Raw genomic sequence first — 72,089 nt, forward strand, 5'->3', positions numbered from 1 at the left:
TGCTTAGCATTTGTTTCACCTTTGCTGGCATCACCCATTGAATCCATACAAGTTAAGAAACTTACACCGAATTTGCTGTACGAATTTGCAATGTAATAGAAGATGACTCACTGTCTCGCCATTTTCCTTGCACAAGTAACACCTTCCACATAAGCTGATCCCTCTTTCTTTGCAACAAATTTGCCTTCCCTGTTTTTCCATATTTTGATATGAAATAAATATAAAATTTTGAAAATCTGAATTAGGTGTAAAAAATTTGAGAAGTTGAATTAAGTCTACAAAGATATCTTGTTGCCCACCTCAAAGTTTTTCTTTTAGAAACTGTCAAGTGAATAGACATAGTTTCTTCTTCCCCCTCACTCTTTAGCAGCTAAACACACTGCAAAGTTTTAACTTTTAAGATGCCATCTTAATATCACGTACATCAATCATGGTTATCCAGAAATTTCCCATATATTACAGCAGAGGTTAAATCCATTTTCTATCTTTCTTCTACTGTTTTGTTTCTCTGGTTCATCCTTAGAGACAAAGTGTTGATTTTTTCAGAACCTTTTTTATATCCGAGTTTTCAATCATACTGCTGTCTTCTGTGTGCTGTGACTATTACATATGTGCACGAGAGAGATATTTTGTTGCTTGATGCGAGACTATAGCATGAAAATTTATTATTCTATTTCCTTTTATCACTGAATGACTCCTCTTAGGAATTGGAGAATCTCTTGAAAAAACCTCACTTGCTAGCAGCTATCTGAAAGGGATTCTTTAACTACTTGTATGATGCATCTCTTTGTCCTAACTTCTATGCATTTATTTTCTCTAGCTCATACTTTCTGCTATCTTCTGTCATTTTTTTGCATCTAGATTATGATGAGTAAACCTTTGTATCTTGTTTCTTGTAGATATAAGTGAGCTAAATCTACCGAAAACATGTAGCATATCATTTCCCAATGGAAAAGATGACCTCATGAACTTTGAAGTCACCATTCGGCCTGATGAAGGATATTATATGTAAGTAATTTTGTTACAAACTTACCTATCAAAAAGATGTGCAAGTAATTTTGTAGACCATTCATTCTTCAAGTTTCTTACTTTCAAGAAGTAATTCCTGTCTTGCTATTTTAACTTTATTCACGCCTTTCTGCTTTCTTATTAACAGGGCATGTTGGTGAATTTAAATTAGCTTTCTGTGATGATGTTATTGATTATTTGTTCTTTGTTGCCTGTATATAGGGGTGGCACATTTACGTTCTCATTCAGTATTTCTCCAATGTATCCTCATGAAGCCCCAAAGGTTAAGTGCAAGACAAAGGTGGGTAACTGGTTATACTTATCTTGTTTATTTTCTTACTAGACTGTGTCTATTCTTGGACAGCTTACCGTTATCACTGTAATGCCCTCTTTTTTTTTCTTTTTTTTTTTTGCAGGTTTACCACCCTAATATTGACTTAGAAGGAAATGTGTGTCTCAACATTCTTCGAGAAGACTGGAAACCTGTGCTCAACATTAACACCATTATCTATGGCTTATATCATCTGTTCACGGTATTTTTCTTAATCTCGATATAAAGATACTTCACTGTCACTCATATAAAGTATTTAGCAGTTAGAACTTGTGATATTCTGCAGGAGCCGAATCACGAGGATCCCCTCAATCATGACGCAGCTGCTGTATTAAGAGACAACCCAAAGTTGTTCGAGTCCAACGTTAGAAGGGCAATGCATGGAGGCTATGTTGGGCAAACGTTCTTTCCTCGCTGTATGTAACGTCTTTGCTTCTGAATCAACTGATTGAAGAAGCTGATGGTGGAAGTTTGAGGACTCTGGGACTCTGTAAAGTTTGGGTGCAAAATCATTTCAGGTGGTCTTTCTGCAACAGAATATGGGTTCAAATGTCTTAAAATATATGTAACTCGGACCAGAAAAAAATTCTGTATGCCAAGTGTAAACTTTGCAATTTGTTTTTGGACAAGTTTATTGCGTTAGACCAATGGTGTAGACCTATGTTTTGGATTAACTTGTGTACAATCTGAAATTTTTATTCTATGGGAGATTCAAGCATGATAATTATCTTATTAGTTCAACTACTTTTTTCCAAGGTAGACATGATCCCAAAAAAAGGAAAACAGTTTTTTTTATTAGATTTCTTGAGTTATTACTAGGGCTGTGTGTTTTGTGTTGTAGGTAGTCTATTAGTCTTGTTTTATCAGGGGTTTGATGTCAAAACGGGAAAATTATTGGGAAATTGCATTATATAGCCACTCCAAAAAAATAATAGTCGGCAAATTGTGTATTTTTGTATATTAATATATAAATATACATATTATATATATATTTTTTGAATGTTGGTCAACGAATGTAATTATTTTTGGTCTGCTGGCTAAATGTGTAATTGCCCAAATTTATCCGAGAATAGTGATAACATGGCCAAGGCAGGTTAATTTTACTTATATTAAACTTTGGACACTGAAGAATACCTTTCTCGGCCTTTGGACTAAGATCGTATTTAGTGGTAAAAATTGTATGGGACGACCAATAACCTATATTCATTTATTTTTTATTTTTTTTTTGTACCCATTTTTTAAATAACTTCAGCCCCCTTTCTCCTCCTCCTTCGTTTTATTCTTCTTCTTCTTTCTTCTGTTGTTGTTGGTGCTGCTATAAAACTTCAGTTCATGGGATGATTATCATAAATATGTTTATCAGATTATTTAAAAACAAATTATAAATAATTACGTAAGTTAGTAGATAATAATTTGTGAATATTTCCACGTACGTAAGTTAGTAGACAATGATAATTTTGTTTTTTTTCACGTTTATTGTTTCCAAAATTTATGGTAAAAATAGCACGATATAGCCAATTTTCGGGCTGGTCATTCAAAAATAGCCAGTGTTTATGAAGTCAATGAAAAATAGCCACTATTTTGCTGTAACAGAGACCGGTTCAGCATAATATACTGGAGTTCGGTGCACCTGTGTATGAACTCCAGCATATTATGTTGGACCGGTATACTTTGCTGACTCCAGTATAATATACTGGAGACTGGAGCACCGGTGCTCCAAACTCCAGTATATTATACTGGACAATTATACTTGCTGGAACTCCAGTATATTATGCTGGAATTCTAGTGTACTTATGCTGGAGTTCCAGCATACTTATCCTGGAACTCCAGTATAATATACTGGCGTATTTTTCGGGTTTTGAACAGTGTTATCGCTCAAATTTATCTTTACATGAAAAGTGGCTAAATTTTGATTACTTTTAAAATTGGGCTATTTTTGAAAAACCAGTTGTAAATCTGGCTATTTTTGAATTTCTCCCAAATTTGTGATTTAGATACTGTTGGCAATCTGATTATTTATCTAGTATGTTAGAAACCTTTTTCAAAAACTTCAGCTTATTTAGTGTTGAAGTTTTTCAAATGAACTAAATAACTTCAGCATCTTCTGTTGAAATTTTTGAAAAAGCTTTATGACAAAACTAATGAATCTAGGAAAAAAGTTGAAGTTTTTACAAAATGAACTAAATAACTTCAGCGTCTTCTGCTGAAGTTTTTGAAAAAGTTTATTCAGGACAAAAAAACTTCAGCTTATTTAGTGCTGAAGTTTTTATAAATGAACTAAATAACTTCAGCATCTTCTGCTGAAGTTTTTGAAAAAGCTTAATGACAAAACTAATGAATCCAGGACAATTTTTTTTAGCTTATTTAGTGCAATTACAAACAAAAACTTCAGCAAATAGAGAACAAAACTTCAGCTACTATGTTTAAGTTCAGCAATTACAAACAAAAATTTCAGCAAATATAGAACAAATCTTCAGCTACTATGCTTAAGATCAGCAATTACAAACAAAAATTTCAGCACAGTTGGTTCAACACACTTGCTATTTCAGGCCTGTCTACTAGAATGCTGAAATTTTGTGTGATTGTCTTTGCTACTTCAGCCCCGTATGCTGAAGTTACGCGAAAAAGTGGGTACGCTTGCAAATTTTTTTTGCAAAGCGGGCACAAGTTAAAATATGACCCAAAAGCGGGTATAGATGCAAATGCCCTTTGCAAAAAAAAATTGCAAGCGTACCCACTTTTTCGCGTAACTTCATCATACGGGGCTGAAGTAGCAAAGGCAATCACGCAAAACTTCAGCATTCTAGTAGACGGACCTGAAGTAGCAAAAATTACTGAACCAAGTGTGCTGAAGTTTTTGTTTGTAATTGTTGAACTTAAGCATTCTAGTGCTGAAGTTTTGTTCTCTATTTACTGAAGTTTTTATTTGTAATTGCTGAACTTAAGCATTCTAGTAGCTGAAGTTTTGTGATGCTAAAGTTATTTAGTTCATTTGTAAAAATTTCAACACTAAATAAGCTGAAATTTTTTTGTCCTGGATTCATTAGTTTTGTCATAAAAAAATTTCAAAAACTTCAGCAGAAAATGCTGAAGTTATTTAGTTCATTTGTAAAAACTTTTCAGTTTATGATTCATTAGTTTTATCATAATCAAACTACTATAAAATAATCAGATTACCAACAATATCTAAATCATAAAATTTTGGAAACAATAAACGTGAAAAGAACAGAATTATCATAAAAAGAATCACTAGGTGTGACCTTAAACTTTCCGTACGTGAAAATATTCATAAATTATTGTCTACTATCTTACATAATTATTTATAATTTATTTTTAAATAATCTGATAAACATACTTATAGCAATCATCCCATGAATTGAAGTTTCATAGTAGCACTAATAACAACAGAAGGAAGAAGAAGAAGAAGAAGAAGAAGAAGAAGAAGAAGAAGAAGAAGAAGAAGAAGAAGAAGAAGAAGAAGAAGAAGAAGAAGAAGAAGAAGAAGAAAACGACGGAGGAGAAGGATGAGGAGAACTGCGACTGAAGTTGTTTAAAAAGTGGGTGCAAGTTAAAACTTTTAAAAAAAATGAGTATAGGTTAAATGGGGACGACCAAATTGTTACAACCCATATCCACATGTGTTAGTTCATGCCATATATTAGTTAACATAAATCCAAGAAGGAATTATCTTTTAGATGATAAGAAGTCAATCCTATTGGTCTTAAGTGATACAAGAGTGTATAAGGGTGATTAACCAATATTAGAAGTTAAACGAATCAAGGATGTTGTAACTCGTATTTTCAGGTAATCTAGCGGTGCTTAATACACTCAAGAGGTCATTTATTAAGGTATTTTAATCATATAATATCCGTATCATAAGTCTTGAAGTCAAACGAGTTATGAAACAAAAGTCGACAAAAGTTGTCGCAACTTAGGTTCATAATTTTACTTAAACATTGGGTCAAATGTTTCTAATATTTTCTCATAATTTACAAGGAATTACGGGGTGATCTACCAACCAAATTAAATATCTAGGAGTCTAGTTTTCAACGCATTAAACCGTTCATCGATACGATCTCGGAGTAGAGAGATATTCGCGTTTTCGCGAGACTGCGCCAATCACCTCTCTATGGGGCCCACTAAGTCGGTTTAAGATATTTGGACCTATATAGGATGACTCCAACCCATTTTAAGTCATTTCTTTTCACTATTTTCAGACCTTAGAACCCTAGGAACATCCTCTCAAGGTTCTCTCAAGATTCAAGACCCAAAAAAGGGCAAACAACACAAATCAAGTGTCGGAAATTCTGTGGCGCTAGTAAGTCTCTTGTTCTTCTTGTTGTTGCTCATTTTTGTGTCGTTTCAGCTCGTGTGGGAGGTTGTTTTAAAGGGTTTATGTTCTGTAAATACTCCCTCATGTTCTTAATATCAATCCTAGGTGATTTCAAGCCTTCTAAAGTGATTCTAGTGCCGAAAAACACTAATTGATCGCTAGTTTCGCTTTTTTGTTGTTGTGGCAGCATTGGAGGGATATTTCATGGAAATTTAAGGTCAAATTGGAGTTGTTCTTTCTGTATAAAGGTAAGGAACCTCTTACTCTATATGTATTTAAGATTATCCAAGTTGCAGCTAAGCCATTGAAGCTAGAACTTGTGAAATATATATCGAAAGGCTTGGAAGTAATGTTATTGTTTTGTGGACTGTTTTGCGTTGTTGTTGGGCTGCGTATTTTACTACTATCTTGTGGAGTTTTGGAGGAGGAAGGGTGTGGAGAAACACCATATATATGTAGGGTTATGGGCTGATAGTTATTCGTAACATTTCCAGGTTGTTTGACACGACTACGGTGGTCGTCGTATGTATGGAGTGATTAGGCTATGTGTGGACTATTTTGGGAGGCTCAATATGTTTATTATTGATGTTGTTTGGGCTGTTTGGTGACTGTTTTGAATGGTGTGAGGTCATATATATAGGGGAGGTGCTGTCCGTTTCATCGTAAAATAGGTTGTGGTCGATACATAATAGTTATGACGCTTAAATGATAACGATAGTATCGTTTCTCTTATTGTAGACTAAGGAGTTTTGACAATTGCATAGCTTGAGATTGGGGCAGTATATACAAGGTATGTGAGACTATCCCTTTCCTTCTTTTGCACGACTCCGATTGTACATAATGTAATGAACGAGCTTCCAAGATACTCTACTCTTAGAAGCTAGCAGTACTTACATTGTTTTCCCTCTTATGGAACGATTGATGTTAATGTTACTTCTCTTATTCTTATGTTATCAATGTTGTTCGTACTTCCTAAATCTTATAAGGTTCATAGTGAAGAGTTAGTCCTAATAACGTGTATAGAGGATACCGACCTTACGTCACTCCAAAAGGTTTAGAATGTGATTCCATGAGTCGAGCATGCATTATATATATGTATCTATTTTACTCTACCGAGCCACGCTATAGTTGGCCGGGTACGGCACCTATTGTGCAACCACTGATCAGTTGGGTTTTACCGAGCTCCACGTGGCCGGGTACGATTCTACCGAGCCTATTATGGCCGGGTACGATATGATGATAATGATGCCCACAGAGGCGAATGCTTTAAAGGTTTATGTATTTATACATATGTATCATGCATTTCATGTAAGTAGCCCTCAGAGGTACTAAGATGTTACATGTTGTATATTCTCTATCCTTGCTTACATTACTGATCGTATTTATGGTTCCTTGCCTTACATACTCAGTACTTTATTCGTACTGACGTCCTTTTATTTGTGGACGCTGCATGTCGTGCTGCAGGTCCTGATAGACAGGCAGGTGCAGCTCCCCCACCACAGTAGACTGTCCAGTTCAGCGGTGATTGGCGAGATCCCTTCTCCGGACTTGCCTTGGTCTTGGTATGCAATTTTTGTTATAGACATTATGGGTATGTCGGGGCCCTGTTCCGGCTATGTTGCAACACTTATGTTCTTTTAGAGGCTCATAGACAGGTGTCGTCTCATGTATAGTTTGGTATGCCTTGTCGGCTAGTTTTTGTTGTATAGTCTTTCATAGTAGCGAGGTAGCTCATACCTTATACGTAGTTTCTTGATTGTCTGGTCATCCCCTGCTATGTATGTTCATGCCGTCATATTTTATTGCTGGTTGTCCATGATCTAGGTCTACCATTTATATTGATCTCGTCAGCCTTAAAAGATAATAATGAAGGTTAGATGAAATGTACGTTGGTGCTCGGCAAGTGTGGTCGGGTGCTAGTCATGGCCCTTCAGTTTGGGTCGTGACAAACTTGGTATCAGAGCAAGTCTGTCCTAGGGGTTGTCTATGAGCCGTGTCTAGTAGAGTCTTGATTATGGATGTGTAGCGCGCCACATTTATAATCAGGAGGCTACATGACATCTAGGGTTGTTACCTTCTTCCTGAATCTAGATCGTGCGTAGAGTTGAGTCGTAAGTGTTCGTCTCTAATATTCACCTTGTTTTTTTCAGTGATGCCTTCGACTAGGAAGCAAACGATTAGTAGACGGCTTGATACAGCAGCGGGAGAGGGTACCAGTCAGGTGCCCCAAGTCAGAGCAGGACAAAGTGAGGCTCAAAGTGAGATGCCCTCTCATACCTCATCTACTCCATCTCCTCCAGAGGATATTAGAAGGCACCCAGCGCCTCCAGTTCCTCCGTCTGGCACTCCAGACCAGGATATGCAGAGTGCTTTGCAGTTATTGACTAGCTTGGTAGCTGCTCAGGCTCAGAGGCAGAATACAGGTGCTGCTGAGAAACCAGTTAGTACAAGAGTTCGTGATTTTATTAATTTAGACCCTCCAGTGTTTACCGGATCAGACCCCAAGGAGGACCCACAGACTTTTATTGACCAGGTTCATCGTACACTTCGGGTTATGCATGTTAGTGATACAGAGGCAGTAGAGTTGGCTTCTTATCGGTTACGGGATTTAGCGGTTCTCTGGTATGATAGTTGGGAGAGATCCAGGGGTCCGAACCCTCCTCCAGCTGTGTGGAAGGAATTTTCTGAGGCCTTTCTTCGTCACTACTTGCCAGTTGAGATACGACGAGCTAGAGCTGATAAGTTCTTGAACCTTAGACAAGGTAATATGAGTGTGCGAGAGTACAGTATGCAGTTTGATTCTTTGGCAAGGTATGCTCCCCATATGGTGGCCGAGATGAGTGATAGGGTGCATATGTTCGTGAATGGGTTGGGACCACATCTAATAAATGAGTGTACGACAGCCTCCTTGGTGGAGGGCATGGATATTTCCCGTATTCAAGCTTATGCCCAGACCCTAGAGGATCGTAAGCGCCAGCAGAGGGCAGTTAGGGAGCAGGATAGAGGCCAGCATAAGAGGGCGAGATTTGCAGGGTATTCTGATGACTTCAGAGGCCGCATCAGGCCACAGTTTTCGAGGAGTTCGGCGCCACCTGTAGCTAGTGCTCCTCCACAGTTTCAGAGGCCTCGATATGATCGATCCTATTCTGGTCCAGGTCAGAGTTCGCGGGCATCTGGCTCGCAACATCACAGGGATACTAGTCAGATGAGACCCCCAACACCACATTGTGATCAGTGCGGCAAGGCCCACTTTGGACTGTGTCGTCGAGGTTCTGATGCATGCTATTCGTGCGGGCAGCCTGGCCATATGATGCGGGAGTGTCCTAATAGAGGAGGTGATGGTATGGCTCAGCCGACTGGATCTGTGTCTGGTTCTTCCTCATCAGTTCGACCTCCAGCACGGGGTTTTCAGCAGTCGACAGGTCGTGGTAGGGGTAGAGGTGCAGTGCCGAGTTCGAGTGGTGCTCAAAATCGAACCTATGCTCTAGTAGGTCGACAGGATCTCGAGTCGTCTCCAGATGTTGTTACAGGTATTATATCTGTGTTTTCTTATGATGTATATGCGTTGATTGATCCGGGATCTACATTATCATATGTTACACCCTTTGTGGCTAATAAGTTTGGCATTGAACCTGAATTGATAAGTAAACCCCTCGCGGTATCTACTCCGATAGGAGATTCTGTGATTGCTAGAAGGGTATATAGAGGTTGCACTGTGATGATTTGTAGTCGTCAAACCTCGGCAAATTTATTTGAGTTAGAAATGGTTGATTTTGATGTGATAATGGGAATGGACTGGTTGGCCTCATGCTATGCAAATGTTGACTGTCGTACGAAGATGGTTAGGTTCCAATTTCCGGGTGAACCCGTCATTGAATGGAAAGGGAACATTGCTACACCGAAAGGTAGGTTTATTTCCTATCTTAAGGCAAGGAAAATGATCTCAAAAGGTTACATTTATCATCTCGTTCGCGTTAGGGATGCGGAGGCGAAACCGCCTACTTTACAATCAATCCCTGTGGTCAACGAATTCCCAGATGTTTTCCCAGATGAACTCCCAGGCCTTCCTCCTGAAAGGGAGATTGAGTTTAGCATTGATGTGTTGCCTGACACTCAACCGATCTCTATTCCTCCATACAGAATGGCCCCGGCAGAGTTGCGAGAGTTGAAGGTGCAGTTGAAGGACTTGCTGGATAAGGGCTTTATTAGGCCTAGCACTTCACCTTGGGGTGCACCAGTCCTATTCGTGCGGAAGAAAGACGGGTCGTTACGGATGTGTATCGACTATCGACAGTTGAATAAGTCTACTATAAAGAACAAGTATCCACTTCCAAGAATTGATGACCTGTTTGACCAACTCCAGGGTGCCAAGTATTTCTCCAAGATTGATTTACGTTCAGGGTATCATCAGGTAAGGGTTAGGGAGAAAGATATTCCAAAGACGGCCTTCCGGACAAGATATGGGCACTTTGAGTTCTTGGTGATGTCGTTCGGGCTAACAAATGCCCCAGCAGCTTTTATGGATCTCATGAATACTATATTCAGGCCCTATCTTGATGTGTTCGTGATTGTATTCATTGATGACATTCTAGTGTATTCTCGTTCGGAGGCGGAACACGCGGGCCACTTGCGGATAGTATTACAGACGCTTCAGGATCGTAAGTTATATGCTAAGCTCTCCAAATGTGAATTCTGGCTGAACTCAGTAGCATTCCTTGGCCATGTGATATCTGATGAGGGTATTAGTGTCGACACTCAGAAGATCGATGCAGTAAAGAATTGGCCGAGACCTACAACACCATCAGAAGTCCGCAGCTTCCTAGGGCTAGCAGGATATTATAGGCGGTTTGTAGAAGGATTTTCCTCTATATCATCACCATTGACTAAGTTAACACAAAAAGCTACCAAATTCCAGTGGTCTGACACTTGTGAACGTAGTTTTCAGGAGTTGAAGAATCGATTGACATCTGCACCAGTGCTCACTCTTCCTGAAGGAACAGAAGGTTATGTGGTATATTGTGATGCCTCAGGTATAGGTTTGGGGTGCGTATTGATGCAGCGTGGGAATGTGATTGCTTATGCATCAAGACAATTGAAGAAGCATGAAAAGAATTATCCAACCCATGATTTGGAATTGGCTGCAGTAATATATGCTTTGAAGATATGGCGGCACTACTTATACGGCGTCCATGTTGACATCTACACAGATCACAAGAGTTTACAATACATCTTCAAGCAGAAAGAGTTGAATTTGAGGCAGCGTAGGTGGCTTGAATTATTGAAAGACTACGACGTCGAGATATTGTATCATCCTGGTAAAGCCAATGTTGTGGCAGATGCTCTCAGCCGTAAATCAATGGGAAGCTTAGTACATATTGAGGCAGGTAGATGGGGGTTGATTAAAGAGCTTCATCAGCTAGCCAATATGAGAATCAGATTGTTAGACTCTGATGATGGAGGTGTTACTGTACAGAATACATCAGAATCATCTTTGGTAGCCGAGGTAAAAGCACGACAATATGAAGATCCTATCTTAGTACGATTAAGAGAAAGCATTCAACAGTGTAAAAGTATGGCTTTTGGGATCGGAAAAGATGGGGCACTGAGATACCAGAGCCGATTGTGTGTGCCTAATGTGGCAGGGTTGCGAGAGAAGATTATGAATGAGATTCATCAATCCCGATATTCCATCCATCCCGGCTCGACAAAGATGTATCATGATGTCAAGGAGCAATATTGGTGGGATAATATGAAGAAGTCTATTGCAGAATTTGTAGCCCAGTGTCCCAATTGTCAACAAGTAAAGATAGAACATCAGAAACCCGGTGGATTGCTTCAAAATATAGAGATTCCGACCTGGAAGTGGGAGGTGATTAATATGGACTTCATTATTGGATTACCTCGCTCTTATCATAAGTTTGACTCCATCTGGGTGATAATTGATCGACTTACAAAATGTGCCCATTTTCTGCCAGTGAAGACAACTTACACGGCTGAAGATTATGCAAAGTTGTATATCAAGGAGATTGTTAGGCTTCATGGTGTGCCCATATCTATTATATCAGACCGAGGAGCTCAATTTACGGCTAACTTTTGGAGGTCTTTCCAGAAGGGTTTAGGCACACAGGTAAATCTCAGCACTGCATTTCATCCGCAGACTGACGGACAGGCTGAACGTACCATTCAGACACTGGAAGATATGCTACGAGCATGTGTTCTAGATTTTAAGGGGAATTGGGATGATCATCTTCCACTCATAGAATTCGCCTATAACAATAGCTACCATTCCAGTATTAAAATGGCCCCATATGAGGCACTATACGGGAGGAGATGTAGATCACCAGTTGGATGGTTCGAAGTCGGTGAAACAGAATTATATGGGCCAGATTTGATTCACCAAGCTATTGAGAAGGTGAAAGTGATACAGGAGCGATTGAGGACGGCACAAAGCAGGCAAAAATCTTATTCTGATGTCCGACGTCGTGATCTAGAGTTTGAGGTTGGTGATTGGGTTTTCCTGAGGATCTCACCAATGAAGGGTATTATGCGTTTTGGGAAGAAAGGTAAGCTGAGTCCAAGGTATATCGGGCCGTATAAAATTCTTCGACGGATTGGACAGGTTGCTTATGAGTTAGAATTGCCATCCGAATTGGAATTTGTCCACCCGGTATTCCATGTATCTATGTTGAGAAAATGTATTGGAGACCCTTCTCGAGTCATCCCTATCAAAGATGTACAAGTTACAGAGGACCTATCATATGAAGAAGTGCCAGTGGCGATATTAGATCGGCAAGTCCGCAAGCTGAGAACAAAAGATGTAGCTTCCGTCAAAGTATTATGGAGGAACAAAAATATGGAAGAAATGACATGGGAAGCAGAAGAGGAGATGAAGTCTAAATACCCTTACTTATTCCAGAATGAAGATAACAAGGATGCTGGTGGAAGACAGGATACATTGGAAGAAGAAACGGCTCTATGAGGTAAGCAATAATTTGAGAATACTCCTCCTTAATACAAAATGGTGATATGTAGATAATGTAAATACGCATAATGCTTTGTGTAGCCTTGTGAAGCCATATGTTGGGCTTAATTACATGCAAGTTTTGCTAGTGACCATTTTATAGGGGAAAATTGATCGGAAATTTCCATTGGAATCCACGATGATTTAAACTCCCCATAAACCCTTACATTCGAGGACGAATGTTCCTAAGGGGGGGAGGGTGTTACAACCCATATCCACATGTGTTAGTTCATGCCATATATTAGTTAACATAAATCCAAGAAGGAATTATCTTTTAGATGATAAGAAGTCAATCCTATTGGTCTTAAGTGATACAAGAGTGTATAAGGGTGATTAACCAGTATTAGAAGTTAAACGAATCAAGGATGTTGTAACTCGTATTTTCAGGTAATCTAGCGGTGCTTAATACACTCAAGAGGTCATTTATTAAGGTATTTTAATCATATAATATCCGTATCATAAGTCTTGAAGTCAAACGAGTTATGAAACAAAAGTCGACAAAAGTTGTCGCAACTTAGGTTCATAATTTTACTTAAACATTGGGTCAAATGTTTCTAATATTTTCTCATAATTTACAAGGAATTACGGGGTGATCTACCAACCAAATTAAAGATCTATGAGTCTAGTTTCCAACGCATTAAACCGTTCATCGATACGATCTCGGAGTAGAGAGATATTCGCGTTTTCGCGAGACTGCGCCAAGCACCTCTCTATGGGGCCCACTAAGTCGGTTTAAGATATTTGGACCTATATAGGATGACTCCAACCCATTTTAAGTCATTTCTTTTCACTATTTTCAGACCTTAGAACCCTAGGAACATCCTCTCAAGGTTCTCTCAAGATTCAAGACCCAAAAAAGGGCAAACAACACAAATCAAGTGTCGGAAATTCTGTGGCGCTAGTAAGTCTCTTGTTCTTCTTGTTGTTGCTCATTTTTGTGTCGTTTCAGCTCGTGTGGGAGGTTGTTTTAAAGGGTTTATGTTCTGTAAATACTCCCTCATGTTCTTAATATCAATCCTAGGTGATTTCAAGCCTTCTAAAGTGATTCTAGTGCCGAAAAACACTAATTGATCGCTAGTTTCGCTTTTTTGTTGTTGTGGCAGCATTGGAGGGATATTTCATGGAAATTTAAGGTCAAATTGGAGTTGTTCTTTCTGTATAAAGGTAAGGAACCTCTTACTCTATATGTATTTAAGATTATCCAAGTTGCAGCTAAGCCATTGAAGCTAGAACTTGTGAAATATATATCGAAAGGCTTGGAAGTAATGTTATTGTTTTGTGGACTGTTTTGCGTTGTTGTTGGGCTGCGTATTTTACTACTATCTTGTGGAGTTTTGGAGGAGGAAGGGTGTGGAGAAACACCATATATATGTAGGGTTATGGGCTGATAGTTATTCGTAACATTTCCAGGTTGTTTGACACGACTACGGTGGTCGTCGTATGTATGGAGTGATTAGGCTATGTGTGGACTATTTTGGGAGGCTCAATATGTTTATTATTGATGTTGTTTGGGCTGTTTGGTGACTGTTTTGAATGGTGTGAGGTCATATATATAGGGGAGGTGTTGTCCGTTTCATCGTAAAATAGGTTGTGGTCGATACATAATAGTTATGACGCTTAAATGATAACGATAGTATCGTTTCTCTTATTGTAGACTAAGGAGTTTTGACAATTGCATAGCTTGAGATTGGGGCAGTATATACAAGGTATGTGAGACTATCCCTTTCCTTCTTTTGCACGACTCCGATTGTACATAATGTAATGAACGAGCTTCCAAGATACTCTACTCTTAGAAGCTAGCAGTACTTACATTGTTTTCCCTCTTATGGAACGATTGATGTTAATGTTACTTCTCTTATTCTTATGTTATCAATGTTGTTCGTACTTCCTAAATCTTATAAGGTTCATAGTGAAGAGTTAGTCCTAATAACGTGTATAGAGGATACCGACCTTACGTCACTCCGAAAGGTTTAGAATGTGATTCCATGAGTCGAGCATGCATTATATATATGTATCTATTTTACTCTACCGAGCCACGCTATAGTTGGCCGGGTACGGCACCTATTGTGCAACCACTGATCAGTTGGGTTTTACCGAGCTCCACGTGGCCGGGTACGATTCTACCGAGCCTATTATGGCCGGGTACGATATGATGATGATGATGCCCACAGAGGCGAATGCTTTAAAGGTTTATGTATTTATACATATGTATCATGCATTTCATGTAAGTAGCCCTCAGAGGTACTAAGATGTTACAGGTTGTATATTCTCTATCCTTGCTTACATTACTGATCGCATTTATGGTTCCTTGCCTTACATACTCAGTACTTTATTCGTACTGACGTCCTTTTATTTGTGGACGCTGCATGTCGTGCTGCAGGTCCTGATAGACAGGCAGGTGCAGCTCCCCCACCACAGTAGACTGTCCAGTTCAGCGGTGATTGGCGAGATCCCTTCTCCGGACTTGCCTTGGTCTTGGTATGCAATTTTTGTTATAGACATTATGGGTATGTCGGGGCCCTGTTCCGGCTATGTTGCAACACTTATGTTCTTTTAGAGGCTCATAGACAGGTGTCGTCTCATGTATAGTTTGGTATGCCTTGTCGGCTAGTTTTTGTTGTATAGTCTTTCATAGTAGCGAGGTAGCTCATACCTTATACGTAGTTTCTTGATTGTCTGGTCATCCCCTGCTATGTATGTTCATGCCGTCATATTTTATTGCTGGTTGTCCATGATCTAGGTCTACCATTTATATTGATCTCGTCAGCCTTAAAAGATAATAATGAAGGTTAGATGAAATGTACGTTGGTGCTCGGCAAGTGTGGTCGGGTGCTAGTCATGGCCCTTCAGTTTGGGTCGTGACACAAATAGGGCGCCCCATGCAATTTTTACTTTGTATGTTAAGACATTAATGTAATTTTTTACGGAGACGATCCACTAATTTATCTTTGCTACCTAGGATGTATTTCTTTCCGTCTTTTCTGGTCTTCAAACATTAATCGTTTAAATAAATTAAATTTGTTTATAATATTTGAGTTAAGGAGCTCAAGAGGGGTTGCTCTGATGGTAAGCAATCTCCACTTCCAACCGAGAGGTTGTGAGTTCGAGTCTCCCCAAGAGGAAGGTGGGAAGTTCTTGGAGGGAAGGATGTCGGGGGTCTATTTGGAAACAGTCTCCTTATCCAAACCCCCCTAAGTGGGATTATATTGGGTTATTGTTGTTGTTGTTGAGTTAAGAGACACATAATAAGGATCAGATGTACTGTCTTACTGTTTTAATATGAACCTTTTTTAGTCTTTTCAATTCAAAAATAAAATTTGAGTCCGATGTAACGATTGACTGATCTGATCAGCTAATAATTGAGCTGAGCAACGGAGAGTAGGGACCACAATTACTTATGTGGCAGATATTTATTGGCTTGTTGACTGCTTCAATAACCGAGGAGACATCTCTGTTACAAAATTGCTTTTTACCAGCAATAAAGTTTTTATAAAAGTTAAAAAAAGAAAATTATTGTCCCCCACAATCACAAAATGTTCGTCCAAATTTTTTACTAATTTATTGACAAAATACCTTAAATCACCTTTAAACTTAATTCAAATTATTAGTATCCTTCTCGAATTATGTCCGGTCTTAATTATCCCCCTCAACTTGGTATTTTGAGAGTCATTATCCCTTTAGACGCTGATATAACAAAAAGTATGGGTGCACTCGCCTGTCACGTAAATTTTTCTGTATATGTGATATTTTTTTAAAAAATAAAATATATTTTTACCTTTTTAAGAATATTACCTTTTTAGATAATTTTTTTCGAATATAATTATAATAAAACTTGGATAGAACTACATTATTTAGGCTAAATATTTTTATTTTGCCAAAAATAATAAAGTTTTAGCTAACTCTTTTTTTTGAATTTAACCTGAAAATAAATATTTATACAATTAAAATAAATAGTCAAGTCGTCTAAAAAGTTATAAAAAATATATAGTTTGAAATTAATTATTTTGGCTATAATTTTTTATATAGCTCTAAATTACGGTGCTATATATATATATTTATATTTACAGATTTTACCTAAAAAAAGTAAAAATACACAGTTGAAAAGAGAGAGAAGGGGGAAGCTTAGTCTAATTGTCCGAAGTGATTCTTTCTTGATTCGATGTCAGCTTTCTCTTAATTTGTATCGTGCACTTACATACAAATTTATAGGTAGTTCATAAATAGTCATTGCATCAAGGAAGAAATAAAGAGTGTACAATTGCAGTATAATGCAAGTGATTCGTTTTATTTCTTGTAATTTTACACTCTTTTTATTTCTTCTTTTGATGCAATGACTATTTATTTCAACTTTGTATTTTTACTTTTTTAGGTAAAATCTGTGAAAAAAATATTTTTAGAGTACCGTAATTTAGATTTATATAAAAAATTACAGCCAAAATAATTAATTTCAAACTATATATTTTTTATAACTTTTTAGATGCCTTGACTATTTATTTCAATTGTATAAATCTTTATTTTCAGGTCAAATTCGAAAAATGATTAATTAAAACTTTATTTTTTGGCCAAATAAAAATATTTAACCTAAATAATATAGTTTATCCAAGTTTTATTATAAATTGTATTCGAAAAAAATTATATAAAAAAGTAATATTCTTAAAAAGGTAAAAATATATTTTATTTTTTTAAAAAAAAATGCCACATATACAGAAAAACTCACGTGGCAGGCGAGTGCACCCACATTTTTTGCCATATCAGCATCTAGGGGGTAATGCCTCTCAAAAGGCCAAGTTGAGGGGGGTAATTAAGACCAGGCATAGTTCGGGGAGGATACTAATAATCTGAGCCAAGTTTAGGGGTGGTTTAAGGTATTTTGCCTTACTATATTACATAATACAACACAAATACAAGATGCTTAAGTAAAATTTTGATTCTTGAGACAGAGATTTGCAGTAAAATCGGAGTATTGTTTTACCTATTATTTCTCTTTCTAATCACCTAATCTGAATCATCGTCACTTTTTTTTTTTTTTTAATTTATTACTATTAAAGAACATAGTGAATACTCCCAAATCAACCTTTTAAAGCAAATGCGATACTATTGCTCCTTATATTAAACTTTGGTTAATTTACTTGTTCGATATTAAGTGGAATGTTCTAACTTTTAAGGAGTGATTTGATACGATAAATAAGCTAAAATAATTATAGGATAAAAATTTAGTATTGCATTATTTCTTACTAATTCCGGATAAATTATCCTGTGATTAAAAATAATATCGGGATAACTTATACTCCCCCATTCCACTTTAATTGATTTTTTGGATGTTTTCACGCATATTAAGAAATCCACATTTTAGAATTAACTAACAATGAAATTGACTATTAACCTTTATTTGTTCATTGAAACTATAACACATGTTCATAGGCTTTTTACTCAAAGGGCAACTTTGAAAACAAAATTAATTCCTTCTTGAAATTTGAAAAAATCAAATAGTGTAAACCACAAAAAAAGGCAAAAAAAATCAATTAAAATGGGTCGGATGGAGTACCTGCCAAAGGATGAAATAATTATCACATAATATGTTATCTCGGGATAAATCAGTAAAATTGATAATCCCAAAATAATACAACATACTCTTGTTCTTTCAATTTAAATGACACACTTTCTTTACTAGTCTATTCTAAAAAGAATGACACATTTTTATATTTAGAAATATTTTAATTTTAAACTTTTTATTTTACTCCTTTACCCTTAGTGATAAGCTTTTATAATCATATAAATATCATGATCTCACGAAGCTTTTGTCCCTTAAGCTTTTTGGATCACATATTTCGAAAGTCTTATTTGTTTTTTTCTTAAGCTTTGTGCCAAATCAAACTACACTATCCAAATTGAAATGAAGGGAGTACCAAACAGTAATAATACCAAGATAATTAATTCAAGCGTAACTAATCTCCGTATAAGTTATAATTATTTTAAGTATAATTAATTCTAGTATAACTTGCCTTCAAACCAAACGAATATTGAGTCTCTAATGCTAAGGTCTATTTCTCATATTTCTATTTTTTTTATCTTCCGTTGATAATTCATCGAGTCCATTACTCAAATGGTCACTCAACTATCCCAAATTATTTCCTAAAGTCACTTTTCTTTCGTTTGTAACAACAAAGTCACTAAACTATGCATATTGCACCCAGAAGGTCACTCAACTAGATTTTTCAAATTTTAGATTACTAAATACCTATTTTACCCTCTAAATTTTAAACATTTATTTTCGTTTTATTTTTTTAAAACTTTTTAATATTATGATTTTTTTTCCTTTTTAATTTATATTATGGACTTACCTATAGAATAAATAAATTTTATTTATCAATTAAAAAATAAAAAGTATTTAAGCATATATAATGCTGGAATAACAAAATAATGAGCATAGTAAAAAAATAATTAGTATAATTTTTTTAGTAATAATAATTTTAATATTAACAAAAAAATTTCAAAAATTTATTTACACAATTCAAAATGAAAGAAAATAAAGGTTGTAAAATATATATTTCATGCACATAACATAAATATAATTATTTAAATAAAGGTAATTTTATAATATACATTATTTATTCTTGAAAATTCTACTCAATTATATAATTATATTTCATGCACGGCTTAACATATCATATTTTACCCTATACAGATAGTCTCCCTCTTTTTCCGGTGACATAACTTTGTGTCGTCGCAAAGTTGGTAGAAACATAATAATATAATTGAGCATAATTTTCAAGAATATATAATGTATATTATATAAATACTTTTATTTAAATAATTATTTTTACATTACGTGGATGAAATATATATTTTACAACCTTTAATTTCTTTCATTTTGAATTGTTTGTGTAAAAACATTTTTGAATTTTTGTTGTTAATGCTAAAATTATTATTATAAAAAAATTATTCTAATTAATTTTTTGACTATGCTCATTATTTTGTTATTCCAGCATTATAGATGTTTAAATATTTTTTATATTTTTAATTTATAATAATATTTATTTATTCTACAGATCAGTCCATAATATAAATTAAAAAGAAAAATTCATAATATTAAAAAGTTTAAAAAAATAAAAGAAGATAAATATTTATAATTTAGAGGTTAAAATAGGTATTTAGCAATCCAAAATTTGAAAAATACCTTCTAAGTGCAATAGGCATAGTTCAGTAACGTTGTTGTTACAAGAAAAGTGACTTTAGGAAATAATTTGGGATAGTTGCGTGACCATTTAAGCAATTGACTCTAATTCACCCAGGGGTGGATTTAGGAGAGCGCAAAGGGGTTCATCCCCTTCGCCGAAAAATTACACTGTATATATAAGGCAAAATTTATTTTTTACCTCTATATATTAAGTTTTGAACCCCTTTAACACAATCCAAAAATGTAGTTTAGTGGTCAAGGGGGTTCAAAATCTACATAAGGTCATGGGTTCAATTCCCACTAGCTACAAAAAAAAAATTTAACCCTCTTCGTGGAGATCCTGCATCCGCCGCTGAATTCACCCACCTCTACATCTTTGAGAAATTTTATTTCAAATAAATAAAGGAAGACACACTCTTATCTTTACTCCCAATTATATCTGATTGTCCATTTACGTGTAAGTAATAATGAAACCCATTTACTCTTATTTGTTTTAAGTTGAGATTTCAATACCCAAAATTTCAAAATATCATTATCACTACTTTAACCTTCAAACTAAACGACTTATTTTTATTTGTACACTTACAATGTAATACAATTTATTTAATATGCCAGTTTATACAAGTACAAATGATTTTTTACAATGTATTTGGCTAAGCTTATAAGCTATTATAAACGGGCTTACAAGCACCTTTCAACTTATTTACCCGTTTGATAAACACTCAAAGTACTTATAAGTCAAGTGCTAATAAGATAATAATATTTATGACTTTTCAGATTATAAGTACTTTTAACTTGACAAAGGCTTTTACTGATTTATCCCTAATAGTAATATTTTTTAATTCATAAAATGCTTTTTGAAAATAAATTTTCTAACTTTCTCTTCATTCTATATTCGTTATTAATCCTTTTCTTTATATATTTTTTAATAGTTATAATCATTTGTAAAAATATTAAGGTTATTTTAGCTATTTTACCAAAATAACAACTTATCAACACTTTTTTACCAGATACATCAACTGCTTATTATCAATTTCAACACTTATATCCAAACACGTAAATATTTATTTAAAAAATTAATTTTAACACTTAAAAGTATTTTTCAGCACTTCAAGTGTATCAACTATTTACAATCAGCTAATCCAAATGACTTTAAATATTACAATCATTATGATAAAACTAATAATAAAAGAGCAATTATACTATCATACCTCATTAGATTGCTAGATTTCATTTTATCACCATCTCTAATGTAAAAATTAAATTTTAACTCTATCTAACGGTTAAAACTAAGACTCTAATCAATTAACAAAGAAAATCTAAAAGAGCAGTCAAAACCTTTGGAGTATAGAGTGTAAACGCTCACACATGAGTCTTCTCTAGCCGGTAACAAACTTTATCTCCTCAATTATTATATCTCTCCCCAAAAAAAATAAAATCAACTACTATCATTATCATTATATTTATATATATAGAAAAGCTATATATATAAAGCAATACATATACACAAAACACACACACACAGAGTGAGAGAAAAAGAGTAGAAAACCAACTCAGATTCTTCTATAAAACTTTGAGAGCGTATTTCTCGTGATTAGTAGTCCCCCAAAAAATGCTTTATAGGGTGGCAGCCTAAGTACCTATACAACACACACACACACACACAGAGGGTATGCAAAACCCACCTGCTGTCTGAACATAAACACCTGGGACCAGCCCCCCATTTTCTCCTTTTGATTCATAATTATTTATATATATCACACAAAAGAAACAGAAAAAGAGTCCATTTTCTTGATTTTGAGAGGAAAAAAAATCAAAAATTTTAAGGGAAAATGATGTGGGAAGGTGGAGGGTCGCCGGCGACATCATCTGCCGGCGGCGGTGGAGCTGGAGGGGCGATGGGAAGTAGTAGTAGTGGGAGGAGGAAGCCATCTTGGAGAGAAAGAGAGAATAATAGGAGAAGAGAGAGGAGGAGAAGAGCAATAGCAGCTAAAATATATGCAGGATTAAGAGCACAAGGGAATTATAATTTGCCTAAACACTGTGATAATAATGAAGTTCTTAAAGCTCTTTGTGCTGAAGCTGGTTGGATCGTTGAACCTGATGGCACTACTTATCGCAAGGTTTTAAATTTATTTATTTTTTTAAAATTTACTTTCCTCTTTTGTTTGCTTTCTCTTTGTGTTTGTCTTAGTTTTTGCTTACTTTGACTTAATGGGGTGGTGGGTTTGGATTTTGATTAGATCTATAGATTTGGAAAATGGGGTTGCTTTATTTGGGATCAAGATTGGATTTTTAAATCTATTTTTGGTGGATTTTGACTGTTTTAAGGGTTTCTGATCTGGGAAATTGAGTTTGAGCAGCTTCTGATTTTCTGTTTCAGTCTTACCTTTTTATGTATCTTAATTCTTAGTTAATTTTTTAAGTTGCTACTCAGCTGGATTTGCTCACTTCCTTTGTTTTTCTTATCATTGTAACCTGTTCATGTTCTCAAATACTGTCTGTTTAAAGAAATTAGTATGATCCTGTAAAATAATTTGTTATAGAATGGAGATTGTTTCTGAAATTTGCCAGATTCCAAGCTCTAATGTGGTGAAATTTTCTTCTTTGTCGCGAATTGAAGAGCCTTCTGTGTTAGCAAATTGGTCTTTGAAACTCACATTCATGGAACTTCTTCTGTCTTTATGCCTTCTTGTCTTTATGCCTTCTGAGACGAGGGTCTATCGGAAACGGCCTCTCTGCCTTCTTAAAGGCATGGGTAAGGTCTGCGTACACACTACCCTTCCCAGACCCCACTTGTGGGATTACACTGGGTTTTTGTTGTTGTTGTTATCTATCTTAACTGTTTGATTCTTGGTCTGAACTCAAAGAAATAAGACAACAATTTAGGTGAGTACAATTGTGTCTGGGAATTAGTATCTCCTCCTACATGGCAAGTGTTAGTAGTAATTTCTTAGCTAACCTTTAATCATTTATGTTCTATAATTTGATTGAAAATTTTCTTCTTTTAATATGTTTCAGGGATGCAGCAGGCCAACTCCAATGGAAATTGGAGGCACTTCAGCCAACATTACACCAAGTTCTTCACGACATCCAAGTCCTCCGTCTTCATACTTCGCTAGCCCAATTCCATCTTATCAACCCAGTCCAACGTCCTCGTCTTTCCCAAGTCCATCTCGTGGTGATGCTAACATGTCGTCCCATCCTTTTGCATTTCTCCATAGTTCCATTCCGTCATCACTACCTCCACTACGAATATCAAACAGTGCCCCTGTAACACCACCTCTTTCATCACCTACTAGACTCCCTAAGCAGACGTTTAATTTGGAAACTTTGGCCAGAGAATCAATGTCTGCTTTAAATATCCCTTTCTTTGCTGCTTCTGCCCCAACAAGTCCAACTCGGGGTCAGCGATTCACTCCTGCCACTATACCAGAATGCGACGAATCTGATTCGTCCACTATTGATTCTGGCCAGTGGATGAGCTTTCAAAAGTATGCAACCAATGGTGTCCCTACTTCTCCGACTTTTAATCTTATTAAACCTGCAGCTCAGAGAATCCCTTCTAATGATATGATCATCGATAAGGGTAAGAGCGTAGAGTTTGACTTTGAGAATGTATCAGTGAAGGCGGCATGGGAAGGAGAAAAGATTCATGAGGTTGGTTTAGATGATCTGGAGCTCACTCTCGGAAGTGGGAGCGGTCGCATGTGATTATCTTGATTAAAAGGAACTGCTTCGCGTGGATACAGATTGAGATTATCTGAATGCTAGCTGATGAAGCACTCAGCAGTCCAACGAATGTTCATATATTGTCTGCAATTTATGTTACAGAGATGAAGTTGGCGAAAAGTAGATCTTGCATTGTAATGCATCTTAGGATGGATTTGATTCTCTGTTGCTGTTGCTGTTGCTGTTTACCTTATTATACAACATTTTTATGTTTGTTTTCTTAATCTGAGAAGGCCACTTAAGTTTATTTGGGTCTTTTCACAAGCATTTTAGGTGTAGATGGTGGTTTCTATCTCCTTGAGGTTGAGAATCGTTTTCGTCGTTGTAGACTAGCAGGAGCTCTCCACAAACCTGAACTATCCACAATTTTTTCTTGATTATAGTAGATCTCTTTGTTGCTGTGCTACTGGATTCTTCTTTTATGATTAAATTGATGTACTATTCTTTATCTCTTTGATGTTTTTATGTCCAAATTAAACTATTAAGCTCATTAAAGTCCCCACAACCTGTTTTCTCCACCACATTATGGCCTTGTCTTTGTTTCTGAGTTCTATATTTTGTTCTCATTGGAGATGTTCTTTGCTTATTTTAGTTGGCCTATAGCATGATTGCAAGGGCTATTCAAATTGTGTCTATACCATTTTAGTTTTATCGGATAAGAGACAGCTGTAACTTATGGTAACTCTGCTCACCAAGGCTGAGTCAGATTAGAAGTCACAACAAAATTTGTTTCTATTGAGATTTGAACTCCAGTTTTCTTGAGTTTTTATCCCTACTTTTATTGGCTGTTAGACTGCACCTTCGTCCCTCGTCTCTCCATAAGGATGGTCTACAACAAAATGGATGTCAAGAAGTTTGAAGGGTTTGATTGGTAACTCTACCCATCAAAGCTGAGTCGGATGAGAAGTTGCAACAAAATTTGTTTCTATTGAGATTTGAACTTTAATTTTTTCAAGTTTTACCTCTACTTTATTGACCGTTAAACCACGCCTCTTCGTAAGGATGGTGTATAACAAGATGGATGTCAAGAAGTTTAAAGTCTATGACCATCAAATCAAAATTCTTGATTTTTCTTTATTTCTCTATGGCCCCATTAGTAAACTACTTACTTAAAAATCATGGCATGTTCATGCACACGTTTGTTAGCAACACAAGGACAGACAAAGAAGAAAAAGATTAAACAAATGGTTGCTTAACCGATTTAATGTACAAGACCACGACTTGATGTCTGAATGTGGGGTTCTGTACTACTGTATAACACATGTTCTCCTACAGTTGCCTTATCATTATTTTTCTCATACGCGGTTTTTTTCCACATGTCTTGCTTGCTCCTATCTTTTTGCTCTTTTGCCCCTATTTAGCAAAATCAAGATAGAAGACAGACAATATTCTCAAACATGTGGTTATGTCAAACAGTTTTCAAACAACATCAATTATGGAATATGCATATATATATGCAAAGCTCATGGATTTTATTGCATCCAAACTTGTAGACACTGCCAACGGGGTCCAGCATAAAGAAACTGAAATATCTCTGAAGGGAAGAGTTCCTCAACAACAACAACAACGACCCAGTATAATCCCACAAGCGGGGTCTGGGGAGGGTAATATGTACGCAGACCTTACCCCTACCCCGAAGGGTAGAGAGGCTGTTTCCAGGAGACCCTCGGCTCAAAAAAGCAACAGGAGCCGATATATTAGTACCATAAAAATGCATAATAAAATAACAGCAATATAAGAGATATGAAATACAGAATACGAAATACGAAATAGATGGCTGGTATAGTAAAACTAGCAGGTAAAGCCCTGCATCAATAGACGACCAATGACATTCTTAGTCTAACTCCTAACTGGCTAGTCTCACTCTATTGTGCTGTAGAAATATTCACAACTTTCCCCTAACCTACAACCTTAATGCTCGACCTCCATAATTCCCTGTCAAGGGCCATGTCCTCAGTAATCCTAAGTCGCGCCATGTCCTGTCTGATCACCTCTCCCCAATACTTCTTAGGTCGCCCTCTACCTCTCCGCGTGCCCACTACAGCCAGTCGCTCACACCTCCTCACCGGTGCATCAGTGCTCCTCCTCTGAATGTGCCTGAACCATCTGAGTCTTACTTCCCGCATCTTGTCCTCCATGGGGGCCACGCCCACCTTCTCTCGAATATCTTCATTCCTAATCTTATTGAGAAGGGAAGAGTTCCTCATGGGTTAAAATTAACTTTTTCGTCCACTTTATAAGTATCTTTTTATTGAGCTAGTAAAAACTAAAAAGTTAGTAAATAAGTTGGCTCACACACAAAAGAATTGAGCCGAAGGGAAAACATGGTGAATTTGCCCCATACACGCGAGATAGACATGAGCCTCAGAGACGGAACCAGAATTTCAAACTTATGGGTTTTGGATGCTAAACCTTTTAACTTATGAAAATTTTTGGACAAATACATGATTCGAACCAAGCTACTGGGTTCGGCCGAACCCATAGCCGACACTGTGGCTCCGCCTCTGAATTGAGGCCCAATCTACCTCAAGCTTCACTGATTATTGCAATCTCCGAAGACAAATGGCTGAGCCAAAATGGGAGGCCTTATAAAGAAATATTTACTAGCATCATCAAATCTTGGAAATTAGCAGACACCATAGTAGTATAGATACAAATACAACCTTCCCTTCATAAATCACAAATACAAAAGTTAGAAAGTTTCTAAATACACACTTGGCAAAGCTGAAAAGACTATAAATCACACTAACACTCATGTAACTAGACTCCTGTTGGTTAAATGTATGTCAAGACGATTAGTAATACAAATCCACAGAGGATATATCAGCTATGTCAAACTCAAATGGTCATGAATTGAGTGGTCTCAGCAGGGTCCCCTTGTATGTCTATTTTTACTAACTTCGTTTGTGACTGCTGTTTGCCATTATTGTTGTTGTTACATTCATTGTATCTGAAGCATGTAATGAGATGATCATTAACTATACCCGCAACTTGCATGAATGAATACACAACTGTTGGTCCCACGCAAAGAAAGCCTCTTTTCATCAAGTCCTTACTCATAAGTTCTGATTTTGGTGTTTTAGCCGGTACTTGACGCGCGTAGCGAAATCCACTTTTTATTGGCTTTTGATTTACAAAGCGCCAGCAATAGTTGCTAAAGGAACCAAACTCCTGCTGAATCTGCAACACAGGAAGATATTTGACAGCAGCATCAGTGAGCATACACCAGATAGGCAACGGATCGAGGAAAAGTTGACATGTACATACAAAGATATTTTATTGTTTGTTTTAGTGGAAAAATTAACAACTCTGAAGTTCAATTTACTCTTGGTGTGTTTTTGGACTATATAGTAAAACTTGACTTGTTATTCCTTCTAAATACATAAAAAAATAATCACTTGAATGAAGTTACGTATGCGTTAAATCATGAATCTGTTAACATAGATTTCACTCTACTCTGGGAGGTGAGAAGCATGTCAACCTCTATATTTGAAAGAGCAAAGCAGTTTAAGATCAGTTTTGCAATTCCAGATCTAAGGTATACGATAAAAGTTCTCTTTACCTTCTGGAACTGCTTTGCGTTCTCTATGATTGCACGTATCTTTGGTTCAGATAGCAATGATTTTCCACTTTCTGTTAGCGACCGCAACTTTTTTTCATTAACATTTGCAAGAGATGATGGATCAAAGTTGTCAAACATCTTCCTGAAAGATGCAATCATAAGTTATTTCACACATATGGACATAAAGACATTTACTTTTGAAGCTTGGAGAGATGATCTTTAATGGTGAACCTGAATACATGTCTCTTATTAAGGATTGCAGGCCAGGTCATTTCTGCCAATGCTTGTGATAGGGCAAGTAGTTCATATAGCTTTGTATCATCATAAGCTGGGTTTCCATATTCTTCGTCATGGAAAGAAATATACAGGGGTTCTGCAAAACAGAATAACAGAATTAGATTACTGCAGGTTGATTAATCATTCCTTCCTTCCGATGGAAGGCGGAATTTGGTCCAATAAAATAATCTCCTTAAGAATTACTGCAATAGTGTCTCGACAAAACTAGAGGTCATGATACAGTAGTTTTGCAGTCTAACTGTTTTAGTCATTCTCCATTTCAGAAAGTTGGACAACTTCAAGTATTCACTAATTAGATCGATTAAGCTTCTACTGCTTGCTTGAAGAGGAAAAATGTGAATCTGAATAGACCAATTAATAGCTAAAATCATCATTGAATTGGAAGGTCTTGCCGGAAAAAATATTTGCAGATAAGATCTATCACATAGTAAGAAAAACAAACGAGAGAAGAAATTGTTTCCAATTAACTATATGCACTAATTATGGCCAAGACAACTCATATTAAGCGTCTTAAAAATACTAAAAATCCCTTAATGTCTCACTAGATTCACTAACACATCAGGTTCGGCTGTCAATCTACAATAGAGTTCCAAGATATAGATAGGAAAACTTCTGGTAATTTACAACTTCAATCCATGTAAGGTTCTCACTAACCGAAAAGGATAATAAGGTCCTACCCGTTCTCTGATGGTTTGCTCGTCCCCATGCCTTGCCATAGAGCGAAGCACATCCTTGATGTCCTTTTTAGACTAAACAACACCACCAACAACTGTGCCTCAATTTAAGCAAGTTGGGATTGGCTATATGAATCATCATAAAACATGTCGCTCCATTTAAGCTCATCTTAGTGTTATATTATGGGTAGCCCGGTGCACTAAGCTCCCGCTATGCGCGGTGCACTAAGCTCCCGCTATACAATTATATTATATACTATAAAAATGAAAAAGTGCCAAAGTTTCCTATATTTTCTACAGGCGTAAAAATCTCTAACAGGATTACAAGACTCTTACAAAGACGTAGGCCTAAAGTAATCGTAGTAAAACTCAATCCTTTTTGTTTGATAAGGTAATAGTACTAAAACTAATCCTAACTAATTGGTATCGCCGACATAAAAAACATTCCTTCAATTTATATAAAGACAAATGAAATTTAGGGAAATTTGACATAATAGCACAAAACAACCACGCATAACCAAAACTTTCAAAGTCAAAAACGTTATTCAGAACTTTTGGAAAGATATAAAATGTTTTTTGTGAAAAATTCCTTTTCCAAATAAATTCTTCTAGCAACATGATTCTATTGCCAAATCGCAAAATTAGCCTAGATAAATAATACATATGTCATCTGAAATGCCTATTAATGGTGAAGCACATTGACCTCTAATCTGGAAATAACACTAAACCGTCTGAGTCATGACCATGTCATACACAAACTTCCTCAACCATCTGATAATGGCAAATCAACCCCCCAATACCCCTCTGAAATGCCTATTAATGGTGAAGCACATTGACCTCTAATCTGGAAATAACACTAAACCTTCTGAGTCATGACCATGTCATACACAAGCTTCCTTGACCATCTGATTCTATATTTTTTTTAATGTGGTAAACTGACCCCCAAATCTTCCTTTACCCATGAGTCAATAGCACCCTTTTCTCACTTTTCTTTCCTGGTGATTTGAACCCCCAACCTCAATATTGGAGGTAGAGAAGCATCATTTTGTGTTCCTGCCAAATCTCAACCTAGTAATATCGGTATAGCCTGTGGAATTATATTTGCAGGTAGCACTCATATTCACTTCCATTTTCAGCTTTTGTACTGTTCTTCATCACTATCAGTGAGCAAGAACATGCCAATCGTGCTATAGTTAATGCCTTTTATAGTAGAAAAGTTAGAGGAGGATATTTGCAAATATAATAAAGTAGAGGGTCGTCAAAGTAGATAAGCTAAATTGTTGATGCTTGAGTCCAAAAACTATCAGCCAAGGCTGGAATATGAAATCAACTAACAAGCAACACTACTATAACCTATCTACCAAAAACCAAACACAAAAGATTAAAAACATAACATGGATTTATCAAGAGTGAATACACTGAAACCCTCTAAACTATCACGCTTTTGTCAGTTACCCACTTAAACTATCAGTGTACCCAAAAAAAACCTTAACTATATACACCTATATATTAAAAAACCCTCGTCGATTTTTTAGTGGTGCGTGTGGTACAACCTTCTATTTACTCTGTCTAATTTAAATATAAATTTAATTAAGAATTTTAACTAATAATAAAAACAATTAAATGGGTAAATGTTTGGGGCTTAAAAAAATCAAAGAAAGAGGGTGAAGAGACAAACACATGGTTATTTGTAAAAAAAAAAAAAAAAAAAAAAATACGTCTCCTCCATAATGGCTACACCATGTTTCAGTCATAATTTTCCCCATTAACCTTCGATTAGACATTGGATTTTCCATTAACATTCGTTTTCACTGGGAATTTTAGTTTAATACAAGGATTGGGATAAAAACATTAGGGTTTGTTAAAATTTCAGAAAGGGTTTGGTAAAAATTATAGGCTTTTGGTGGACTAAATAGTATTGAAAAGAAGAAAGATAATTTTAGAAGAAACAAGAGAAGAATCTTTTTCAAATGAAATAAAGGAAGAAGAAGGAAAAAAAATAAAGAAAACGGCTAGAATATAAAGAAAATAGAAGGAAAATTGAAAGAATAAATTTTTTAAAGAGGGTAACAGTAATTAACCATTAGACACGACAGGGGCGGCCCAACATTGTTGGTGGCCTAAAGCAAAATCTCGATGAGGGCCCCTAAGTTGTTAACAAAATAAATTTGTATATTTTTGTTTGAAATCTATTTTTTAAACTTCTTTAAATGATAATATAGCTAATCCGATCCATTTAGATTCTCCTAATACATTATTGATCCTAATGCAAAATTGTTATAGGATAGGTATTTAACAAAAATTAATTCTTGTTATCTTATTGAGTATACGGATCAGAGTATACGGAGGGTGCTCACCACTAAAGCAACCCACTCTTGTCAAAAATAAAAAATATCTTTATACCCTTTAAATAAAAAATCAAATTTTACCCACTAAATAAAAAAATCAAAGATATCTTTATACCCTTTAAATTATTAAAATCTCAACTATCAGCGCTAGTCACAAATTAAAATTTTCTTTTCCTTTTTGTATTAAGTTATTTACTTTTTAACATTAAGATACTCAATTTTTATATAAAAAATTAAAATTACTACCAAGGGAAAGTGGGGCCCCTAAAATTTGGGGGCCCTAAGCCATTGCTTGTGATGCCTTACCCTTGAGCCGCCTATGAGACACGACCAATTGGGGCCATTTTTATGTATAATTTCATCTCCCACGCGTCTTTTGGCGAGTTAACTTACATATTTCACTATATAGGTTATATAGTTAAGTGGGATTTTAGATACACCGGATAGTTTAAGTATGTAACTGATAAAAACATGATAGTTTAGGGAGTTTTTAGGGTATTCACTCATTTATCAACTATATGTGTGTCTACCAAGAGTCGGCTGCAACACTATTTTCTTCTAAAAGGGAAAGCGAAATATGTTTTCCAAAAGATTATGCTCCCTACGTTACAACATGATAGGCTAAACTTTTTATTTTAGCTAAGGTCACAATATTTCTGTAAAGAAAAGGAACCTTGAGCCTAACTCAACTCTAAAAGATAGGTCAAGTGGTAAAGATTGCTCAAGGCCATGTACTTAGCCTATTAGGGATTCTAGTACCTCGTGGCACGCCCTGCCCAAGTTTGGGCATCTAGAGCGTGAAGTGACATAACATAGGTAGTCAAACATTAGAAATCCCAAGATTAGGATTCTAAAAATTGACCTTGGGCCTAACTCAAAACCAAAAACTAGCTCAAGCGATGAGTATATCCCAAGACCATATAAGGATATTGCAGCCCATACACTTAACTAATGTGGGAGTGGGATTCTAAAAACTTCAAAGCAAAAACCTTTTCCTCGCACTCTGCTCTTGCTTCAATCATTTTTAAAGAACTTAATCATCTTTATAGCGTTATAAAGGCATCCCTCTGCCAAAGAGCTACGGGTTGACCATTCAAGCCATTAATACCCTAGTGTGAAGGAGGGAAAACTGCAGGGCCTTTGCCTTCCTCCTTCAACGTCTGTGGTCATCATGCATCAACTCACGTGCAACAGCCTCGTGGAAGAAAATTCCTAGCAGAAGTTCAAGGTCAACTGTCCTTAGACTTGCTTATCTTTTGATACTTACAATACTTAAGCTTGGGCAAAGAATATTGCATCTTAACTTCGTTACAAGGATCAAGCCTTTTCCTCGTTTAGATCAGTCATTATTACCTAAATAGATAAAATCCTCCCGATTAGAATTGATATTTTGTAACTTCCTTATCAATTTTTGATAGGTAAGGAATAACTTTCATTGTTAAATCAGCATAAAGAGAATACTATGCAATGAGCTAATGAAATCAACAATACCCAAACTATCATCTACATCTATTGCAGCCATGTTGCACCAAATTCTGCAACTTTGGTGCAGCTTCCTTATCCCATAACTTTCTTAGTCATGAGAAAGTTCTGTAATTTTCGATTTGTGTGTGGAGAAATAGAAAATGTTGGGTAAATTACTCTCTTTGATGAAATCGCAACTTAATTGACATTTCTCCCCAACCTTAACGTATATCTCAAGGTTTCTGCTGCTTACTTGGTATATTCCTAATAGTCGAAATCATTGCTCAATAATTCGCCTTGTTCTAAATCTCCCACTTATCCCTACGGGCTACGCTACGCGATCCAATTTCTTACATTGAAGCACTATGAATAAAGACCAACCAGCAAACAGTGCTCATCAAACTTCGATCTATCCTTCTATGTAATTATCACTATAAACTTGTAACTTGGTTTCGCATGTTGCAACTTAACAAAATTCATTAAATTTCAACTCATAAACACATAAAGCAGACAACTTTTCACTTCTCACACACACATAATGACATACACAAAGAGAAATGTAATAGCAGAAATGAGGTTAAAAGGCAAAAATTTACCCGAGTTCGGTGTTATCCAATCGCAACGCTTAAGCGGAACTGGAACCAAAGGAGACAAAAGCTCAGCTGCTTCAACTCCTTCAGGAACAATTTTAGCAGGTTTTTTCACATCAGTCCTTTCAACTCCTCTCTTTGAATTCATAGCTTTTATAGTAGACGACTCCGAGGAAGAACTATCAACTGACCCATTGCCCCGTACCCGCACAACAGTCTGTGAAACTGTTGACTTCTTAGGCCTTCCGGGTTTTTTAACTCCTTCCTTTTTCCTCTTCTGCTCTTCTAAATCTCTGACCCGATTTCCACCCGGCCCAAGTATTTTCCTCGTATCACCGTTAATTTTGGCCGGTGACCGGAGCTCCGGTGAAGACGACATTGTGGAATAGTGAGATTCAAGGCTTAGAGATGGAGTGTGAAAAATGGAAATGGTGGGAGAGTGGAGTGTAAAGAGAGACAATTAAAGAGAAAACGACTGATAAACGGACGGGTTCTGTTTTTTTGGACGTTTTAAAACGGAAACTGTTTGGACTTTACGTTCGGTGATACTGTTGACGTGTCGGTTGCTCTTTACTGTTTTTGGGCTTTGGACGGAAACGTTAAATTTTGGTGAGGTCTCGATTTTGCCATTATTAGTACTTCTATAGTATTTCAAAATTTCAAATGCATCTTCTTCTTTTTTCCAATTTATTTCAAGGATTAGGAAAGGAAACGAAAAATATTGAAAATTGAACGCACATTTATTACATAAAAATTTCTTATTTATACTATTAGATTGTAAACTCTAGTGGTAAGTTTGTTTTTGTGTCTTCTCTTTTTCTTTTATATTTGAGGAATAAATGAATTTAAGTGCGACATGTTGTACCAATTATTTTGCGTTCACATAGGGTTCGGGGAAAGGTCGCACCCCAAGGAGTATAATATAGACAGACTACTCTAATGCAAGCATCAGTGGCTGACTTTACAGCTTGAACTCGTGACTTATAGGTCACACGAAAATAATTTTATCATTGCTCCAAGGCTCCCTTTCGAGAAAGAAATGAATATAATTAAATAAAAACTATTATGGAATTATTAGATTCGAATTAGTAATATTGCAGTATGTAAAATCAAGCTCAAGTTTGTTTTCTAGGTCATCCCTTTAATCGTGATGGATATAATTGTAAACCTGTTTTACTAGTGTTTAATGTTGAAATTAGTCTATTTCCATTGGATGAACTCCATTTAAAATAAAATCAGTTATATTCTTGACAAATGAAACAACAAATGATAAATTGAGAGGAGGGTAAAACTGGAATTGCAAATTAACGGAGTTAGGAAAGAAGAAACTAGCAGCAGGCAGTTGAAGTCTCTTGTCTTATTCAGGCAAAGAGTCATATTCAGTTGGTTTGGAAAGTGGGAGTTGGTTAAAAGAGGATTTCCTTACCGTTACCGTTACGGAAAAGAATCCAAAAGCCCACCACCACAAAAAGACTTCATTTGGGGACCAAATTTTCGGGTGCAACGGCTATGTAGTCGTTGTTTACCCACAATATTGGGCTGAAACTTATCTGGGCCTCATGGGCCTTCAGTCAAGCATGATGATCCAGTTCAAAAGAGGAAGTACACAAGCTATTCTTAGGGGTTTCATTTAGGAATTTTTATATTCATATGTCATATACTAAATTATATTATCCTTCATGCTTAACTTTTAATATAATTACCTTCTATATACCTAATTACTATTTACGTACCATTTTAGGATTTTAATGGTATTAATTAGTCTCCTAATTTTACTCAACCGTATATTCCCACTCCTCCAAGTTTTTCTCTCCAAATCCCACCACCTCACTCACATATCAAACCACACACCACGATTTTCTCTTCAATCACCTATGATTTTCTCTTCTGAAACCAGCGAAAATCTGTAACCCCTTTACCATTGACAACCATTAAAAAACTTTGAAGTTTTGAATTCGAATTTGGGTTTTCAAAAAACATTTGTTTGTTTGAATTGGATGTTGTTGCAAAGAATTGAGAATTCTCTCCACGTCTCTCTCTATCTCTCAATCCCAAATTTCAGTAATATAAAGCAAAAAAGAGATCAACAATTCCACATTGACAGCCACTAAAAAACCTTGAAGCTTTGAATTCGAATTTGGGTTTTCAAAAATTATTATTTGTTTGGATTGGATGTTGTTGAAATAATTAGGAATATGGTTTGGAGTTTATATCTCAATTTTGAGAGATTTTGGTGAAGATTAGACTTGGTTTTGGCTGAATTTCAGATTGAAACTCGAAGAAGAAGAAGCAGCAGCAGCAGAAGAAGAAGAAGAAGAAGAAGACATGACATACATTATATTGCAAAATTGTATATTGTTGTTTATTTATTTTTCTTTTATTCATTTAAATATTGTATGAAAGTTAAACAACATTGTAGAAAAATTTGCATTTAAGTGGTATATAACTGAGTAGAAATAATGTATGAAAATTGTAGATATGTTGTATAATATATAATTAGTTGTATGAAATTTGCTTGTCTTGGTATGCTTGTCCTACTTCAATAAAACTTGGTGTACTATCTGGTATTATTATACTTTCATATTCCTCTATAACGGGAGATGTTGACTGTCGCACATCCTTTTTACCGCGCCCGCGTGGGTGCGTGAGGAGTTTTCTCCAATTGAAGGACAGTCGAAACGGAATTTATTTAATTATTTCAGAGTCGCCACCTGGGAATTTTAAGGCGTCCCAAGTCACCAATTTTAATCCCTGAATCGAGGAGAATATGACTCTGTTTATTATTCTGCGAACCAGAAATCCTGAGTAAGGAATTCTGTTAATCCGGAAGAAGGTGTTAGGCATTTCCGAATTTCGTGGTTCTAGCACGGTCACTTAACTGTTTTTATTATTGGCTTAATTGTCTTGATTTTATTAAATACATTTGTTACGTGATTTTTCTACCGCTTTTACTTATTGTGATTAAGGACCCTTCTTTGAATCGAATTACACGTATGTATATTCGTGTTATAAATTTAAAATTGCGGAATTGTGTCACGCGTACGTGTACACGATAACTTTTGATAATATATTTATTAAACAATCATTTTTTCGAAATTGTGTCGAATCAAGAAAATTTGTTTTTCTTAAATAGTGAACCGTACATCTCGGGTTTTTATGAAATTGATTTAACGCTTTTGGAAAAATCCTTTTCTTGAATATTCGCTCGAAATTGCGCGTACGCATAATCCGAATTTGCTTTTAAAAATATAATCAGGGTACGCGAACGCATCCCTAATTGCGCAAAATACTTGTAATGGTATTAGGGATTTTCCACAAATTGTTTATTATATCTACACATTTTATATGTGAAAATCATGAGAAACTCCCATTTTAGAGGCCTATAAATTCTTTGAAAAGAATTCACAATCTATTAAAGGTTGCCCGTCGATTATAATTTCCGAGTATAAATTATATTCATTCCAACTATTCAAATTCAGAGAACAGAATAAAAATATGATTAATACTATTTTTTTTAAACAAATATGACATATATATATGCCAAAGAATAAATTGCATATGAAACTGAAAATGAATGATTCATAAGGGGAGGAAATATTTTCCAAGAATTTTCATTATTTACTTAGTGCAAATTCTATTTCTAATTACCATTGACATAAATTGTTGCAATTTGTTCTTATACATATCATCTCATTCTCACATACTTGTTTTTAATCCAATAGGCCTAATTATTTATTTAAGATGGTAAATAAGCATCAAATTGATAAGAAAGGGAATTATAAATCAATTAATAATATTGCCTTACATGTAACATAGTTTGTATGTCTAAAACATTCATAGCACTTTAACATCATAATGAGCCATAACAACTCAACTTGCCATCCACTTAATGGTTCTATAGATACCTGTTATAATGCCACATAAGAACGTACAACTTATATCATTCCTTCCACAACTAAATCAGATTATCAGAATAAACTAGCAATATGGTTTTGACATTTTCACGCTATTCCTTATTCAACTAACAACGTCACAAGGCCTAGTTAATGGCCAATCTTTATGTCATGTTTCCTACCTTGACAGTTCAAACATGACTAAACTAATGAGATGAAGGGCTAACATTATTACAAAGCTTTATACGAATTTCAAAGTAAGACAATTAACTCATAGTTATCAAATTGAATTCCCTACTAATTAACTATCATGAAACAAAAATGAAATTTAAACTGATGAACTTGGACAAATGGAAAACAGAATTGCAATTCAAACTTCATTGATTAGTCATGTTGAATCTCTTTCCAACATAAAATTTAAAAGGCATGTACCTGAAAATGAAGGTAGAAGGAGTAAATTTCAGCAACAGCAGCAGTAACAAAATACTGGCAGAATATCAGTATTCCCATAGATTTGAGTAATAATAAGACCCGAGAAATCCAGATTCACAAGAGTAACACTTCTTAAAGAATTTCAGATTTTTTAAAACCAAATAGTATCAATACCCAGACCCGGACAGATTCCAAAAAGAACAACAAGGTTTCAGATTTTTCTTTTCTTTTCTGGTATCTGTTTCAGCTTCACTGTGTGAGTGTTCCTTTTTGTTTGTTTTTCTTTTCAAATTTCTATTTCTGATTCTATTTCTATCTCTTTCTTTCTTTCTGTTTTTCTCTTTCCTGAACTCTCTTAAAATCTGATTTTTATTTCTCTTTCAAACTCTTCTCTGAAAAAAAAAACTCCTCTTTTCTGAAAACTGATCTTAAATCAAATTTTTCTCTCTCAATTCCCTCTTCTAATCTGATTTCCTTTCTTTTTCTTTCTTAAAATCTTCTGTTTTTCAGATTTTCTCTTTTTTTCCTAAATCAGATTTCTTCAATCTAAAAAATCTGCCCAAAGTCTCCTTGTTAAAATCTGATTTCTTCTTCCTTTCAAATCAGATTTTTCTCTTCCTATTTTTCTTCTTCCTATTTTTTTCTTCTTCCTATTTTTCTTCTGAAGGACTCCCTCTCTGAAAAACTGATCCTTTCAATCTGTCCAGCTCCCTGTATTTATACAGGGCTGGTCCTATACAGTTTAGTGTTGGATGGACCCTTTTCTCCTTTAAAAATCAGAAAGTTTTTCCATTAAAACTACTTTTGAATAATTTAAAACTAAGTGCTATTTATCCTGTTTTTCAGCAGCCCCATTATCCCTTGTTCCCCATTATTACTTAAATTATAGCCACTATCATATTATTGAAAGCACACTATCACATTACCCTACTGTTTCATTCTAAAATAAACCTGAAATCCTTCTGTAATTACAGCCCTTAAACTAAAATCAGAATATGTTGCAAAACAGATTTTAAAGTCTGCTTTAACAGTTATAACCAGTCCTAGTATTAAAGACAGTACATCACATTTATGCACAAGAGTTGAATTAAGATAGATGATTCTCAATTGAATACTGAACCTGAATAATACCCACTAACATTACACAGAATATGCAGGATCATTTCGACTGAGATTCAAAACTGAACCAAAAAATAAACAAATACAGGAGCATTGTCAATATACTGACAATGCCCTGAAACTCAATGCTCAGAAATCAACACATATACAGCATTCATTTGAATTTACTGGTTTATTAAACAAGAACTAACTGCTTAACAATAACTAATTAACTGGTTATAACAAAATAATCTATTCAAAATAGGCTATCTCAGTCAACATTTCCAAAAGCAAGATTCATAATACAACTAATCGACGAACTTAATCGAGTCGATTACACACATTGTACATAATCACAATCAACAGAAACAATTCACATTTAGAATCAAGTTGACGGGTAGGGGACAGTATAACAAAATTTGACTAGAAAATTATGAAAAATTAAACAAACTAATGAAACGAACATAGAATACACATAGAATGCACATAAGAAACAGAAATTACCTCTGAACCTTTAAATTCAACTGAACTCAACTCGACTTGGATTTGGACTTTGTTTGAAATCAAACAGACCTTAGTCGAAGTATTTTCCACTGAAAATACTTCGACTAAGGTCGATTAAACCTCAATCTTTATTCAATCTGGACAGAATCCAAAAGTCTGGTATTTTTAGGGTTCTTGAAAGTTCGATTTGGGATTTACTCATTTCTGGTTAGATTCGAGGGAAACCAAAGATGTTCTAGGCACGAGGGAGGTCAGGGGGGTAACTGGTGTGAGTTTGAAGTAGGTTGGGATAAGGTCAGGTTGTACTCGAATCTTCAAATGAAGATTCGAGTAGTTCCAGTATGATTCGAACCATGCAACTAACAGATCCTTGGTGAGGGAATTTAGGAGAAACTGTGGTGTTATTTTGGAGGTCATCGGAGAAGATAAGGTTTTCAGGCCAACCTTCGATTTAAGATTCGAAGAGTTGGGGCCTGATTCGAAGGAAACCAATGTTAGATCTGTGTAGAGGATGTTCAGGGGATTCTAGGGTGTTATTTTGGTGACCGGCGGCGTTGATGCCGCCGGGTTTCAGGCGGTGGGATCCTAGGGCAGCTAGGGTTAGTGGTGAGTTTGGGAACGATGATGAACAGTGAGAGGGGGGTGTTTGGTTAGGGGCCGGGGTAGGGGTTTGGTCTTTATATAGGGGTGGGGTGGATTGATCTCATTCGTTGGATCAATTAAGATGCACGGTTGAGATCAATCCACTTAACCAAACGTCGTCGTTTGGTCTAAGTTCAGGGTCGGCCTGGATTGGGTCAAAGGGTCGGGTTACGGGTTACGGGTAAGGGTAGTGTATCTCAGCCGTTAAATTGATCTAATCTAACGGCCCTTGATGAATGATCACCAAACGACGTCGTTTGGCGTAGCTGAATTGGACCGGACATGGTCATCTGGATTGGGCTGTGGGGGGGAATTAATTCATTTGGGCCTGGATTTTAATCCAGGTCCATTTTTTTTTCATTTTTTCTAATTTAAATTTCTAATTTTAATTATAAAACAATTTTAACTTCAAAAATATATTAATTACTCTATAACAATTATTTAACACATAGACAAGACATCAATCACACAGTGGAATATTTAAAATAGAACTATTGCATATTTTTTGTGATTTTATTTAAATTATCTTTTAAATGCATAATTAAATCATATATGCATGCAATATGTATTTTATTTTATTTTTTCATTTTATTATGACAAAGTAAACACTTACGGACATAACACAAGTATATAACACCACGCAAATTCAAAAATTACACAGTAAAAGAAATTTATTTTATTTTTTTTTGATTTATAATGGAGTAGTTTTCGTAAGGCAAAAATCACGTGCTCACAGCTGCCCCTCTTTGTGCGGAAACTCGAAGAGTTTTCGTGCAAAGATAAAGTGAGCGGTGGACGTCTGAATTCTTTAATTTTCATCCTCATTATCCAGGTGGACGCCTGACTTCTTCTTTTCTTCATCCTCATTCTCCAGGTGGATGCCTGACTTCTTCTTTTCTCATCCTCATTATCCAGGTGGATGCCTGACTTCTTTAATTCTCATCCTCGTTATCCAGGTGGACGTCTAACTTCTTCTTTTCTTCATCCTCATTCTCCAGGTGGACGCCTGACTTCTTCTTTTCTCATCCTCATTATCCAGGTGGACGCCTGACTTCTTTAATTCTCATCCTCATTATCCAGGTGGACGCCTGACTTCTTCTTTTCTTCATCCTCATTCTCCAGGTGGACGCCTGACTTCTTCTTTTCTCATCCTCATTATCCAGGTGGACGCCTGACTTCTTTAATTCTCATCCTCATTCTCCAGGTGGACGCCTGACTTATTTTTCCCTTTGTCCTCATTCTCCAGGTGGACGCCTGACTTCTTTAATTCTCATCCTCATTCTCCAGGTGGACGCCTGACTTCTTCTTTTCTTCATCCTCATTCTCCAGGTGGACGCCTGACTTCTTCTTTTCTCATCCTCATTCTCCAGGTGGACGCCTGACTTCTTCTCTCCTTCATCCTCATTCTCCAGGTGGACGCCTGATTTCTTCTTTCCTTCATCCTCATTCTCCAGGTGGACGCCTGACTTCTTTTTTCTCATCCTCATTCTCCAGGTGGACGCCTGACTTCTTTAATTCTCATCCTTATTCTCCAGGTGGACGCCTGACTTCTTCTTTTCTCATCCCCATTCTCCAGGTGGACGCCTGACTTCTTCTTTTCTCATCCTTATTCTCCAGGTGGACGCCTGACTTCTTTAATTCTTCATCCTCATTCTCCAGGTGAACGCCTGACTTCTTTAATTCTTCATCCTCGTTCTCCAGGTGGACGCCTGATTTTTTATTTTCTCATCCTCATTCTCCAGGTGGACGCCTGACTTCTTTAATTCTTCATCCTCATTCTCCAGGTGGACGCCTGACTTCTTTAATTCTCCATCCTCATTCTCCAGGTGGACGCCTGACTTCTTCTTTTCTCATCCTCATTCTCCAGGTGGACGCCTGACTTCTTTAATTTTTATCCTCATTCTCCAGGTGGACGCCTGACTTCTTTAATTCTTCATCCTAGTTCTCCAGGTGGACGCCTGATTTCTTCAATTCTTCATCCTCATTCTCCAGGTGGATGCCTGACTTCTTCTTTTCTCATCCTCATTCTCCAGGTGGACGCCTGACTTCTTTAATTCTTTACCAGGTATTTCCTGACACAAATATTGTATTTGCCCCTGTTTTCAAAGAAAACTTTGTTAGTTTAAAGCAGGGTGGTTGACTGGGGTATTCTTGCCGATGGTGATGCTTCTCTTCGTCTCTCTTTATTGCCTTGGAATGGTTGAAAAGACTATTTTGTCCTTGTAATTGATTCTTGACTATAGGATTCCCCTCTGTATGTTTTCCTTCAAAACCTTTTAACTGTAATCATATGTCCCTTCTGACTTTGCTGATCCACTTTTGATTTCACCTTTCTTACACCCATATTTTTATCTCCCACCTTTCGTGGCTGTATTTTGTAACCTTGAATCTTGGTAGTATACCTTGACATTCCTTCTTATTTGTTTGGAATAAAACTTATCTCAAAGCTTGGAGAAAGTAAGATTATTAGTAGCGAAATACGCTGATTTCGACAATTATAGAATGAAAAGAAAAATCCAATTTTTGGATGACTGTTGGAAAAGGAATAAAGGACTTATCTGATTGGAATTACTGGCACCAATGATCAGGGTATGCATTTCGGATTAATCAACCCAGTCTTTTAATCAATCTCCTTTCAATTGTCTCAAGGAGTTTTCATCGATAAACTTTCCTCATTTTTCACTTCTTCACTTCCTTTTCGCCTTATGGTGCCTACGAAGGTTTTCACCAATAAGACTCTCTCATTTTACTTTTCTCTCAACTTCCGTCGCCTTATGGTGCCCGTGTGGGTTTTCACCTATAAGACTCTCTCATTTTTACTTTCTTTTCTTGTTTGTACCAGAGTATTATGAACCATCTTCATTTGCTTGTCTCAGCATTTTTCTAAGATTGATCGAAAGGTCTTTTGGTATGGGGTTAGAAATGGAAAAGGTATTAAAAGCTAAACAGTTCTTGGTATGGGTTAAAAATTACAACTCTTGGAATCTTTCTCTTATTTGCAATACAGTTTCTCTGCCCCAGTTTTTTGATTGGGGTTGCTTGACATAACTTTTTGTGCACATTATGTATATTGTGCACCCTATGACCGAGCCGTGAGGCGCCTACGTATCCTTCTTTGAGGAATCAGGTCAAACGTAGTTCACTAAATAATAGTGATTTTTTATATATAAATTTATATATATATATATTTTATTTTTTATTTTTATTGCTTCCAAGAGGGGGTAGGAAAGAAACAAGTATGGCTCAAAGGGGGGAAACAAAGGGTATAGTGTTTGGATAGCAGAATAAATTGCCTTTGTCATTCCAATCTTCGAAATAATGCTAAATACAAACATTCAAAAATTTTATGCATAATATCTCTTTACCGCGTCAGAATTGATCGCCATATCTATGCATTTGCCTTCAATATCTTTTAAACATAGTGCACCATTTGATAATACTCTGGTCACAATGAATGGTCCTTGCCAATTCGGGGCAAATTTGCCTTTTGCCTCGACCTGATGTGGAAGAATACGTTTCAGCACATGCTGACCTACTTCAAACTTCCGGGGACGCACCTTTTTGTTGTATGCTCTTTCTATTCTTCTTTGATATAATTGACCATGACATACTGCGGCCAATCGTTTTTCATCAATCAAGTTTAACTGTTCCAGACGGGTTTTGACCCATTCATCATCATCAATCTTTGCTTCGGCGATGATCCGAAGGGAAGGAATCTCAACTTCTGCAGGAATTACTGCTTCAGTGCCATATACCAACAAATAAGGAGTTGCTCCTACTGAAGTGCGAACAGTAGTGCGGTATCCCAATAATGCAAATGGTAATTTTTCATGCCATTGTTTTGAACCTTCTATCATTTTCCGAAGTATCTTCTTTATGTTTTTGTTGGCTGCTTCTACTGCTCCATTCGCCTTGGGCCGATATGGGGTAGAGTTACGATGTGTAATCTTAAACTGTTGACATACTTCCTTCATTAAGTTGTTGTTAAGATTAGCACCGTTATCTGTGATGATCACCTTCGGGATTCCGAATCGACATATGATATTTGAGTGGACAAAATCGACCACAGCTTTCTTGGTTACTGATTTGAATGTCTTGGCCTCAACCCATTTGGTAAAATAATCAATAGCTACCAGAATGAATCTGTGTCCATTGGATGCTGCCGGCTCAATTGGTCCAATCACATCCATGCCCCAGGCAACGAAGGGCCATGGTGCCGACATTGTGTGCAACTCGGATGGTGGAGAATGAATCAAATCTCCGTGTATTTGGCATTGATGACACTTGCGCACAAAACTGATACAATCTCGCTCCATGGTAAGCCAATAGTAACCAGCTCGGAGGATTTTCTTTGCCAACACATATCCACTCATGTGGGGTCCGCAAACTCCTGAATGTACTTCAGACATGACAGCTGTAGCTTGTCTGGCATCTATGCATCTTAATAATCCAAGATCTGGTGTTCTTTTATACAAAACTCCTCCGCTTAAGAAGAATCCATTTGCCAATCGCCTAATGGTCCTCTTTTGATCTCCTGTGGCTTGTGCGGGATATATCCCCATCCTGATATACTCCTTGATGTCGTGGAACCATGGTTCACCATCAAATTCTTCTTCAACCATATTGCAATAAGCGTGCTGATCGTGGACTTGAATATGTATTGGATCTACATAAGCTTTGTCCGGATGGTGCAACATTGATGCCAGGGTAGCCAATGCATCGGCAACCTCATTATGGATTCTTGGAATATGTTGGAATTCCACTGATTGAAACCGCTGACAAAGATCATGTAGACATTGTCGGTATGGTATGAGCTTCAAGTCTCGGGTTTCCCATTTTCCTTGAATTTGATGTACCAAAAGATCCGAATCTCCCATGACTAAGATTTCTCGGATACCCATGTCTGCGGCTAGCCTTAACCCCAAAATGCAAGCTTCATATTCAGCCATATTATTGGTGCAATAAAATCGCAATTGAGCCGTAACAGGATAGTGATGCCCTGTTTCAGAAATGATTACAGCTCCTATTCCGACTCCTTTCATGTTAGCGGCTCCATCAAAGAAAAGTTTCCAGCCAGACTTTTCAATTCGCTCCACCTCGTCGATATGCATTGTTTCTTCATCAGGAAAATAAGTTTTCAACGACTCATATTCCTCATCGACCGGGTTTTCGGCCAAATGATCGGCCAGTGCTTGGGCTTTCATCGCAGTCCGAGTTACATAGATGATGTCAAACTCTGTGAGCAATATCTGCTACTTTGCAAGTCTTCCTGTTGGCATAGGCTTTTGAAAAATGTATTTCAATGGATCCAACCGAGAAATGAGGTAAGTAGTGTAGGATGACAAATAGTGTTTCAATTTTTGAGCTAACCATGTTAGGGCGCAACATGTCTTTTCCAGATGAGTATACTTAACCTCATAAGCTGTGAACTTCTTGCTAAGGTAGTAGATGGCCTGCTCTTTTCTGCCAGTGAGGTCATGTTGCCCCAATACACAACCAAATGAATTTTCCAAAACCGTTAAGTAAAGAAATCAAAGGTCTTCCTGGCTCTGGCGGGACCAACACGGGTGGGTTTGACAAGTACCCTTTTATTTTATCGAACGCTTCTTGACACTCATCGGTCCATTTGACCGCATCATCCTTTTTCAACAATTTGAAAATTGGCTCACAAGTTGTTGTGAGCTGAGCAATAAACCTGCTGATATAATTTAACCTTCCCAACAAACTCATTACTTCAGTTTTGTTCCTGGGAGGTGGCAATTCTTGGATGGCTTTGATTTTTGATGGGTCTAGCTCGATGCCTCGTCGACTGACTATGAATCCTAGCAACTTTCCAGATGGAACTCCAAATGCGCATTTGGCAGGGTTAAGCTTGAGGTTGTACCTGCGAAGTCTTAAGAAGAACTTCCTCAAATCCCCAACGTGGTTGGCCTGATGCTTTGATTTTATGATCACATCGTCCACGTATACCTCAATCTCCTTGTGTATCATATCATGAAACACTGTGGTCATTGCTCTCATATAGGTTGCTCCGGCGTTCTTTAAACCGAATGGCATTACCCGGTAGCAATAAGTTCCCCATGGTGTGATGAATGCCGTCTTTTCTGCATCTTCTTCATCCATTAGAATTTGATGATACCCGGCATAACAATCCACGAAAGACCCTATATCATGCTTGGCACAATTGTCGATCAAAATATGGATATTAGGTAATGGGAAATTATCCTTTGGACTTGCTTTGTTGAGATTGCGATAGTCGACGCATACTCTAATTTTGCCGTCTTTCTTTGGTACAGGAACGATATTAGCCAACCAAACAGGATATCGAGTGACTCGAATGACCTTTGCTTCCAATTGTTTGGTGATTTCTTCCTTAATTCTCACACTCATGTCAGGCTTGAATTTTCTCAGCCTCTGCTTGACAGGAGGCACCGTTGGATCGGTGGGCAATTTGTGAACCACTAAATCAGTGCTCAGGCCCGGCATGTCGTCATACGACCATGCAAAAACATCTTTGAATTCTATGAGTGCTTTAATTAACTCCTCTCGGATCTTTGGTTCCAGATGGACACTTATTTTAGTTTCTCGGATATTACTCGTGTCCCCTATATTGATGTCCTCGGTATCACTCAAGTTAGGTTTGATTTTTTCCTCAAAGTGAATTAACTCTTTACTAATCTCTTCAAAAACCTCATCTTCATCATATTCTGATTCATAATCACAATATATTTCTTGAATTAATATTTCGGAACCAGATTGATTTTTAAGACTGGGCTGAGGATTCCTCATGCATGCCATATCACTAGAGCCAGCGTAAAAAGAACTGTACAGGAAAGAAGAAAAAGAAAAGAAAACTATCAGGAATGATAATAAAAAGGAAACTGCTTTTTATTGGATGATGAAAGATAACAAGGTTTTGCACACTTCAAACAAACTGTAAGATAAGCTTTGGGATTACAACCCTGAAGTAACCCAAACAAACTGAAAGAAAATCAAAATAAACTACCAAGACTCCTTTCGAATTGGGAGAGGAGTGGCTTTCCAATTATTGAGCTTTGTTTCTGGCCCAACGAATTGAACTTCTGCGTTGCTACACCCTTCTCCGCTTTCCAACATATTCACATCACTAAACAATTTCTCGAACCTTTCAATTAATTCCTTCTCAGGATTGACCCGGGATTTAGGAATTGTTGTTATCGGGCGATTTTTAGCACCGGTCTTGACAAAAGACTTTGACAGATGTGGGACTGGTTTTGGAAGAACCCATGCTTGGTGTTTCAGCTTCCTAGCCCTTATCACGTCATTGGCAGTGGGTATGAACCCCAAACCGAATGTTCCCCAGTTCTCGGGGAGAGATACTGGTTGTATAATTCCTTGCAAAGATAAACCCAGACCTTTGCCGGGTATAAAGCCATTCTTTAACATTTCATAAGCTACCATGACTGATGCAGAGGATATCTTTGGATTTGGAAGGTATTTCCCCTCTGGAATTTTCTCTATCGACACTGTGTCGGTCACTTGGTATACCCATGGTCCCTGGTCCTTTTCTGTTCCCTCAACCGGTACAATGGTACTGCTTTGAGCATTTAAACTTTCTTCTCCATACACGACTACTTCTTGATGATTCCATTCAAACTTGACAGCCTGATGTAGTGTTGACGGGACTGCTTTAGCAGCATGGATCCATGGTCGACCCAACAACAAGTTGTAAGAAACAATTATGTCCAACACTTGGAATTCCATTGTGAATTCAACTGGCCCTATTGTTAGTTCCAGCACTATGTCGCCAAATGAATCTCTACTTCCACCGTCAAACCCCCGTACGCAGATACTATTCTTCTGGATCCTCTCCTCTTTAATTTTTAATTTGTTTAAAGTGGAGAGAGGGCATATGTTTGCACTTGACCCATTGTCAACCAATACCCGGGTTACTACGGAGTTTTCACATTTCACGGTGAGGTAAAGAGCTCTGTTGTGCTCGGTACCTTCCACAGGTAATTCATCATCAGCAAATGTAATTCTGTTTGTCTCAAAGATTCTGTTGGCTATTTTTCCCAAATGATTTACAGAGATCTTTTCAGGAACATGAGCCTCATTCAGGATTTTCATCAAAGCCAGACGGCGCTCCTCTGAATGGATCAGTAATGACAATAATGAAATTTGAGCGGGGGTCTTCTTTAATTGATCCACAACAGAATAATCATGGAGTTTCATTTTTCTTAAAAACTCCTCCGCCTCTTCTTCCGTCACAGCTCTCTTTGTTGGCGTTGGATTGTTTTTAGTTTTTCTTAACTCTTCGGGAGTAAAACATCTTCCCAAACGAGTCAAGCCTTGCACCTCACACACTTCTTCCTTGGTTTATTTTCCCCTGTACATTACAGTCACCCGTTCATAGTTCCATAGGATGGCTTTGTTGTTGATGACCGACAGCTGGATTACAGGTGCAATAATAACCCGATCTGTACGGGCTCCTTCCACAAATATAATGGGTTTGTTAACAACCCCGGGTACTATCACTTTCGGCCTTTCTTATTTTGCAGCAAATTTGCTCGATGATCCCTCATCGACTATTATAGATGGTTCATCACCATTTTTATTCTGCTTAGACACTGGCTTCTCCTCTATTAACTGCTTATCTGGCTTGGTTTCATGAGACTTGATCATCATGACAGTTTGTGACGGCTTCTTTGTCTCCCCATCAGTTTGTATGATTTCTATCATATTAGCCTCTTGATGGGCTGGCATTGGATTTCTATTGATATTTGGGGCTTCGGGGGTTTGAACCTCGATTTTATTAGTATCAATCAGCTCTTGTATTGCATTTTTCAAATGCCAGCATTTCTCCGTATCATGGCCTGGTGCACCGGAGCAATATTCACAGCTAATGGTGTAATCCAGATTCTTTGGAGGAGGATTGGGTAGCTTGGATTGTATTGGTCTCAGCATGTCTAGCTGTCTCAGCCTGTGGAACAGACTAGTGTAAGACTCTCCCAATGGAGTGTAAGTTTTCTTTTTCTGTTCCCTTTCTCCCCTGAATGCTGGCCTAGGCCTGAAACCTGGTCCGGGATAGGCTCGTGGGTAAGTATTTGGTGTGACAGGAGCACGCCAATTGGTGTGAACAGGTGGCTGATTGTATGCTTGAGCATGGTTAATGGAAAAATGAGGCTCTGAAGGGTGATAGTAGTGTTGGGATGAATCATGGTGGTAAGCTGATTGGCGAGGTCGTTGTTGATTATAGTAAAGCGGTGAACCTCTGGGTCCCGACCAAATTCCTGAATCAACTACGGCTGCTTCCTCCCTCTTCTTTCTTCCGATTCCTCCTACCCCGCCTTGAATAGCTTGAGTAGTTGCCTTAATTGCTGAATAGCTCATGATTTTATTTGTCTTGAGGCCTTCTTCCACCATACCTCCCATCTTCACTACTTCGTTGAATGATTTCCCAACCGCTGAAACCAAATGGGCATAGTAAGTCGGTTCCAAGGCTTGGAGGAAGTAGTCTACCATTTCGCTCTCCTTCATAGGAGGATCCACTCTTGCTGCCTGTTCTCTCCACCGAAAACCATACTCTCTGAAACTTTCATTATGTTTCTTCTCAAATTTTGTCAAAGATAATCGATCTGGGATGATTTCCAGATTGTATTGGAAATGGTATGCGAATGCCTGTGCCAGGTCATCCCAGGTGTACCATCTCCCATGGTCCTGGCGTGTATACCACTCCAAAGCTGATCCGCTTAAACTTTGACTGAAGTAAGCCATTAATAATTCATCTTTTCCCCCAGCTCCTCGCATCTTGCTACAGAAACCCCTTAAGTGGGCTACTGGGTCGCCGTGCCCGCTGTATAGGTCAAATTTGGGCATCTTGAAACCAACTGGCAATTGTACATTGGGGAATAAGCATAAGTCTTTGTATGCTACACTGACCTGCCCGCCTAATCCTCGCATGTCTCTGAACGATTGTTCTAGACTCTTGACCTTCCTGAACATCTCTTCTTGTTCAACATTTTTAACTGGCTTGTCAATTTCGGTTGGGAGATCAAAACGAGGAGTAGTTGAATGAATTTTGGAAGCTTTGAGGGTGGGTTCCGGGGGGTAATATTGGTTGTCTTGGGCCTGGAATGTAGGCTCACTAGGAGATTTATGAAATGTAGCAGGGGGAGGTGCTACGAAAACAGGAGTCATAGGTGGAGGAAAATATGGAACGGGTTTCGGAGGTGGAGACTGCGGTGTCTGAGAGGTGGTGCCTCGGTAGTGCTGGTAAATGGGGAAGTTTGGGGATAATTCAGTGGTGATATTATCCTGAGTTTGAGTCATTGATGGAGCAGGGTTATTTGGGTAAGATGGGGGTAGCTGTCCTGTAGACCAGGCTTGGTACATCTCAGCCATTTGCTGCTTGAGCTTAAACATCTCTTCTTTCATTTTCCCGACATCCATCTCCTCTAGTTCCATACCTGTGTCAACATCTGGGATAGACATACTTTCGGGTATTGGTCCTTTTGATCTTGTGTGATAGTGATAATATGCCAGTATACTCTTTAGAGAAACTAACTGCTTGAATTCTGGAAATGAACAAACTTGTTAGTTTTGAGAGTTTAACACATATATAATCACACGTTGAGATGCAATGCTCCTAGACAAATAATCCCTTTCTATTATGCATTTGCTCGGCTGCTTGTGTCGTCCCAGCTTTCTTGAAATTGAAAATTGTCATTCACTTTTATTTATCTTTTATCGTGGTGGTCGAATCTTAGAGATTGCCTACGTATCATGCCTTACATGAATCAGACCTTGCGTAGCTCGGACTAAAGGCAATAACTTTTATTCATTACACAAAGATGGAATTACATTTGAAAACTTTTAAGAAAATGGCTTGAAACACACACACTTAAATCAAAATAAAAGATACAATTCTTAACATCTCACAACATGCCCCACTTTCCACTTTTGTTGTCAAATATTGGATTATCTGCTCAATGTGGGGCTTGACCTGGATGGCCTCCCAGCGTACGATACATCCTTTCCAACTCCATTGCTAGATGACGAGCAAAAGTGGGCGCATGCTCTGTAAACCTTTCATAATCCATTCCTTGGCAGTTTACATAACTTTGAGATGTGAAGACTGCCAGGTCGTGGATTTGTGCCCTGAAACCTTGGAGACGTTGGTCTTGGTCTTGCAATTGCTGCTGACGAGTGGTGGCTATATCTCTGACACGGTTTTCACGATCTAGAGCTGATTCTAACAGAGCTCGGAGTCTGGCCTGCTCTAATCTTGCTTGCGATCTTTCCCTGTCGAGGTCTGCTTGTTGATGTTCTCTGTTGCATCTTCTTGCCTCTTCTAGTTGTGCACGAAGCTGGTCTTCTGATCGCATCCAATAGTCTTTTTCCTTCTTGAATTGTGCCTTGTCTTTTTCGGATTGCCTATCTTGGCGTTCCTTGTTAGATCTGGCTTCTTCGTTTAATTGTTGGATCCTTTCTTTTGCTTTGCTCAATGCCCTTTCGTTTTCCGCAAGAATGGAATCATAATCTTGCATTTTTTCAAAGAGATTGGCGATGGTTTTTTGATCCTTCCAGCTCCTCTTTGGCGTTTCAGAAACTCTTTTCATTTTTTGGAATCGAGCATGAAGATTTTCATTCTCACAAGCTAGACTCTTTTTCTCGCCTTCGGCTTCTTGTGCTTGCAAATCTTTCTCCAAACTGAGGCTTCTTAGATTTTCTTTTAGGGCATGGATAGTTGCTTTGTACCCTTTTTCCTTTTCTCCCCAGATCAACCGTTCTTGGATTTTATCATTGAAGTTTTGAACATGGGGTCTTTTTGTTGGCCTTCTTAGCTCAGGCTCTGGTACATCATCCACGCGAGACCGTTTTTCAAACCACCTTGCATATCCAGGATTTATCTCACCCTTTGTAGCGTCTGGGACTTGAGTATCACTTTTCAAGTATCGGCACCCATTCCACATCTGCTGAAGTAGAGCCTCGGGAATAGTGGCTTCTGGGTGTAATTCGATTACTTGCACACTCAAATCTTCATCATCAGGAACTATTTGATATCTCCCTAATTGCCTTAGGACTCTCAGTGGTGCATACGGCTGAATGCTTCTCAATCCCAATAGTAGTAGATAACTATTTGAGGCTGACATGTGTATTACTTCCCTCATCGGGAGCCATCCCAGAGTCCATTCAATTTGATTTGCCGTTAAAGCCTTTAGATGAGATACCCATGCTTCTATCCCTTCTGGAGCCTGATAATTTTTTGTTCTTTCCTCATAGCTCTCGATGCAATTATCATTGTTTGACCCATACTGTATGATCTTGGGCTGTTGTTGGAGATGCTCCATCACCCACATTTGCAACAAAATTTTGCATCCTTCGAAGACCTTTGCTCCTGATTTACATAAAGTCAAAGCTCGATAAATGTCTGATAGAATGATGGGGACAAAGGTGTGATTTTCTTTGGTGGTGAGGATTTGCACAATTTTTGCGGTGCGAATATCAATTGTTCGCTCTTTGTTTGGAAAGACCATGACTCCTAGAAAAGCCACCATGAAAGCAAAGCGACGGTGAATCTGCCAAGTGTCTTTGTTTTGCTTATTGGTAAGGCCTTTCTCATGAATTTCGAACCCATCTGACTTTCCGAACCTTGAATATAAAAAGTTGAAGGAACAACATCCATTGATGACATTGCTTTTCCTGATTTGACTGCTGATGTTCAGAAGACCGAAGAATCGATGTACCGAAAGAGCCTTTGTGAATATCAAGCTTTGATTTCTTAGACTTCCGTCAAAACCAGCATATCCAGCTATCTCCTCTAATGTAGGAGTAAGCTCGAAGTCAGAGAAACGAAAGACATTGTGAGCAGGGTCCCAAAAAGTTACTAACGCTGCAATCAGATCATCACGGGGTTTGACTTTCATAATGTCCGTGAGATTTCCCAAATGCTTGACGACCCATTTTTGACCGTCTTCGCCTAAATCATACCACCACATTTGAAGTTGAAATAGAAATTCTTCTGTACTCGTGGACGAGGGGCTTTGTGTGGTGCTCATTTTGTATCTGAAATTTAATTTTAATAAAGTCAAAATTCATTTTGAAAATTTATACTAAAAAAAAATCATTTTCGAATTTTTTTATTTATTTATTAAATACCTTTATTTCAAGATTTAAAACTATTTTTCTCTTTTTTTTTTGATTTTTTTTTTTAAAAAAAACAACCCATTTTATTCCTCTCTTTTCACCATGATTTCATTTAAGCTGGTCAACAAGCATGTTCGAGGTAAATGAATGCACAAATAGCAAGTAGGATGTATCATGATGGTCTTTTTATTTCGGGTTTACCTGTCCTAGACAGACCCAACCCCTGTGTTGAGTCTCCAAGGCCAAATGTGTATGATGCAAATAGACGTTCCTACTAGGGATCCGGTACATGGCTGAGTTATTCTAAGTGTAAAACCTTAGGTTGATTGTTCTAAACCTGGCTTACCCAAACGGACAGTTTGAGCCGAAGCGGGGGCAACGTACCGGGAGCACGAAAGTCTGCCCGGCCTAGTTACTTGTCCCAACTCCGTCTTATTTGGTATGACTTTAACAGAAAGGTGGGTCACGCGCACGTGTACACCATAAATTCAGAAGACTCAGAAAGAAGGGGGTTTCGTAGCAGTTGTATATATTCACAATTCAAATAATATTAAAGCGGTAAAAAACAACATTTAGCATATTAGCATATAAACAGTTGAAAATCATATAGTAAATAAAGCCAATTAACACAGATATTTTAAGCTCGAATTCTTTAAACCCTGAACCAATGGTTCTGGGTTACAATAGGAAGTGTTCCCCAGCAGAGTCGCCAGAGCTGTCGCACCTCCTTTTTACTGCGCCCGCGTGGGTGCGTGGGGAGTTTTCTCCAATTGAAGGACAGTCGAAACGGGATTTATTTAATTATTTCAGAGTCGCCACCTGGGAATTTTAAGGCGTCCCAAGTCACCAATTTTAATCCCTGAATCGAGGAGAATATGACTCTGTTTATTATTCTGCGAACCAGAAATCCTGAGTAAGGAATTCTGTTAATCCGGAAGAAGGTGTTAGGCATTTCCGAATTCCGTGGTTCTAGCACGGTCGCTTAACTGTTTTTATTATTGGCTTAATTATCTTGATTTTATTAAATACATTTGTTACGTGATTTTTCTACCGCTTTTACTTATTGTGATTAAGGACCCTTCTTTGAATCGAATTACACGTATGTATATTCGTGTTATAAATTTAAAATTGCGGAATTGTGTCACGCGTACGTGTACACGATAACTTTTGATAATATATTTATTAAACAATCATTTTTTCGAAATTGTGTCGAATCAAGAAAATTTGTTTTTCTTAAATAGTGAACCGTACATCTCGGGTTTTTATGAAATTGATTTAACGCTTTTGGAAAAATCCTTTTCTTGAATATTCGCTCGAAATTGCGCGTACGCATAATCCGAATTTGCTTTTAAAAATATAATCAGGGTACGCGAACGCATCCCTAATTGCGCAAAATACTTGTAATGGTATTAGGGATTTTCCACAAATTGTTTATTATATCTACACATTTTATATGTGAAAATCATGAGAAACTCCCATTTTAGAGGCCTATAAATTCTTTGAAAAGAATTCACAATCTATTAAAGGTTGCCCGTCGATTATAATTTCCGAGTATAAATTATATTCATTCCAACTATTCAAATTCAGAGAACAGAATAAAAATATGATTAATACTATTTTTTTTTAAACAAATATGACATATATATATGCCAAAGAATAAATTGCATATGAAACTGAAAATGAATGATTCATAAGGGGAGGAAATATTTTCCAAGAATTTTCATTATTTACTTAGTGCAAATTCTATTTCTAATTACCATTGACATAAATTGTTGCAATTTGTTCTTATACATATCATCTCATTCTCACATACTTGTTTTTAATCCAATAGGCCTAATTATTTATTTAAGATGGTAAATAGGCATCAAATTGATAAGAAAGGGAATTATAAATCAATTAATAATATTGCCTTACATGTAACATAGTTTGTATGTCTAAAACATTCATAGCACTTTAACATCATAATGAGCCATAACAACTCAACTTGCCATCCACTTAATGGTTCTATAGATACCTGTTATAATGCCACATAAGAACGTACAACTTATATCATTCCTTCCACAACTAAATCAGATTATCAGAATAAACTAGCAATATGGTTTTGACATTTTCACGCTATTCCTTATTCAACTAACAACGTCACAAGGCCTAGTTAATGGCCAATCTTTATGTCATGTTTCCTACCTTGACAGTTCAAACATGACTAAACTAATGAGATGAAGGGCTAACATTATTACAAAGCTTTATACGAATTTCAAAGTAAGACAATTAACTCATAGTTATCAAATTGAATTCCCTACTAATTAACTATCATGAAACAAAAATGAAATTTAAACTGATGAACTTGGACAAATGGAAAACAGAATTGCAATTCAAACTTCATTGATTAGTCATGTTGAATCTCTTTCCAACATAAAATTTAAAAGGCATGTACCTGAAAATGAAGGTAGAAGGAGTAAATTTCAGCAACAGCAGCAGTAACAAAATACTGGCAGAATATCAGTATTCCCACAGATTTGAGTAATAATAAGACCCGAGAAATCCAGATTCACAAGAGCAACGCTTCTTAAAGAATTTCAGATTTTTTAAAACCAAATAGTATCAATACCCAGACCCGGACAGATTCCAAAAAGAACAACAAGGTTTCAGATTTTTCTTTTCTTTTCTGGTATCTGTTTCAGCTTCACTGTGTGAGTGTTCCTTTTTGTTTGTTTTTCTTTTCAAATTTCTATTTCTGATTCTATTTCTATCTCTTTCTTTCTTTCTGTTTTTCTCTTTCCTGAACTCTCTTAAAATCTGATTTTTATTTCTCTTTCAAACTCTTCTCTGGAAAAAAAAACTCCTCTTTTCTGAAAACTGATCTTAAATCAAATTTTTCTCTCTCAATTCCCTCTTCTAATCTGATTTCCTTTCTTTTTCTTTCTTAAAATCTTCTGTTTTTCAGATTTTCTCTTTTTTCTCCTAAATCAGATTTCTTCAATCTAAAAAATCTGCCCAAAGTCTCCTTGTTAAAATCTGATTTCTTCTTCCTTTCAAATCAGATTTTTCTCTTCCTATTTTTCTTCTTCCTATTTTTTTCTTCTTCCTATTTTTCTTCTGAAGGACTCCCTCTCTGAAAAACTGATCCTTTCAATCTGTCCAGCTCCCTGTATTTATACAGGGCTGGTCCTATACAGTTTAGTGTTGGATGGACCGTTTTCTCCTTTAAAAATCAGAAAGTTTTTCCATTAAAACTACTTTTGAATAATTTAAAACTAAGTGCTATTTATCCTGTTTTTCAGCAGCCCCATTATCCCTTGTTCCCCATTATTACTTAAATTATAGCCACTATCATATTATTGAAAGCACACTATCACATTACCCTACTGTTTCATTCTAAAATAAACCTGAAATCCTTCTGTAATTACAGCCCTTAAACTAAAATCAGAATATGTTGCAAAACAGATTTTAAAGTCTGCTTTAACAGTTATAACCAGTCCTAGTATTAAAGACAGTACATCACATTTATGCACAAGAGTTGAATTAAGATAGATGATTCTCAATTGAATACTGAACCTGAATAATACCCACTAACATTACACAGAATATGCAGGATCATTTCGACTGAGATTCAAAACTGAACCAAAAAATAAACAAATACAGGAGCATTGTCAATATACTGACAATGCCCTGAAACTCAATGCTCAGAAATCAACACATATACAGCATTCATTTGAATTTACTGGTTTATTAAACAAGAACTAACTGCTTAACAATAACTAATTAACTGGTTATAACAAAATAATCTATTCAAAACAGGCTATCTCAGTCAACATTTCCAAAAGCAAGATTCATAATACAACTAATCGACGAACTTAATCGAGTCGATTACACACATTGTACATAATCACAATCAACAGAAACAATTCACATTTAGAATCAAGTTGACGGGTAGGGGACAGTATAACAAAATTTGACTAGAAAATTATGAAAAATTAAACAAACTAATGAAACGAACATAGAATACACATAGAATGCACATAAGAAACAGAAATTACCTCTGAACCTTTAAATTCAACTGAACTCAACTCGACTTGGATTTGGACTTTGTTTGAAATCAAACAGACCTTAGTCGAAGTATTTTCCACTGAAAATACTTCGACTAAGGTCGATTAAACCTCAATCTTTATTCAATCTGGACAGAATCCAAAAGTCTGGTATTTTTAGGGTTCTTGAAAGTTCGATTTGGGATTTACTCATTTCTGGTTAGATTCGAGGGAAACCAAAGATGTTCTAGGCACGAGGGAGGTCAGGGGGGTAACTGGTGTGAGTTTGAAGTAGGTTGGGATAAGGTCAGGTTGTACTCGAATCTTCAAATGAAGATTCGAGTAGTTCCAGTATGATTCGAACCATGCAACTAACAGATCCTTGGTGAGGGAATTTAGGAGAAACTGTGGTGTTATTTTGGAGGTCATCGGAGAAGATAAGGTTTTCAGGCCAACCTTCGATTTAAGATTCGAAGAGTTGGGGCCTGATTCGAAGGAAACCAATGTTAGATCTGTGTAGAGGATGTTCAGGGGATTCTAGGGTGTTATTTTGGTGACCGGCGGCGTTGATGCCGCCGGGTTTCAGGCGGTGGGATCCTAGGGCGGCTAGGGTTAGTGGTGAGTTTGGGAACGATGATGAACAGTGAGAGGGGGGTGTTTGGTTAGGGGTCGGGGTAGGGGTTTGGTCTTTATATAGGGGTGGGGTGGATTGATCTCATCCGTTGGATCAATTAAGATGCACGGTTGAGATCAATCCACTTAACCAAACGTCGTCGTTTGGTCTAAGTTCAGGGTCGGCCTGGATTGGGTCAAAGGGTCGGGTTACGGGTTACGGGTAAGGGTAGTGTATCTCAGCCGTTAAATTGATCTAATCTAACGGCCCTTGATGAATGATCACCAAACGACGTCGTTTGGCGTAGCTGAATTGGACCGGACATGGTCATCTGGATTGGGCTGTGGGGGGGAATTAATTCATTTGGGCCTGGATTTTAATCCAGGTCCGATTTTGTATATATATACATTTTTTTTTTCATTTTTTCTAATTTAAATTTCTAATTTTAATTATAAAACAATTTTAACTTCAAAAATATATTAATTACTCTATAACAATTATTTAACACATAGACAAGACATCAATCACACAGTGGAATATTTAAAATAGAACTATTGCATATTTTTTGTGATTTTATTTAAATTATCTTTTAAATGCATAATTAAATCCTATATGCATGCAATATGTATTTTATTTTATTTTTTCATTTTATTATGACAAAGTAAACACTTACGGACATAACACAAGTATTTAACACCACGCAAATTCAAAAATTACACAGTAAAAGAAATTTATTTTATTTTTTTGATTTATTTTGGAGTAGTTTTCGTAAGGCAAAAATCACGTGCTCACAGCTGCCCCTCTTTGTGCGGAAACTCGAAGAGTTTTCGTAAATTCTATTATGAACAGTTTGTAGATAATTTGTAGAAACATGAAATTCTGTATTTCATATTAATTTTTCAAATGATATGTAGTTTTATTGTAGAATAAATGTAGAAATTTTGTAGATATTGTAATCCATACTGATATATATATATATATAGTTTATTTTGTAGATAAAATGTAGATAAAGTGTAGGACATTGATATACAACCAAAATTTGATAGAAAATGTAACAGCACAAACCTGCAACTATGTTCTCATTGGTGATACTCAATTCCATATTAAAATCACGAACAGTTATACATAGCGGATATGATCCTATGTTTTTGTTTTCCTTTTTCGTCTTCATGTATACACAACTACAATATAGTACCACTTAAATACAATTTTTATACAATGTTGTTCAACCTTCATACAATCGTTAAATGAATAAAAGAAAAATAAATAAACAACAGTTTATAAATTTTCTACAATTTGTCTATATTTCTATAATATAATGTATGTCATGTCTTCTTTTCCTTCTTCTTCGAGTTTCAATATGAAATTCAGCCAAAACCAAGTATAATCTTCACCAAAACCCCTCAAAATTGAGATATAAACTCTAAACCATATTCTCAATTATTTTCAACAACACCCAATCCAAACAAATAATGATTTTTGAAAATCCAAATTCAAAGCTTCAAAGCTTTTTAATGGCTGTCAATTGTGGAATTGCTGCTCTCTTTTCCTTTGCTTTATATTACTGAAATTTGGGATTGAGAGATAGAGAGAGACGTCGAGAGAATTCTCAATTCTTTGCAACAACATCCAATCCAAACAAACAAATGTCCTTTGAAAACTCAAATTCGAATTCAAAACTTCAAAACTTTTTAATGGCTGTCAATGGTGGAGGGGTTATAGATTTTCGCTGGTTTTAGAAGAGGAAATCACGAGTAATTGAAGAGAAAATAGTGGGGTGTGGTTAACGGGTGAATGCCGACTAGATGCGGTAGTTGGTGGTAGTTTTGGTTGATGATGGTGGTTCATGTAGTAGCTAATAGTGATTGGTAGTGGTGGCGATTATGATTGATGATGATGGTGGCGTGTGGTGATAGTTAATAATGGCGGATGGTGGTAGTAGTTGTGACTGAAGAAGGTGGTGAGGATGGGTAATGGTAGGTTATAATGATGGATAGTGCCGTCTGTGGTTGTTGATGGTGATGGGGTGGTCTGTTGTGGCAGTTGAGGTGGATGAGAATGATGGTGGTCAGAGTAGTGGGGATAATGGGTGGTGATAGTCGATAATAGTGACGGCTATGATTGCGGATGATGGTGGCGTAATGGTGGTGGTGGTGGCGGTGGCATGGTGGTAGTTGATAATGGTAGGTGTCGGCGGCAGTTAATAATAAATATGTGATAACATCTTAATAAAATTAAGTCTCTGTTATAGATCTTAATCATACAGACTTATTTAGACCCATTATTAAGATCTAAATTATTAAGATTGAGACTTTAAAACAAAAACACTTAATGTCTAAGATCTAAATTCACACATCCATTATTCACACTTACCAATGCACGTACCATCTATTCTAGTTTGAAGTTTGAACGAACCCCCTTTATTCACTTGTATTTATTTACTATACTAAAAAAATATTTTTTTTATTTGTCTATTTTAATAAATCAATAGAAAATAAGTATTTTTTTATTTTATCTTTATTATTAACTGTTTATTTTTCATAATTACTAAAAAACTATCATTATTATGAGTATTATAATTATACGTAATAAAATACGTACTTTATAGTATACAAAGTCTATTGTGGAATGGACAAGTAAAATAAACATAGTAATAAAATAGACTTTTCTTTAATTTAACAACTCATCAGGTATTGTAATTGGCACGCAACTCAAAGCTACAAAAATTAGTCAGCAGTCAGCACTGACGTAACAATGGGCATGGATATAGTCACGGGCCACTGGGTATGACCCGTTCACCACTTTCCCGGCAAACTTCCCAATAGCACCGATCCCAAAAAATCCTCGCCCTCTCCGATTCCGAACTCCATGGAACCCAAAAACAGAGATTTCCTGATCCATCTAGAAGCTTACCTCTCCAAACGTGACGGCGTTGACAAATTACTCAAAATCTCCCGTTACGCTTCCAAAATCATCATCGCCTCCTCCGTTATCCCCGAATCCCTTCCGTTATCTCGACGTTTAAAATCCTTCGAATCAAGCGTCGGCGTTAGCCGTAAAGCGTTTCGCTTAGGAAAATTCGTACAAGACTTGAACGCACTCCGTTCAGCTAATATCAGTTCAAAAGAAGAATTAATTCTCTCGATTTTAGCTTACGGAGGCGAAGGATTGTACTATTTTGTCGAGCAATTTGTTTGGTTAGGTAAAGCGGGGTTAATTGATAAGAAGAATTTGAGTAATTTACAGAAGATTAGTGCTTGGTGTGAGTTTATTGGGTATATTGGAAGTGTGAGTTTGAAGGTTAAGGAATTAAAGAAGATTAGCGAAGATGAGGCGTGTTTGGTTTCGACTATTGAGATTTCGATAATTAGGGGAATTGGGTATAATGAAGAAGAGGAAAAATTAAGGAAATTGAGAATGAAGAAGTTAATGAAGAGGTTATCAGTAATTCAGGATTTTGCTGATGGATTAATGGCTTTGGCTGATATTAGAGATGGTAAAGGGCTGTTTTCTGGGCCGCTGTTGTTGTCATCAGCTGGGCTTTTGTCAGCTCTCATTAGCACACATAAGAATTGGATTTCTTGCTGATTGAAATTGCTGGATTTGGAGGTATGATTTGTAGTTCCATTAACTGGGAATTCATGTTGTTTTAGGATTAGTTCGAAATAAAGATTCGTTTTTAAAAAAAAAGAAATGTGCTATGTTTCCCTCTAAATAAGAAGGGAATTTGGAGGTATACAAGAGATGTCATGTTATTTCATCGCAGATAGAAATTCTCTGAATACAAGAGATGTGATGTCCCAAAGAAAACTAAATACTTTGTTATTCATGATGATTTTCTTGGATAATGAAAGCTTCTGCCATTTGATAGTTCTTTAAGTTTTTCTATTTCAGCTGCTAGCTACTACTTGTACTTAATTTGGCAAGTTTGCTTATACTGTTGTTTACACTAGCACAATCTGGATTTTCAGCTGAGTTATGCCTTTTTTTTTTGGTTACTAATGTTGGTTCTAGGGTAGTTTTGTCTGTGCGAATTGAAGTCACGATGCAGTTAAAATTTCATCCTCTGCGTTAGAAGATTTATGGAATTTAATCATTGAGAGCATTTGCTACTACTTGACCTGTCCTTCTTGCTCTTAAAGCGTAGAGTTTGTGCTTGATATACCTTTTTCCCAGTTCAAATTAGTTATTCTCTAAGCTTTCTAAAAATATATATATGCATATATTGGTTCTGAACTTGTTATTTGGACTACCAAGTTTCAGTTGTATCCTACTTCATCAAAAGATTTCAGTTTTATCCTGAAATCAAAGCTTGGCCAAAGAAATCAAAAACAAAAAACTAAAACTAAGACAAAAGAAACTCCAAAGGATGAAGAAGAGAAGAATAACTATTGGTAGAGTATTCCTATAAAAAAGGTCCTGATGGATGAATTATTAAGCAGTGGAATGAAATAGGCCTTGGTGGAGCAGAATGGATATAAAGGAGTCATATTCCCCCTAAAACAGAAATGGGTTTTAGTAGTTGTTGTTTCTTTTGAACTTGTGTTTCCAATAAGCTTATTTTGAAAAATTGTCTCAGGACCTCTTTCAACCAAAACCAATTTCTGAATTTTCTCTAATGCGTAATTCTGACGATATGAGTTGAGCTTAAAGAAAGAAGTGAGGATTTATATCGCCGACCCTACTTTGTTTGTGACTGAGGCGTAGTTATCGTCATCGTCTCTAATGTGTAATTCAACAACAACAATAACAACAACAAACCCAGTATAGTCTCATAAGTGGGTCTGGGGAGGGTAAAGTGTACGCAGACTTTACCACTGCCTTTAAAAGTTAGAGAGGCTATTTCCGTAGGACCCTCGGTTCATAGAGGAAAAAGGGAAGGAGCAACAACAAGCAAATCAATCTGACAACCAAAGCGAAAATACAAAACTAAGACTAAATAATGCAAACAGAAAACCGAAACAAGACAGCAATAAGAAATAGCAGTAAAAAGAAGAACCCAAAGGACGCGAAGAGAACTAATGTATAATTCATGACCTGAAAGTATCTTTAGAATTTCTCATTTAGTTGGAAAAAGCTTCTCTAACAAATTGGATGCTTCTTGTTTCTTACGTTTTTTGGCCCTGCAAGCATATTAACTACTTCCACCGTTCCAATTTACGTGAACCTGTTTGATTGGGCACGGAGTTTAAGAAAAAAATGAAGACTTTTGGAATTTGTGGTCCTAAACAAGTCCAAATGGGGCCCAGAGTTTTTGTGTGGTTATAAAAGCTTCTCATTAAGGGTAGAGTTGCAACTTTAAGCTAAATTGTTATCAAATTTAGAAAGGGTTCATTCTTTTTGGAACGGACCAAAAAGGAAATAGGTTCACATAAACTGGAACAGAGGGAGTATCATATCAAGAATAGGTAGAATCTTTCGATCCTACACCAGCTGTTTGTGATATTTGATGAGTCTTAGAGAAGCCTGATTAGCTAGCTCCATGTGATGGATGCTGGTCAAATCTCAAATTGCCTTTTTAAAGCTAAAATTAGTGTATCAAATGATGCGGGAACTTTAACAAATAAGGAATGTCAAAAGGGGTTGCAACCGCAACTGTTGGCAATATTTGAAAGTGCAACTTTGAGTCTTGATTTATCACTTGAAACATACTCCCTCCGGTCCAAAATAAGTGATTTTTTGGATGTTTTCACACAGATTAAGAAATTCACCTTTTTGCATTAATTAGCAATGGAATTAACCATATTAACCTTTACTATCTCACATAAACACTCCTAACACATATTCCAACACTAGTTACTCCAAGGACAATGTAGGAAAAAAATAATTAATTCATTCTTGAAATCTGGAAAAATTACTTATTTTGGACTACAAGAAAAAAACCAAAAAATCACTTATTTTGGACCGGAGGGAGTACCAATTATGTGTATACTGTTTTTCCTTTGTTCATAACATAGCATTGACTGCCAAATGATGAATATTCTCACTCAGATGGCATTGAATTAACTGTTTCAATTTTTGTATTCATAACGTGATTTGATCTGAGATCACAATATAATTACTGCACTTTTTTTAACCTTGGAAGCAATAGAACAGAGGAGACCATATTGTGTGAACCTGAAAATTTAGGCGACGCGCCAAGTTGATTACTTGATCTACAGAAGATGCGTTGACGTTTACGGAGAAGCTCTTACTTCTCTCTAGGGCCTATACTCAAAGATTTTGGTCTGATTTGACGGGGGATTGACATCTATATCCGCTTTTTTATGTCACGTTTTAATTTGTGCCCGCTTTGTAAAAAAAATTGCAAGCGCTTTCACATAACTTCAGCATACGGAGCTGAAGTAGCAAAGACAATCACGCAAAACTTCAGCATTCTAGTAGACGGGCCTGAAGTAGCAAGTGTGCTAAACCAAGTGTGCTGAAGTTTTTATTTGTAATTGCTGAACTTAAGCATATTAGCTTTAGTTTTGTTCTCTATTTGCATTGCTTAAGTTTTTATTTTTGTAACTGGCGAACTTCAGCTCTAGAGCTGAAGTTTTTGTTTTGTAACTGACGAACTTCAGAGTTTTTGTTTTTGTAACTGGCGAGCATTTTTGTTTTAAATTTTTGTTTTGTAACTGGCAAACTTCAACTCTGAAGTTTTTGTTTTTGTAACTGGCGAACTTCAGTTCTAGAGCTGAAGTTTTTGTTTTATAATTGGCGAATTTCAACTCTAGTTATTTAGTTCATTTGTAAAAACTTCAGCACTATATAAGCAATGGACATTTTATTTCTTATTGCATACAACTATACAAGTAACTTGGTGTTTCTTTGTCATGAGTAAGATGCTAAATTTGTGGTGAATTGCTTTCACTTCAGCCTGAAGTTAAGGGTGAAAAAGGACATGGTGCCAAGCAATGACCACTTGCAGATCCATTCGTATTTCTTGACTGGAATATAGTAGTGTAAGAAAGTCTTATCATTGAACCAGATATGTCTATCCAAAATTTTAATAACTGAAGTTTCATCGCAGCACCAACATCAGCAGAAGAAAGAAGAAGAAGAAGAAGAAAAATACGAAGGAGGAGGTGAAAGGGCTTGAAGTTATTTTAAAAGTGGGTATAAATTAAAAAAAATTTAAAAAATGGGTATAGGTTAAATGGGGGCGACCAAATAGGGCCCGTACAATTTTTACGGTTTGATTGCTGTATTAGCAATTTAGCAGTAAAATAGGATATATCCTTTCTGGTTTGTGTTGCTATGACACTAGTTTGCAAAATGATCTTCTTTAGGGGTTAATTTTATGGATATGCACTTAACTTTTTCTTTAATGCACCAAAGCCGCTGATCTATGTGCTTAACGAAAAAGTCACTCTACATTGCTTAAGTATCACAGACTTTCATTTGTGTCGAGAATCGTTGATCTTCATTATTGACTCGTGAGAATCTAATCAATCTATCTGTATTTCGTCGGACATGACTGGACAGACTATTTCTAAGAATTTTAATATTGTAAATGCAAAAATATTTATGATAGTGGCCTTGAATGGAGAGAATATCTAAGAGAATTTTAATATTATAATTAGTGCATAGCATCTACAGGTTCACTTTCTCCACTAGTATTGTAAGTAGCAAAAGATAAGACTGCAACATATGTAAAGCAGCTAAGTGGGATACTGCCGTTACATAAAATAAAATAAAATAAAGAGTAGTGCAAAATAAGTAGTCATATGTTTACTGATCGATGCATATATTCGTATGGCTTAACTATGATTATAGTATTCATTTGGGTTTATGTCCTGCAATCAACAGTTAAAGAAGACCCAAAATAAAAAAAAGTAAAAAAATGGGGACTTGGAAAGAATAAAGTTATCAATTTAATGGTTTCTATATCTCAAGTTGGGATCAATGAAACAACGCAAAGGGCCGAATATATAATGTACTATGACAAAAGATTTAAATATACCATTCGTGTTGAGGTGACATGTCATGTTGCTTCTACCTCATCAAATATAAATGTCACGTAGAATTGGATGTCCACCTTGGACAAACTTAACAGAAGAGGTGTAATATTTGAACTAATAGTATTACGGCAGGGATATATTTAAACTCAAAGTATAACGAAAGGTATATTTAAATCTTTTCTCATAGTACATGGGTATATTTGACCCCTTGCCCATAAAACAATTGGAAAGAATAAGTAATCAGTCAATCCATTAATTAAATATCTCTTTTATCCGTTAATAAAACACTTACTGTATTATATATGTTCTTAACTAAGTTTACATTGAATCCTTAAGATGTCTTTTCGGGCAATTTTTTTTGGGCAATCGTTGAAGAGATTGAGCTGAACTCATATGCAGCCTCTGAAGTATAGCTTGAGCTATTTGAGGTTCAATTATCTGTGAAGTTGAACCTAAGCTTGTGAAATTGAGCTGGTAAAATTTGAACTTTGTGAGCCGGAGCAATGTTAGTGATCTCCAACATAAAGTTAATAATGTATTAGTGTTATTCTTTTTAATGGAGCTGATTTCTCCGACTTTGAGCCGATCTAATTTCTCGAAGCTGATTTTATAGCGTAAAATCGATTCATATTAAATATTCGCATAATAGAGCGATACGTGGAATCAAAGACAGACGAAGGTTAAGACAGGTGAAAACCAAGACCGGGCTAGCAGTTTCGGTTGACACCGGGAAGCTCCCGAAGGAAATATTGCTAATAAAGACAAATGATTGCTTGCCACCCGATAACATTCAATGAAAAATATTCTGCACTATTAAATACACAATTCGTTATAGAAAATTATGGCATTCATAGCCTGCTGTTACACATTCTTCAACGGCCCCATAATTGTCATTTAAGAAGGGTTTGATCCTAGGTTGGTATTCCGTAAGTGCAACTATAAATAGTGATTTCAACAGCCATTGTAAGGGGATGAATTTTCTGACAAACATATGCTATACATTATTCTAAGCTCAATAACAAAGTATTTCTTATTCATTGATATTATCGTTATTGCCTTTGGAAGGTCTGCTTCCGGAACCAAGTTATATGTTGTCTTATCTTGATTTTATCACTAAGTTTTGCACTTTATTTAAATTAATTTATTATATGGGGATCAAATCAATTTGTACCACATTACAAATTCAACTGTATCGTTTTGCGGGTTAATACTGATATCTTCAACGAAGAATTGAAATAAGTTATTCGTACGTTTCACAACTCTAGTGTGGTCGTAATTAAATTTTGAGTTCAACTTATATACACTAAAAATATAAAAAAATAAATTAGACAATCATGTTATATTTTTCTGTTATAATAGATAACATATTTTATTTTTAAGATTACAAATTTCGCCTTTTATAATGGGTTACATGAAATTAGCTTTTGAATAACCAGATATTGTATTAAAAAAAAAAAATCTTTTGAATAACCAGATATTGTATTTTAAAAAATTACACCGTGAATGTACATTAGTTAAACTCATTAATTTTCTTGTCTGCGGGAAGTACGTACCCTCCAAAGTCCAGATTGGAGGCCGTTCCTTTTCTGAGAAAGAAAGCATCAACTTTAAATGTAGTCGTCAGTTTTCTTGTTGAGCTTTTTCCAATGATAATTTCTTGATTGTAGTAGGTGCAAAGTTTGAACTACAAAAGATCTATACATAACATAAACTTTATTTTAATGGACCTAAGCGTGTCCATTAATTTTTTTGGCTCTTTACAAACTTGTTTTTAATTTTATGATTCTATCTCTTTTTTCACACATGAGAGATTTATTTTTACACGGTAGAGATATGTCTTTTATACATAAGAGACTTAAAAAGGTCATTTTCTTAAATTTAAAATTGTAAATAGGCATGATGTACAAATAATACCTTAAGGGGTCGTTTGGTATAAGGTATAAGAAGGTATAAGGGTGGTATAAAAATTTAATATCACCTTAATACTCTGTTTGGTTAGCAAACCAGGTATAAGTTATCCCGGGATAACTTATACCTTATAGAGGGAGGGGTAATTAGCACTGGTATAACTTATACTTTCTTCTTAGAAATTATACAATTATCATTCTTAATACAACATACCAAACAATGAATAAACAACAATCCCGGCATAACTAATCCCGGCATAACTTATCCCAATATAACTTATACCGGCATAAGCCCTATTCCAACCAAACGACCCCTAAGCGTTTCGATTGTTAGGATCGAAATAATAAAGTGTCACGCATAAGCTAGTAAAGCAACACTTGAATGGCGATAAATCAGATAACAGGAGAAAAATATATCAAAAGAGACACAAATATTTAACGTGGTTCAATCAATTGACCTATGTCCACCGACGGAGCTGAGCAATCCATTATATAAAAGAGAGTACACAATTTGAGAGAATAACCTCATAAAGAGGCAAACACAGGTGACACACTAATACGTGCCCTTAAAAGTTCTTCACCTAAACAAGACTCTCAAATTTCTTATGACTACATTGTCGATGCTACTGAATGAGAATGAAGGATCCCCAATTTATATCAGTCAAAACATTTTCCTTCAAGAAAAGAAACTAGACAAATATGAGAAATTTATAATTTCTTCTACTATAAGAAAAACTCAATTATCGTAAATATGTTATCCTTTCCTTTAACAAATTAAAAAAATCAAATATAATAAAAAAATTAGCACAACACCTAAATTGATGACCCTTGTATTACACGAGCAACAAAATGTTTATGTTCTAACTAGGAGTGTACATAGGTCGGGTTGGTTCGGATTTTATAATTACCAAATCAAATCAATTGTGTCGGGTTATTAAATTTGAAGACCAAACCAAACCAATAAAACTCAGGTTTTTCAATCTCGAGTTTTCTCGGATTTTCGGGTTATTCGGGTTTTTTTCGGTAAAATCTTCGTAGAACAAAACATATAACTTGTGCTCAAAATATTTCTTTAATCCTAGTAAGATACAACTATATAAAGTATTTTTCAATAAAATAATACAAAATATGAGATGTGTCATGGCATTATCCTAAAATATTCAACATTAAAGACAATAAAATTATGTAATATAAATATTGCTAATTAAAAAGTCATAATAAAAATAAACATAATCTAATAGTACTGAGTCATACTAAAATAAGTAGACTGATAAGAGAGTATTAATTACATGACTAAACGCTAAAGAAAAAATAAAAATAGATTATGCATTTATATCTAAATTATTGCAAAACAAAAATAGATATTCAATACATTCCCGTTCGTAGTATTGAATTGAATGTCTTTTGTTAGTATTAGTATTGATTTGATTTTGGTTTGGGCTTTTATTAGCATTATTTAATTTACTAATATTAATGGCTATAAAATTTATTGGAACATTCAAAAGTTCTAAGTCCAACCTTGAAATAATACCTTAAAAGATAAATTATAAATTTTTTTAAGAAATATTTATAAATTACATTACAATAAGTATATTTATATATTAAATATATCTAAAAATTTTATATATTTAATGTCGGTTTGGTTTGGTTTGGTTTTGGTTTGACTTTCTTTAGTTAAAACCAAACCAAACCAATTATGGTTGGGTTTTTTTTCCAACACTAAACTAAATCAAACCAAACCATATTTAATTTTTTTTTTCGATTTGACTTGAATTATCGGCTTAATGTGATTTATCGGTTTCTTTTGTACACCCCTAGTTCTAGCAGCCTAATCTTGACTTAGTTCGCCTAACAGGAGTGACAATTAAAAATTTAACCAAACTGAACACCAAGAAAATCATAACATTCTGATCGTCAAAATTTTAAGAATTATTACACTCGCCGAAATTTTAATTCTTATGTGTTTTTCCCTCCGTCCAAAATAAATATCAATTTGCTTTTTTATTTTGATCTAAAATAATTTAATAAGTGTTCATTTATATAATCAAGAAAAAATTTAATTTATTTTTCTAAAATTACCCTTATATACGTATTCCTAAAAAGTCATTTACTTGTCACAATTAAGAAAATAAGTAAGTGCTACTATAACTATGATGCAATATTTAGTGAAGAATATGTTTAGTCACACTAACTATTTTCGTCTAGTATTTAATATTTCATTAATGGATGTGCCCAAAACAAATTGATCATTTATTATGGATCGGATGATTATAGAATTTCTACCCCGGGTTGTGACGGGTGGGAAATCCAAATATTTTTTGCTGTTATAACCTTCAAAGTAAATATGAATCTGAATTAATCGAGTCCGTAGAGTTTGAATACTGAATAATTAAACAACTCGCACAACACTATCAGAGAAAAAAAAGATAATATTCTGATCATCAAAATTGTGAAGAATAACTTCACAGCGATTTCTCTATATAAAAGCACATATCATTTCCAGTTACCATACCATATTCTCTTTTCATTGTTTTGGACTTTCATTTGTTCCTTTTAATGGACAAATCTACAACAATGGCGACTGCTGAACAGAAAGAGAAGCCGCACGTTGCGTTCCTCCCAAGCCCTGGCATGGGACACATCATTCCACTCTTTGAGTTCGCCAAACGCCTAGTAATCAACCACGGCTTCCACGTCAGCTTCTTCGTCATCACTACCGGAGCTTCCGCCGCACAAAATGAACTTTTCCGATCAGATAACCTTCCCACCGGTTTCCATGCCGTCGAAATCCCGCCGGTGGAAAACATCTCTTCATTTTTCACCGACGATATGAGAGTAGTCACCCGACTCTCTATCATAGTCCGCGAATCACTCAAACAATACCTCTCCTCACTTCTAATAACACATCGCCCAAAAGCTTTGATCATTGATTTGTTCTGTACTGACGCTTTTGAGATTTGCAAAGAGGTTTCAATTCCTGTTTACTCTTTCTTCACTGCCTCTACTCTTTTGATGGCTTTCTCTTTGTATCTTCCAACACTTGACCGGGAAGTCAACGGCGAGTTCGTTGACCTTCCCGAACCTATTCAAACTCCTGGATGCAATCCAATATGCCCTCACGACCTCCTAGACCAGGTACATTAAGATTCATCTCTGAAAATTATTAAAATTTTAACGAATATTAAATGAATTTAATACAAGGTGCAACGCTGTCTCTATATGTTTTTTTGGTTCCCGGATGCATTGGAGCCCGATTATATCTGGATTCGTACCGCGTAGGGCTCCATTCGGGGAGGAAGCACTCCCTACCAAAAAAAATTCCATGCCTAGGGCTCGAACCCGGACTACAACATGTTACTATATTTGTAAGGTTTATCTCTTTAGGATTTTGAAGGGGAATTTTGGCGTAATTGGTAAATTTGTTGTCATGTGAACAAACTCTTGTAGAAATATAGGATAAAGCTCCGTACAATAGACGCTTGTGGTCCGATCTTTCCCTGGACTTCGCGCATAACGAAAGCTTAATATTTCCCATACTGTCCTTTATCTCATTAGGATTCTTATGAAAAGTTATCCGTTGTAGATTAACTTAATATTCAATGATGTAAAATACTTACATCTACGAAAACATAATATGTGAAAATTATTAAAATTTTAATTCAATAAATTTTAACGAATATTAAATAAATTCAATTTTTATACAAGGTGCATTTTTTTTTTTACACTATATCACTACAATTTTAATGTCTATAACATGTTACTATTTATTACTCTATTTTTAAGGTTATCTCATTAGGATTCTTATGAAAAGTTATCCTTGTTGTAGATTAACTTAAATATTTGATGGTGTAAAACACTTACATCAATAGTCTACAAAACTTAATATGAACTCCTAATTTCAAATGTATGATAAATTTAACGAATAAAGAGTTTTAAATTCTGAATTTGTCTCTACAGGTAAAAGACAGGAAAAACGATGAGTACAAATGGTATTTACTTCACGTCAGCAGAATACCATTGGCCGCCGGAATATTTGTCAACAGTTGGGATGATCTTGAACCAGTGACCCTTGAAGCTCTTAAAGAAAATTCATTTTTCCAAAATATACCTATTCCGCCTGTTCATACTCTAGGGCCATTGATCAAACAAGATGAAGTCGTTACAGAAAAGGATGCTGAGATTTTGACGTGGTTGGATAATCAGCCGTCTGATTCTGTTCTGTTTGTGGTGTTTGGTAGTGGCGGCACCTTGACAAGTGAACAACTTACTGAATTAGCTTGGGGTCTTGAAATGAGTCACCAAAGGTTATATATTGCATTTTTATATTAGGAAATAGAGTTTAACTTGAGTATAAGTATTTATAATTATCATATAAATTTTACTTTTTGCAGTAAGTTGTCTTTTTTTTCAAAATTATAAATCAATGACTACTGATAGTAACACAAATTCTTTGCACTATCCGATGTATAAGTTAAACTCTTGAAAATAACACTACAATTAATATTAAAAGTTGGTAATGAGAGAATGGCCATGATTTCTTGTGTAATTTTGGAAACCATTTACCATTTTGACTCATAATCCACCCGCTTATTATTCCACTAATAGATTATATTATTAGCTGCTAACTCATGATTTTACCTTAGGGCCCGTTTGGTTATAAAAATATTCATTTTTTTTATTTTTTTTTCGAAATTAATGTTTGACTATGAAATTTTCAATTTTCATTTGAAGATAAATTTCATAAAAAGATATTTTTTAAAATTTTCACTTCAAATCACTCATAAAATTCAAAAATAGCCCAAAATTATATTCATATCCATACACAACTTCAATTTTCAAATATTATTTTTATTTTTTTTACTTTTTTCCGAAATTTTACAATTCTTATGTCCAAACGCCCACTTAATTTCATTACCCTACTAAATTTTTATTAACTGGGGAAAAATATCCAACCTAAAAGTTTGTTGTTTTCATTTCTTTCAACAGGTTCATCTTAGTGGCCCGTAAACCAAGTGATGCAAGTGCCTCGGCAGCATATTTCAACGTGGGCAGCGATGAAAATGATCCATTGATGTACTTGCCGGAAGGATTTGCGAAGAAAACTGAGGGAAGGGGTTTGGTAGTGCCTTCTTGGGCCCCACAAGTAGCAATTCTAAATCACCCATCTACCGGAGCATTTCTTTCGCACTGTGGATGGAATTCGACTTTAGAGAGCGTAGTCCACGGCGTGCCGATGATTGCATGGCCCCTTTACGCGGAGCAGAGGATGAACGCCGCCTTTTTAGCGGAGGAGGTCGGCGTGACAATGAAATTTCCGGTAGCCCCCGGCGAAGAGCTGATAAGCCGAAAGGAGATTGAAAAGAT

General features: G+C 36.2%; 5 protein-coding genes across 5 annotated transcripts in view; 4 read left to right on the plus strand and 1 right to left on the minus strand.

Moving 5' to 3' along the window:
• LOC104221151 (NEDD8-conjugating enzyme Ubc12) overlaps positions 1-2,071 on the plus strand; it is a 5,275-nt gene extending 3,204 nt beyond the window's left edge. The window contains exons 3-6 of the mRNA XM_009772148.2: positions 900-1,008; positions 1,231-1,309; positions 1,425-1,541; positions 1,626-2,071. Of these exons, the coding sequence (XP_009770450.1) occupies positions 900-1,008; positions 1,231-1,309; positions 1,425-1,541; positions 1,626-1,763 (443 nt within the window). The 3' untranslated portion in view covers positions 1,764-2,071. The remainder of the gene's footprint in view (positions 1-899; positions 1,009-1,230; positions 1,310-1,424; positions 1,542-1,625) is intronic.
• Positions 2,072-21,376: 19,305 nt separating this feature from the next.
• Positions 21,377-24,050, plus strand: LOC104230733 (protein BRASSINAZOLE-RESISTANT 1). The gene is made up of 2 exons (XM_009783617.2): positions 21,377-21,993; positions 22,892-24,050. The coding sequence occupies exons 1-2, from the start codon at positions 21,703-21,705 to the stop codon at positions 23,582-23,584; spliced, it is 984 nt and encodes a 327-aa protein (XP_009781919.1). The 5' UTR covers positions 21,377-21,702; the 3' UTR covers positions 23,585-24,050.
• A 2,194-nt stretch (positions 24,051-26,244) lies between these two features.
• Positions 26,245-33,021, minus strand: LOC104230741 (uncharacterized). The gene is made up of 4 exons (XM_009783622.2): positions 32,544-33,021; positions 27,396-27,537; positions 27,165-27,306; positions 26,245-26,782 (listed from the first exon to the last, which is right to left on the minus strand). Exons 1-4 carry the CDS (start codon positions 32,914-32,916, stop codon positions 26,441-26,443), a joined length of 999 nt encoding a protein of 332 aa, XP_009781924.1. The 5' UTR covers positions 32,917-33,021; the 3' UTR covers positions 26,245-26,440.
• Positions 33,022-59,577: 26,556 nt separating this feature from the next.
• On the plus strand, positions 59,578-60,742 carry LOC104230982 (peroxisomal membrane protein 11A). The gene has a single exon (XM_009783897.2). The coding sequence runs from the start codon at positions 59,741-59,743 to the stop codon at positions 60,458-60,460; it is 720 nt and encodes a 239-aa protein (XP_009782199.1). The 5' UTR covers positions 59,578-59,740; the 3' UTR covers positions 60,461-60,742.
• An 8,340-nt stretch (positions 60,743-69,082) lies between these two features.
• Positions 69,083-72,089, plus strand: part of LOC104230983 (hydroquinone glucosyltransferase-like) — a 3,266-nt gene continuing 259 nt past the window's right edge. Inside the window, exons 1-3 of the mRNA XM_009783898.2 lie at positions 69,083-69,860; positions 70,683-71,029; positions 71,712-72,089. The exon at positions 71,712-72,089 is cut by the window's right edge and continues 259 nt beyond it. Coding sequence (XP_009782200.1) covers positions 69,282-69,860; positions 70,683-71,029; positions 71,712-72,089 — 1,304 coding nt within the window. The 5' untranslated portion in view covers positions 69,083-69,281. The remainder of the gene's footprint in view (positions 69,861-70,682; positions 71,030-71,711) is intronic.

Source organism: Nicotiana sylvestris, chromosome 4 (assembly GCF_000393655.2).
Source record: "Nicotiana sylvestris chromosome 4, ASM39365v2, whole genome shotgun sequence".
NCBI classification, from domain to species: domain Eukaryota; kingdom Viridiplantae; phylum Streptophyta; class Magnoliopsida; order Solanales; family Solanaceae; genus Nicotiana; species Nicotiana sylvestris.

What these genes read in the sequence shown, in the direction of transcription:
- LOC104230733 (XM_009783617.2), top strand. Translation starts at nt 21,703, where the DNA reads ATGATGTGGGAAGGTGGAGGGTCGCCGGCGACATCATCTGCCGGCGGC. An exon ending in ATGGCACTACTTATCGCAAG is followed by an intron (nt 21,994 to 22,891) that starts GTTTTAAATTTA and finishes AATATGTTTCAG; the next exon opens with GGATGCAGCAGGCCAACTCC.
- LOC104230741 (XM_009783622.2), bottom strand. Translation starts at nt 32,916, where the DNA reads ATGTCGTCTTCACCGGAGCTCCGGTCACCGGCCAAAATTAACGGTGAT. An exon ending in AATAAGAGACATGTATTCAG is followed by an intron (nt 27,307 to 27,395) that starts GTTCACCATTAA and finishes TGCATCTTTCAG; the next exon opens with GAAGATGTTTGACAACTTTG. An exon ending in ACGCAAAGCAGTTCCAGAAG is followed by an intron (nt 26,783 to 27,164) that starts GTAAAGAGAACT and finishes CCTGTGTTGCAG; the next exon opens with ATTCAGCAGGAGTTTGGTTC.
- LOC104230982 (XM_009783897.2), top strand. Translation starts at nt 59,741, where the DNA reads ATGGAACCCAAAAACAGAGATTTCCTGATCCATCTAGAAGCTTACCTC.